Below are 64,069 nucleotides of genomic sequence, written 5' to 3'. Positions count from 1 at the left end.
AAATGATTGTTGCCAAAGTCCAGAGAAAACTGTAAGCCTTGGAGTGCCAGTTTAGCTCAAATGGTAGAGCAGGCGGTATGGAGCAAGCAGCAACCTCCGGCCTCAAAATATGAACCCCATGCCTCATATAGTGTTATAAACTGCAGTTCACCGAACGTCTGCTTGAGGCTGGCTGCAGAAACATCGGAAACCACATACAGACCAATTCAAAAAAGACGATCTTTGCAGCAGAAATAAACATGTTTACAGCCTGGTACAAAAAATGGATTCGGTCTAAATAGCTAATTTCTCTATCTGCACTCAGTGGCTGAATATTTTTCTAACGTGAAGGTTCAGAAGATGTTAAGACTACCAGTTTTGCCCATTTAAGAACATGACTGACTTGATTGACAGGCGGGAACACTGTAGCTGTTGGCTAGGAGGCTCAAAGCCCGCCTCTTTATGTCACACTATGCCTGAGAGAGACATGTTATGTCTCTCTCAAGCTGCCCTCTCTACATGAAGTAAGAAGCCCTCAATAATATTAAAATAAAGATCATATTGTCAATTTTTAAAGAAAATGTAACTTTGGCGATTGTAGTCAAAGAGCAAATTCAAAGATTTCTTTACCTGTATCAGTCTGAGCTGGTGGTGCGAGAATGTTCTCTGAAATTACTCTGCAAGTTTTTTGTTTTCTGTTATGAGATGTAAAGCATTAGTTTGGAGATACACAAAGATTTTTAATTTAGTTATCCACCATTATATTCAAAACAATCAAAATTAAAAGCGCTGTAGTAGTGTGGCTTACATGGTTTGTGGCTGGACCTGGCCATTTACTACTACACGACTCATGCTTTGTTTAATCCTCACGCAGGGTGCAGGTGGCCTAGCGGTCAAAGTGCGCCCCATGTACAGAGGCTATAGTCCTTGTTGCATAGGTCGCAGGTTTGACACTATTTGCTGCAAGTCTTCCCCCGCTCTCTGCTCCCCACATTTCCTGTCTCTCTCTCCAGCTTACCTATCAATGAATGGGCAAAAATGACCACTAGGAAAAAAACCTCACATGAACAGGAAGCTGTAGTTCTTCTAATCTAAAGCGAAAGACACAAACACCTTTAAGTCTGTAATGTGACAGGCTCTTCTTTTCATTCATCTGTTCTGCTGGTTTCTGAGGGCTCAATGAAGCTTGAGACAGTGAATCAGGGTTTGTCAGTCTGTCACACGCACCTTCGTGTGTGTGTGTGTGTGTGTGTGTGTGTGTGTGTGTGTGTGTGTGTGTGTGTGTGTATGTGTGCGCACATAGCCAGCATATGGAGAGGTTTAGAGGAGGGGGATTAAGCTGGTGTTAACAGTTCAACCTTGTTATATACCTCCCAAGTGACCCAGTTTGTTTGCCATATAGTATCTTTTTGGTTGAACTAAAACCTTCTTCTGCTCTGAAACTCCATCCCCTGTTTAGCAAACATTCTTTCAGCAACTTATTTTTGTGCAATGACTTCATTTTTGAAAACAAGGATTCTTAAGTTGTTTTTTTCACAAATTTGTTAAACAGCACAATAAAAACTGTCATAACTCTTTTGAATATCAACATTGCTAAAACATTCAAATTATTCAATACAGGATTGTAATTGTAGCTCACATTTTTACCCACGCAGGAATTATTGCTTTCATGGAGCTTTTCTCCTCTGTTGGAGAGCAGAGGAAGGAGGCAAGCCAGAAAGCAAAGGGGAGTGAGAGAGAAGGACAGAGAGAGAGAGAGAGAGAGAGAGAGAGAGAGAGAGAGAGAGAGAGAGAGAGAGAGAGAGAGAGAGAGATGCTAAAAGAGGGAAAGTAGAAAAACAGAGAGAGGGAGGAGAGTCTAGGTCAGGGTGCCCTGACTCTGTCAGTGCAGCTGATTTAATGGTGTGCTGTCTGGACTGATGCCATCCAACAATAACCACACTGTGTATGTGTGTAGGCCTGTGTGTGTTTATGTGTGAGTGGGTGTGTTTCTGGATTTTGGAATTTGTGTATTTTCTTAATAGCATAAATATGGATTTGTTGTGTGTGTGTGTGTGTGTGTGTGTGTGTGTGTGTGTGTGTGTGTGTGTGTGTGTGTGTGTGTGTGTGTGTGTGTGTGTGTGTGTGTGTGTGTGTGTGTGTTTGGCTAAGACTTGGCACTGCTAAGCAGCACATGTTTTCTCATTGTGTGGGACTTTCAACAAATGTAAACAGAAGAGTTTCAAAGGACCTTGATAGTCATCTTTTACAGAGATGAATACAGTTTCCTTTGTTGCTTGAAGCCTTTAAACTCACTCTACTTAGATGCTGCATCTTACTTTGAAACAGAAAGGTTGTTGAATCTGTACTTTGACTTCCTGAAATCAGAATATCAACAACACACAAAACAAATTCTTGTTTCTGTCAGATGTTAAATGCATGAAAAGAAACAAAAAACTACTGTTGGCTTGCAAATATCTTCTGTTTGTCTAACACAAGGTTACTGTGTTTTTGCAGGACACCAATGGGGAATTCCTATGCAGGCCAGCTGCGGACCACACGCTTTGAGGAGGTTCTGCATAATTCCATTGAGGCGTCTCTGAGGTCCAACACTGTAGTGCCTCGACCGGTCTTCTCACAGCTGTACCTCGAGACAGAGCAGTCATTGGCTCATGATGGTGGGTTTAAGGGATGCAAAGGAGAGGGAATAATACTTAATAATTCCAGGCATCTTTTTTATTGCATTTGCCAGTTACTCTTGTCCCTTCTTTAAAATTGTGTTTTTTAATGTGTATGTCCCCAACAGGCCGTGCAGAGAATGAGGATGAGGACGATGATGATGGCTCAGAGTCAAACAGCCCTCCAATACCCTATCAGATGAAGCCCCCACCTGAAGGATGTTGCACCACAGATGGTTGATACACAATCATATATAAACATAAGTTCATAAAAACAATCACACCCAAGCAGGAGCCTCCAGCCACGAGAATGGAAGCCAATGCGGTGTTAAAAACTACAGTTCATCTAGTGTTCGCTTAAGGCTGGCTTCAGGAGTACAGGAAACCACATAAACACAAATTCAAAAAAGCCAATCTTTACAGCAGAAATAAACATGTTTACAGCCTGGTACAAAAAACAAGTGTAGTTTGGATAGCTAATTTCTCGATCAGCACACACTGTATGGGGGGTATATTTTTTTTCATAACACGGCAGTTTTGAAGATATTAAGATTACGAATTTTCCATTACGAGAGTCACAGCTGACTTGATTGACAGGCGGGAACACTGTAGCTGTTGGTGGGGAGGCTCAAAGTCCGCCTCTTTGCCTCACACTAGCTCAAAAGCAGTTAGGTTGACTTCAGCTTTTCCAATATGGCTCCCGCTGACGATTGGCTTCAAAACAGCGCTTCAGAAACAGATGGGTGACGTCATGGATACTATGTCCATTATTTATACAATCTATGATCACACTCCACCAGTTCCAAATGTATTAAGATATTACACTGCATAACAGTGCATTTAACACAAAGAGATTTACATTTTCACATGTGTACAAAAGCAGTTTCCGTTTCCAGTTGATACATTATCTGAAACATCTTTCATGCATGAAGTGATCAGATTTCAAAGAAGAATTCTGCCAAGAATAATCAATTTGGAAGATAAATGCATTTTTATGTCTTTTCCTCCCCAGGCTTCTGTCAGGCAGGCAGGGATCTGCGTCTGTCCTCACTGGCATCAGATCCCTTTGAAGTTCCCTCTGGGTTCATGCTGGTTGGAGTGAAGTCCCCCTCTCTCCCTGAGACCCTGCTGGTCTGTGCCGTGGACCACCGCTTCCTGCCAGATGAACGGGGCCACAACGCACTGCTGGGTGAGGCTTGACACTCATAGGAGCACAGTAAAATGATTAGCATTGTTTGTTGAAAAGTGAACATCGGTTAAGATGTCAGTCATGAGTTCATGGCACTTGCAAAAAGTGGCTTCAGGAATCTGCGTTTTAAGTACAAAGCAGATGGGGTAATGCTCCGGCAATGTTGCTGAAGTAAAATACCAAACCCTGCTCATTACAAATTTAAGAAATACTAATGCCAAATACTAATGTTGAACCATTCATTCAAAGTTCTACTAGTGTGACCATGTACAAAGTCTAAGTCGTCACCACAGCAGCTCTAGCTGCGTGTCACTCCTATTCTTCCTGGCCCACATTCACTGTCCTTCTCCAGCTTTCCATCTCTGATTAAGGCAAATTGACCAAATCTAAGAGTGAAAAGGGAAAAGTTCCATTTGTGACATTATTAGAGAGGTTACAGGTGATGCTAGAGGAGCACGTTATAAAAACATCCTTCATATCTTTTCCATGTGTTTTTTCTCTAGGCTTCTCTGGGAACTGTATGGGCTGTGGAGAGAAAGGCTTTCGCTATTTCACAGAGTTCTCCAACCACATAAACCTGAAGCTTAGCATGCAGCCAAAGAAACAGAAGCACTTGAAGTTCCATCTGTACAGAAACAACCAGGGTCAGCTGGTCAAAGGAGCACCCATCTTTTGGAGAGGATATGGTAAGACACATATACATGTGTGTGTGGCAACTGCAGTGAAACTTTGATTCAAAATGTTGCACTTTGTTTTTTAACTTCTACTTGAAAATATGAAGTATAATCAAGAGCAAGGTGGTCCAGAGGTTTAAGTGCTGTGCTGTGCTGTTATTACTTATCTGAAGTACTCAGTTAATGAAGGTTTATTAAATGAAGGCAACAACTGTGTATTTTGTATATGTTCTCTTTAGCATCAATTTTTCCCAATGTAAGCATTGCCATTTTTCAAAAGACTGTCTGGATGAGTAAAATGAAAGGGCAGGTGGGCTTTGTAAATGCACACATTTGGTGGAGGTTCAGGTGTCAATCATTCTCTGTCTTTCTTGCCTCTTTACCATCTACACCCTTGATGTTGATGCATTCTGTTGTGAAGAATAGCACATGATCAGTTTTTTGAAGTAAAACAATGTATTAATTGGAAAGCTATGGGCTTGTCCAGATCTGACCAGATGGACAGGTAGCGATGCCTTGAGGACAGGTGAAAGGTGACACTACAGAGTACACACAGTAGCCTCAGCGTGGACGTAACACAACTAATTAATATGGTGCCTAGGTGAAAAGGCTTGTGTGACGGGACGGTAACCCTGTAGAGGTTTATAGTGTCTTGCTTTATTTCTTTGTTTCTGCTTGGTTCTTAAGTTTTTCATCCTGAGCCATAGGTATTATGATATAATAAGACCTCTAAGGTGATCTCTTTCATCTTTCTTTTTTTCTTAAATGTTTTGGAATTTAGAAAAATATGACAGTCAATGATTGCAGTCTTTTTCCTGTTATGTGCCATGCATGCTGTGTTGTCCCTGTGTCTACTAGATACTAAAATCCTTCTATATTTACGTTTACATTGCTTTTACACTGGTATCAAGGCTATTCCAGTACATGACCGACCAAAATAGTAAGAACAGGAATCATGACAGTGGGGTCTATCTGTGGCCAAGCTATTCAATTAAATGCTATATTTGCATTTTGCCCAAGTTTGTCCAAAGACAAAATTAGGGAGGTATCTCACCCACATGGAGAACTAGAGTTGAAGTTATGTTGGTATTTTTATTCAGTTATTTGTTGACACATTTTATGTGTCAGCAGTCCTCAAATCAAAGCTTAGCATTTTCAATCTTCATTGGGTTGTTTGAAAACCTTTGCTGAACTGGCCCTGTTACAGAAACAGCCTCCCTTATCTCTCTGGCACACTTATGAATGCCCAAAAGCACTTTAATACAAAAACATATGCATAGCAAAATACTATCTGCACAAGGTCACTGTCTTTATCAGATCACCTATTTTATGTAATTGTGTGTTCCAGATGGCAGGATGAGACGAATAGTGTCCAGCCTCTCAGAAGGTCATGTGACTGCAGATGAACAACCACCAAATATTACGCAGACTCACCCCTCACACACACCTGGCAGCTACACAGGTAAAACTGTGAAAGATGAAATCCCAATGGATAAGTTGATCATTTGTATCTCACTAAGGATTGTTCTGATGTCTGTGACGTTCATTGTGTGTGATCAGGCCTGTAGAAATATGTTTACTGTTACAAACTGACTACAGACACAGGTCTAATGAAGAGTACAACACATTAACCACAGTGCAAAGTTAATATCTTTCACTCAATGATTCCATCACTAACATAGAGAGAAGGCATTGCATTTTAATGACTTAAAAGGAAAGGGAAGAGCCAGTCATCAATGTTTTTTATTCACTATTTTCCATCTATCTGTTAACAGCAGGACCACAAGTGGACCCAACTGTTGTACCACAAATATCAGATGTCCCCCCTTCGCTCACAAATGGCAACCATGCTGTTCCCTCCTCCATCACACAGCCACCTTTGAATCAGTCAGGTCCTGGGAGACCCTCAGCTACAGGTACAGTTGGTGAATGACAGATTGAAAGACATATCACACCTTTATGATGTATGAGAAATAAGAAACATGTATTGACATGCATTTCACTCAGCTACATTCCTACATTACACATTTTATAAGGGCTTTTAAAGTTATTAGAGTCTTGCAACCATATATATGAAACTGTTTTATATCTATGCTTGTAGCTTTTGTGATGTTTCAGTATGTTATTGATTTTATGAAACATGCATCATGTATTTTGTTGCTCTGAACTCATTTCTCACCGTAATTTAACTTCTTGTCTGTATGTAAACGTGGTCAGTTTGTTTTGTTGTTAATAAGCCCCTCCCCTTGGTTTCTTCACACCTCTGAAAGGAATAGCTGCTACCACCAGCAACCCAAACAGTCAGTGTGTGTGTCTGTGTGTGTGTCATAACACCCAGCCAGCTGCATTGTGGGTTGGGGGTTGTCCTTTGTCTTTCTGCCTCTCTCCCACCCTCTTCCTCTGTCTGTCACCTCTATAAACTGGGGTTGTAAAATTCTCCCTGTCTCATCTTTTTTTCCTGCTTTCTCGCTGAATGAAAAGCTTCCTTCCTGTTGATGTTGCTTTTTTCATGGCCCTTTTAACAAGTGGACCTTTTATGTGTCTCCTTATGACCGCATATCAACAGAACATTTAGGGGGAGAGGAAGAGGTGGGTTAATGTATGACTAAAAGCAGCTTTTTTCATTGCTATATTACAAGTAAAACCAATGAAAAAAGTGATCCTTAATACAGTAAAAGGAAGACAGCTGTTGAAATTGTGACACTGAAATAAGCAAAATACCATTATAGTAAATATAAAGTGCTGAGAAAGTGAAGGAGCAGGTTCAATAGATAAAGTATTGGTGAACTAGTGAAGAGATTGTGACAATTAAAGTGCCTCTGAATTCAGATTATAATGTAATCAACAGGCAAAAATGTTCCTTTGCAGCGGTAAACATTAGAAGTATGACAATAACAGTTTTGCGTTCTTGTTTTTATAAACTGCAGGCCCCCCTGCAAATGCTGGACCTCCAAAAAAGAGGCACAAGGGCTGGTCCCCTGAGTCATCTGCCAACAGTCTCCCAGAGAGCACCGTGAAGACACCTCCATCTTCATCCACCTTATCAACAATACCTGTGCTTTCTGCCATAGCTAATGGAGCCAGATCAGGTACAAAGAGGAGGGGAGACATAGAAGAAGACATATGGGAAATACTGTTGTGAAATACTTAAACATACTGTATGCATGTTGCTTGAATTGCTCCTCTGTATGTAAACGTACATTTGCTTCTGTGTTTTCTACAGAGACCGCCGCCCCGCTGAGTTCATCACAGGCATCCTTAACCCCAATTTCTCCCCCAGGGCTGTCTGTAACAATCCCTGATCAGCTGCTACACACCTGTAGACTGCAACCTGTCATCTTTAAAGGTCAGATTGATAAATATGTTATTCCCAAAGTTGTTTTCTACTCGAGACAACTTGCACTAACATTTCCCACCCTTTCCGAAGCAGGTGAACAGGTAAGGTTTTCAGTAACCACCCAACAGATGGTCATGTAGCTCGCTCCTCCTCTCAGGTCAGAGGTCAGCCAGGACCTGAGGCTGTTTCTCAGTCTGTTTGTCCTCCCCTAATCCCCTCCTTACCACTCTTTTGCCACTTTGTGTTACCTGTCAAGTCATCCACCTCCTTTGTCCTACCTCTGCAGCCTGTTACACAATGCAACTCCGCAATAGCACCAGAACAAAGTTCTGTTATCACTCTCCCTTTGTACTTACACATTGCAACCAAGCGGCAACCTCCTGTCTAAAAATATGAGTCCAATGCGGAAGTGCTAAAAACTGCAGTTCATCGAGGATCCGCTTTAGGTTGGCTCAGGAAGTACCGGCAACCACATACACACCAATTCATAAAAGCCGATCTTTACAGCAGAAATAAACATGTTTACAGCCTGGTACAAAAAAAAGTGTAGTCTGGATAGCTAATTTCTCGATTGGCACACACTGTAGGGGGGGGTGAATTTTTTCTCACGTGGCAATTTCGAAGATATTTAGATTACAAGTTTTCCAATGAGAGGCACAGCTGACTTGATTGACATATGGGAACACTGTAGCTGTTGGCTAGGAGGCCGCCTCTTTACGTCACAATCACTCCACAGCAGCAATATGGCTGCCGTCCACAATTGGCCTCAAAACAGCTCTTCAGAAACAGATGGGTGACGTCACGGATCCTTTATTCATCATTCATCAGTTTAACAATTTAGAGATATCACTACAGGCATAAAAAATTATAATGAGCATTATTTCACATTTGTTGACATTTAAAGACTAAAATAGTTATCTATTGTAAAACAGTTTTCTGATTAATTGATAAAAAAAATAGAAGATTAAAAGGCTTAAAGACTCAACAATGCCTGCATTGTGATTTTATGTGCAAAGGCTTTGTTTAACATGTTCATCAATTGTAACTGTCATACCACTTAATTTTATGAGGGTTCTGCCATTTTGCTATAAAACCATCCATAAAGGTTTCTCCTTTTCCATCTATGCTTTACCTTTTATTTATTATGCACCTCTTTCTGTGCATAATAGCATTAACTATAGTTATCTCAATATGTAGAAAAGAGGAGGGGAGTTAGCTAGATTATAAATATCAATAATGTTAATGGCTAAAATATCATTAACCTCACCATGTTTACCCTTTTCACTGTCTAACTCTCATCAACACAGGTCATGGCCCTCTCCCTCAGCTGACTGGAAATGTTGGTGAAGTGCTCGTCAGTTCTCTGCTTCAGAGTTGTTATCTGAGCTCCCAGACACTCCCCAGAGTCTACCAACACTACGGGCCATCACCCATTCAGCCATTGTCCACTGAGATGCAGATTTTGCTCACAGTCTACTATCTTGTTCAGCTAGGTCAGTTCAAAACCGTCTTCAAAATGCTAGCTGTAATTACACACAGTTCAGAAGCATCAGTGCTATGCCTCATTATCTCCACTAGGTGGCAGACAGGATAACAAATTAAATTCAACTAAGCTCATCCTTGCTGGCTTTACCTTTTTCAATCCCCTAAGTTAAAGTTATTCCATAAAACTAAAGTGATTTTTAAAATTATTGTTCATCATATAAACTGTTTTTTTTATGTATCCAATATTTCTATCTTAGGTCCAGACCAGGTGCCCCTCATTGAGGACTTGGAGCAGATATTCATGAGGTCATGGAGGGAGTCACACCTCAGCGAGATCAGACAGTACCAGCAACCTCAAACAACTGCCAACCAAGGGAGACACTACGGTATAGAGGTGAGACAGAGTGCCTGAGAAGTGTCCCCGGCTATATTTTAGTTTAAAAAAGCAGAAGTTAGTGTGTCAGGCAATTAGTGGGACTTCAAGATTTTTAAAGTTGTACTGTGACCTTCCTCCTTGGGCAGCATTTTACTTTTTTTTTATTTTAATGCAAATTTTTTTTTATAAAGAAATTGCTCATTTTCCTATACTACTTGTGTCCAGGGCCCGTCCACCCTACCTGGCCTCCCCCAGCATCTCTCCTTGCCTCCTCAGAGCCAGCAACCTCTGACTCCCAGTCAGCTTCCCTGGCTCGCTCAGCTAGCTGCATCATCCTGTGGAGAGGGTGTGGTGGTTTTAGGGGAGCAGATTGGATCTTTGGCTCAGGGCATCCAGCAAACGTTCAGCAGGCTGATGGAGCGACGTCTTGAAAACACCAACTATGTCGTTATTATTGTCACTGTGCCGGGACAGGAAACACAATCCTGTGTGATAGTCACAGGTAGGGGTCATCTTTTTCTTTTTGTATTCTTATGTGAAAACTGAAAAGTTTTACTCACTATTAAAAAAAGAGCGATTAGCAAATTTAAATTCAGTGTATTTTTTATTTGCTTTTTGCAGGTAAACACCAGTGTCGTGCCTTGGCAGAGAGCATGTACTCTCCCAGTGAGGGATTGAAAGAAATCAATCATCAGCTCTCCACTGGTGTTGCTCAGGAGCTCATTCACTTCTGTAACTCCCTCGGTCAAGGTTTGTTTGACTCTCAGTCTTCTTTTACACTCATAATTATGAATGCAATACAGACATATTTATGTGAGCTCTAATCATGACAGATGGTGATTTGGATTCCCTGCTGGACAGTGCCACAGTGGACAGCAGTGAGCTGTCTCCAATGTCTAGCAGTCAGGAGTCAGCTGAAGAGAAAAATCCAAAAACCACAAGTAGTCCTAAAGACATCCAAAGTTCAAAAGATACGCAGACACGGGGTTCCAAAGACTCACCCAGCACTAAAGTGGGAGCTTCAAGTCCCAAAGACACCTGTACAGGTGAGACACAGACAGATTGAATTATATACCAACAAAGTGTGAAAATACCCCTTGAAATTGTGTTGCTACAAATTCCATAATCTGGTAATTCAAAACATTTCACAATTATATAATTGATGCCTGTATAGTTGAATAAGCATTGCATTTCCTCTCTAGTTAAGTAAAAAAAAATGGTCATAAATCAGTCATACATTTTTTTCTAAAAAAGCATGTTTGATGTATAAAGTTGTTTGTGTTTGTGTGCAGAATATTCTGTGGATTGGTGTGAGGTGCGTCCTATTCAGCTGGCAGTGGCCAGAAAGCTGCTGTCCCATGTTTGTGCGATAGCAGATTCCAGCACACAGAATCTGGACCTGGGATCTTTCGACAGGGTCAGCTTCCTCATCCTGGTCCCACCCTCTGAGGTCACATTTCAGCAGACTGTTCTTCACCTCTGGAGCTCTGGTTTGTCACATGACTTTTTTTCTATCAGTTAAAGTTGTTATTTATTACATAAAAAGAGAACAAAAGAACCTTTTTAATTTGAGTTTGTGCCTACCACTGATGTTTTTTTATGTTGAACTGTACCTCCCTTCTCTGTGTAACTCAGGTGTCCTTCAGGAGCTTGGGGGTTTAGATCAGGAGTCTGTGTCTCATCAGGAGGCCGAGCGTTATGTGGTCAAGATGGATCAGAGCGCTCAGACACGAATTGACAGCCTTATCCAGGAAGCACACAGCAATTCTTACACACTTTACATCCTGGTCCATGACCATGCCCACCGCGACATCAACAGGTGTGTGTGGGAGAGAGAAAATGAGAAAGAGATCAGAGAGGAGAAGTGATGTAGAATGATAGAATCCACTTTTTATTTTTTTCATCGATGTATCATATTGCAATGTAAGCATTAAAATCTGTCACTCTTTCTGTCTCTTTTGCTCATTCAGTGCATCTTGCAGCAGCCCAGACAGTAGTTTGGGCCTGGTGGACCAGCTGTTGAACTCCAGACAGGTCAAGGATGCCCCAAACATCCTAATCCTCCATGTCACCTCCTTCCCTTTCAGTCTGCAGACACAGTATACTCGCATCAGTCCATACAATGAGATCCACTGGCCATCTGCATTCAGTAATGTAAGACATAAACACTCTTTATTTAGCGTACTGTACATCAGTGGCACACATCTGGAGGTTGAGACAACTTGTGTATATGGGGTAATTTGTATGTTTGTATTTCTGTTTGTAGGATGTCGACCTTTACCATGAAAGGACGCGGTACTTTGGTGTGTCAGAGCTTTTAGAGTCGACACGTTCAGGAAGCAGTCTGCCTCTGATGCGTTGTGATTCCTCCTTTGAAAGCATGGCATCTGCTCTGGAAGAGAGGTAACTCAATTGTATACATATTGCTCTTAATGTGTACTTCAAAAACAAGTTTGAATTTTTTTCAAGCCTACAGAAAAATTTGAGCAAGCCTCTCATTCCCAGGTTCCCAAAGCTCCACAGTGCTGTGATCCGGACCACAGTTTTGATCCAACATTACTGTGTAGCCCTGATGGCTGCATCTGGCAGAATCAGCAGCTCCGAAAATCTCCATAAACACACATCTGTTGAAACCCTGGAGATTGTACAATCACTTCTCACTGCTGCCCAGCAATGTCCCGCCCACCATGGTCACATGGTCTTGTTGCGGATCCCCTCTCTGGCTCTGGCTGCTTGGGCCCACCGACGGCTGTCTAGAGTTAGGAGGCAGCTGGGTCTGGAGGAGAGTTTTGAAATCATAATGGGGAATCCAAACCAAGCTCTGATTATTGGGCAGAGCTTCATCGATCAGATCAAGGTGGGTTAATTGATTATTCTACCATAAAATAAACTTTTCAAGAAAAATGAATGATCAACCATCAGTGAACTCCTGTTTTAATGCCTCAATTTCACATTTTCCTGCCCCTATTGTTGTTTTAAGTGACCATATTTGGGCGATAAAGATGATATACAACGCAACATTTCTATTCTTGTGTACGGAAATAAATGGTAATGATTTGTCAAATACAAGTGGGCATAGAGTACACCTGGCTTTTTTTCTATCACTGTGCTCTAAATGTATCCCATGTTCATTAAATCAACAACTCTGTGTTGAGGGACACTAAAGTAAATCTAATAAGACTATCTCAGCTGAGATGTTGGGTCGAAAGAATGCATCTGTTATGTATTTCCACACATTTCATTTAGAAAGCAAGATGCCGTCCATTTTTCACTTACAATCTGAGAGGATCGACAGTTTTAGGGATGGCTGAGCCAACGAGTGTAACTATTACAACTGAGACGGTAAAACCATTAAGTTGTATAAGCTTATGTTTGTGTGTGTATCCTGTAGACATGGCTAAAGATTCACGATGCTAACTGGGTTCCTCGGACGTACCTGGAGCTAGAGGCGCTTCCCTGCATACTGATTTTGTCTGGAGCTGAGCCGCTGGGAGAATCCCTACCCAGGTACACACACTGAGCCCTGATCCTCTCTTCCAAAAAATCCCTTTACTGTACTTTCAAAGCACAGTGTTACCTGCCTATATGTAGAAACAGGTTGGATGTGTAGTATCAGCATATTGAATCCATCTTAAATGTTAACAGTGAATTTATTATGTTTGCAGGTCTCTGAAGTACTGTGATCTTCGAGTGATAAGCTGCTCCTACCTTCAGAGAACTACTCTCGAGCAAGAGATAGGACTGGCTGCTTATCTGGTGAAGGCAGAGTCACGACCCCCACACAACCCTGGACCAGGAAGTGACCAACTGGAGAGTGACGCAGAAAAACTCAGCAGTACTGACAACGAGGAGGAGGAGGGACAAGAAAATGGTGAGATGACACACACCTAGGCTGTTCTATGAGATTTAAAAATGTGTTAAATGTTCAAACTTACTGTTAAATTAACTGATGTTGTGGTCAATTAGTTTTATTTTATTTTATTTTTCCTCCTTCCATATCCAGGGGACTCCCCTCTGTCAACCAGTCAGCAGCTTCGGTCAGGCCCAGAAAGTGGAGCCTCCGATCCCTTCCCTGCTCAAAGCACCACCTCTCCAAATGTTCAGAAGGGGACCAGTGATACCATTAAATCTCCCTCGCCATCACAGACTCAATTTCAACCCCAGCCTTCATCTCAGTCTGTATCTATACTATATCCTCAACCTGCACCGCACCACCAAGCCCATCCTCATGTGCAGAGTTACTCCCAGCCTCCTCCGACGTCCCAGCCACAGCCACAGCCCCAATCGCAAAATCAGTCATCTCAAACTAATTCCCAACATTACACTCAAACAGCTCCCCAACATCACTCCACCTCTCAGATTCAGCAACCAAACTCTCAACCACAACTGCCACCCTCTAACCAGTCTCGCCGCCAACACTCCAAGTCAACCTCCTCTGGCTCTTTGTCCCCACGAGCCTCCTCTCCTCATCTGAGCTGTTCCTGGGGGCGAGGAGTGAGTCGTCCGCCCTCAGTGCTCCTCCCTCGTGCTCTTTATGATATCATCACAGCCAGCGACAGCAGCGGGCTTCCACGATGTACTTCGTTCCTGCCACACATGTCTGTCGCATGGGCCAGCAGCTTCAGGTAGGAGACACTCTTTTTACAAAACACTGCATATAGAGTGATGTAAAAACTGACGTCATATAGCAACTGTGCTGCATGTGGGACACTAACACTGTTTTGGACTTTTGTAGATTGCTGGTGTTATTGTTATTATTATAAGATCCGACTCCCATTGCTCTGTCTCTTTTTTGGATAGTATCTACAAAAGAGTGTAAAAAAACATATATAATATCAGAGCTGCAATGAGTCTTTGCTACATTATAATCAAATTGCCATTTCTAGTTTCAAAGATATGACAGTAATGTGATCAAAAAACAGTAAGACTAGTCAGACTGTTCACTCTGTGTGCCATGGAAATATCAGACATCATATGTCTCCCTTTAATACATTTATTTTATTTGTGTTTAGGCCCTTGCTGAGTAAGATGATGACGTGCACAGAACAGTCACTGTACTATCGCCAGTGGACCGTCCCTCGCTCCTACCACATGGACTGCAGCAATCGCACTGAAGGACGGAGCGACAACTTTCACCCTCGCAGGCTGCTGCTCAGCGGACCCCCACAGGTACTGTCTGTCCCATTTTCTCTCTCCCTTTTAAGCTCAAAATCATCCATTACTGCCTATTTATATATTTTTGCCTATTTATATTATCAGGTGGGAAAAACAGGAGCATACCTGCACTTCTTGGGCATACTGTCTCGGATGCTGATCAGGCTGATGGAGGTGGATATCTACGATGAAGAAGACATCAACTACTGTGAGTACATACTGCAGTAGTAGCTCCAATTTCTCACCCACATTAATGTTGATCAGGGACACAATTCTTAATAGATTACTCTCATTTCATTTCTATTTTTCATACTGTTTTCAAGGTTTTTGTCATTGTAATTACTGCTAAACTCATGTTATGTCTTTGATTTGGCAGGATTTTTCCAGTATTCATTTGATTGTCAATATTTTTGGTGCTATAAACTCATGTCTAATGGATTCATTTTTAAATGTGTTGTGTGTTTAGGTGCCCAAGCAGAAGGGGTGCAGTACCACCCACCAAATACTCGCTGGCCCAACCCAGACATCATGAAGACGATGCCCTTTGATTACACCATCCATGATCCAAAATATGATGATATTAGCTCTGTTTTTTGTCCTGAATATAAACCCAATGCTGAGGGTAAGGGCACGGACACAAAAAGTTAACATATAAACACACAACCACAACCATGCTTGTACACATTTATCTTTCTGTTTGCTACTAACAAATCTAGACCCTTCTCAGAGGTCAACATGTGTTGAGTTATTTTCCCTATTTGTCTCTGCTCCTGTTGCCTTTCCCAGGAAACCCTGTGCGCCAGGAGGAGGTCTACCTTCGAAGGCGAACATCTAGGATTAAACTGTCTAAATATGCAGCCTACAACACCTATCACCACTGTGAGCAGTGCCATCAGTACCTGGGTTTCAACCCGAGATACCAGGTCAGCAGACACAACAAACAATATGATAAATAACACTGATGCACTCATTTTCAATTATAAAGGCCAACTGTGATGTTGAATGTCCTCCCCAATCTTACATTCAGATGTATGAGTCAACTCTGCATGCCTTCACATTCACCCATCTACTGCTTGGTGAAGAAATCCAACTCTACTTCATCATCCCGAAGTCTAAAGAGCACTACTTCAGCTTCAGCCAGCCAGGGGGGCAGCTGGAGAGCATGAGGCTGCCTCTTACCTCTGACTGGGTAAGTTCCTTCTCTGTGAAACCAAACTATGTAATCTCAAGTATAAGGCTATGTTTTCATCAGATGTTATTGCACAGAGTAAAAAATAATAAAGCTGCAGGACAAAATTCAGCCTGTGTAGTACAGTGGTAGTTTGTTTTTAGATGACAGACACTCTTGAAGGCTTGGTGAAAATTTGTTAATGGTTTTGCACTTGTGCATTAGAATGTGAAATCATTGTGTTTGAAGAAGAGTTTCAGCATAATTTAATTTCCCTCCACACAGCCTGCTTTTGGGTGGTTCAAGTTGGGATGAAAGCTTGATGGTTAGTTTTATGAAGTTTTAAAAAATTGCCCCCAAGTCATGCCATCTGAGACGTAGGGTAAAGCAGAACCATGAAGCTTTATGATTATTCAACAAATACTTACAGTGGAGCACACTGCTGTCTGAGACTGAAGATCACCACTTCTGTCAGTGTGTTAGCCAGTTTTTTGTGGGTCAAAGTCAAAGCATGTTGACAGTTAAGCGCAGAAACTCAATCAGGGTTTGGGTTTAAGTAAAAGTGTCAAAGTACCTCAACACATTACCATTGTCTTGAAATGGTCACTTATAGGGTGTACTAATGTGCAGCATGCTTGAATACCACTAGGTGGTGCTACATGCTCAAAATTTGCTCTTGTGTCACCTCAGCTTTGCGGTTCCTGTTTTCCTTTGAAATATGTTGATAACAGTTTTCTTTTAGAGCTTATATTTGGTTGATTGAGTGAAGCTCTGTTCATAACTTCTAACCACAAACACACCATCTATTCTCTGGTGAACACTCTCTTTACACTATATGTCCCCAGGTATCCAATCTAGCCTTCAAGAGATACCAAAGATTGTATCCTGAGAAATCAATAGCTCTTGGAACATTAATATTGCAGGAGCAATTAATACTTATTTCTTTCTTTAAAAACGATGATAATGGTTATTTTTCTTTCCATTTTTCCAGTTTAAGATAATGTTTTATTGACCTTATCTATGTAACATAATTGACACATTTTTGTCATGGGTTAAAAGTAAGGTTTTTTTTCTTTCTACTTTTTCAGAGCCCAGACTGCATCAAGAGTCCAATCTTCACTCCAACCACTGGTCGTCATGAGCATGGTCTCTTTAACCTGTACCATGCTATGGATGGAGCTTCACATCTACATATCCTGGTGGTCAAAGAGTATGAGATGGCTGTGTATAAGAAATACTGGCCCAACCACATTATGCTGGTTCTGCCCACTGTCTTCAATGGAGCTGGAATAGGTACATCACCACAGCTGTTATTAGATATGTGGACATTCCTTAACTGAACTTATTTTTAATGCCTTGAAGTCATCTCCATCCAACAGCTCATAACTTCTTCTCATTCTGTTGCAGGTGCTGCTCACTTCCTCATAAAAGAGCTCTCCTATCACAACTTAGAGCTGGAGCGAAGTCGGCGGTTGGAGGGAGGGGGCCCAGCAGGTGATGTCTGGCCCTTCATCATACTGGCAGATGACTCCTGTGTTATGTGGAATGCAGTGGATCTTGACTCACGCAGGTACATGCAGACACATAATTCATCCTAATGAGAGTGTTTCAGACAAAAAAAGCTGTTGCTTTTGTGAGTTATTCTGAACATGGCGGCTGTTTTGCTTTTTGCTGTTGTTAGTGGTCCAGTAGAGCACGCTGTGTCACTGAAGCAGGTCTTACAGCACATGGAGGCCTGCCCAGACCTGGCACATTATGGACTCTGTGGGATCAAGAAGTGGAGCAGCCGTGGACTTGCAGGTTAGAGTCAGAAACCTTGAAAAGCAGCAAATATTTTGGCAACACACGGTCTCTATTAACATGCAACTTTTTAAGCTTTAACATTACAAGGCTCTACAGCACTCTCTAGATAGTAAACAACATTAATGTAAGACTCATAAAATGTTCAAGATGAAGTGGGATGCAGTGCAAACATCTTTGGTTTATAACGCAGACAAATTTGAATTGTACGCATTTTCCATTTTGTCCAGGTAAACCAAAGAGAGAGCCCTTCTCCAGAGGTCATCTTCATGACTTCCTCCTCCTCAATGTTGACCGGAGTCAGAACATCCAGTACGACCAGAACCGTTTCACCTGTCATGATGTGGACTTCACCCTGAGGCTGCACAGTGCAGGACTGCTTGTCTGCAGGTTTAACAGCTTCAGTGTCATGAAGAAGCAGATCGCCATTGGAGGATACAGAACATTCATCATCAAGACCAAGGTACAAGATGAACAACGATGAAGACAAAACCAAATTTTACTCACAGAACAGAATAGAGAAACATGTTTGTATCATAGCTTGAATAGTAAGTTACACAATATGTAACACCAACTTTGCAGCTACAGAGACTAAAGGTACAGAGTACGGCGATTTTTACAAAAACTGGCATTGGTCACAAAAAAATATTATTGTTCAAGTCAGTTCAGCAAAGGAAATTGCTATACAGTGTAAAAATGTGTTATTAAACTTAAGTTTGAAATTTCCCCAGATGACGGATGTTCCCACTTCAGTGGGGCCATCACAGTATGTCTGTGCCCCAGACAGCAAGCACCTTTTCTTGGCTACACCAGCTCAGCTGCTCCTGGAAAAATACCTCCAACACACCAGCCAGAAGCTGTTTCCTCTCAGCACCAAGAACTACACACACCCAGTCCTGTCTGTGGACTGTTACCTTAACCTGGGACCTGAGGTACACAGCACACACTACGCACACACAAAGACAGCCTCTTCATTCATCGGTGTAATGTGCTCATAAATTAAAGTCACTCTCTTCTGTCTTGCAGATGACGGTGTGTTTTGTGAGTTCGAGACCTCACTCTTTCAACATCGGTACAACAGGGCTGCTCTTCAGTGGCCTTCTTCTCTGTTTTGCCGACTCCTTTGTGACAGCAGGGTTCCTCAAAAAGTTCTCCTTCCTTAAAGGTACTCAGGGCAGATTTAGGGTAACAGATGCATTTTTAGGTAACAGATCTGTAAAGAGTTAATGAAGGTTACACATTGTTTCTTTGTTCTTATTTCGTGTTTAACGCTGCTACATAACATACATTTTTAGTAATAAAATAAAAGACCACACAGGAGGAAGAAGCATGAATAGCACAAATGCAAGGTTGCAAGGCTGCTGATCAGTCACAGCTGGAGACCTGTGTTTTATGTCAGATTCTCCCAAAGTATAATTACCAATAAGGTCAACAGAGGTTGATTTAAGGTCTCTGACCCTCTCCCTCCTGTCTGCCTTCCTGTAGGTGCGACTCTGTGTGTCATCGGTGCAGATCGTAGCTCCTTGAGGCAGACGGTGGGCAGGCTGGAGCTCGAGGAGGAGTGGAGGTTCAGGCTCAGCGACGAGTTCCAGACTGCCAACGCCAAGGAGGATCGACCACTCTTCTTTCTTACTGGAAAACATATATGACTGAAACACATGAACACCGCAGGTTCTCAAAGACTTGTGATCAGGATTGGTTTCACTTTTACTACCAAAGAATAAATGTGATGGAGTGTTTTTTCAGCATGGAAGTAGGCACAGACTTACAGCAACATACACCTGTTGCCGCGAGGAATCATCGGAAAAGAATAGAAGACTCTGAGGTGGACCTTCAACTCAGAGATTTAGCATCTCATGTGGCCTGGGATTGCACTGGGATCCAGGCTGCTATTGCAACCCGACCTGGGACAAGCTGAAGAGACAGGAGGAATGGACCTACGAGACCCTCTGAAAATGTTGTGGTTGGAAAGTAAAACTGAATGATCATGACTGCTCATTGCTCAAACCAACCACTATGGATTTGGGGGTGAGGTCCAGTTCTTGGCTGCTAATATAAAAATGGACAGCTGTGTCTGGAGGTCATCATCTTTGAAAATAGTAGTGTGTTTTTGCCAACTTAACATGAGGAAATCATTTTGTATCATACGTTGTTTTTCTGCTTGTGTTCTGTTTTGTTGATGTTTTTTCTTCATGTGGCCTGTTTTGTGTCATCATCATCATCATGTGAGCACAGAAGGAAAGTTCTACACAACAATTTCAGGAGGAATATTGTGTTTTTTCAGTATCATTCGGGAGCTATGTATATTACAGGTACACAATCAATTTGTAAGAGTGATGTTTTTGGCATGCTTAAAATGTTTTATTCTTGAAGAAAAATAACAATTGTATAGTTTTAACATAAGGATTCAAAATGTAAAAATGTGGGTCGGAAGTACGGAAAAATGACTTTCTTTAAAAGAATGAAGTACTGCATTTTTGTATCTTCGTGTGTCTTTGCATGTTTAGCTATGTTCAAGATGTTATTGCAGTATCACAGGGTTTTGCACACAGCTTGAGATACTGTATAAAGGGTTGACACAATCATTTGTGCGCTATGATAGCCAATTATTGGCAATATGGTTTAATAATAGCTTTTTTTGTCAGTTTTTAAATAATGTTATGAATATATTTAGAATGATTTGCGTAATGTAAAAAAGTACTTATTGACTGTGTGAACTAGACAACATGTCTGGCATGATCAGTTTTTGCGAAGTTTTTATGCTTCATTGTTTGAATGATAAGTTGCATTTGTAATAGGAATCAACTGGGTTGGCAGCTTCTCACTATTTACGCTTTTGTATGCCTTGAATTGTATAAATGTACATACGTTTTACATTTCCTCTGTGTTTGTTCCCATTATTTTTCAAAAATCGTCCAGATTAAACACTTTTGAGATGCTTTACAAGTTATAGCCTCGCATTGATTTGACAGATTAGTCTTCATGATTGTCTTTACTGTCACTTAAATTGAAAACAGATGCACATTTAATATTTGCCAATCTTAAAATCTTACAACATCTCAAACGTACCTTTTATTTGTTTTGTCATATTTTGAGACATGCAAATGCAACATTTTCAAATTTTAAATTCCTACATTGGCAGAATTGCTTTAGTCCTCACCAAGGAATTGGTGGAAACAGTCTGAAAAGTGCACAAAGACATTTGTCCACTTGTCCTGTAGTACCTGTGCCAGTTTGTAAGAGATATTTGACACTACAAGCAGAGCTTCCACACTTCAAATGGCTGTTTGCTGAAGTATCACATGATGAGAGGGTCAAGTGGCAAACTACGTTGTAATGAAAGAACATGCTGCTGCCCTCAGATGCACCCTGTGTCCTCAGTGTGTCTACCTGTTTCTGTGACGCAAAGTGGTGACCAATAATATATTTTTCATTTTTCACAGAACATTAAGCTATGAAGAACATATCTCACATGGACTCTGTGTGTGTGTGTTAAGGCATGTGGGTATGCATGTGGGTATGTGTGTTTATGCATGTGTGCGTTTATGCACGTGTGTGGGGGACTGCAGTGTCAAGCGATTAGTTCAGTCCAGCCACTCTTGACCCTCTCAGATTTCCTCCAAGTAGTCTGTTCCTAGAACATGATAAATTTAGTCTAAAACACTCACTGCATGTTGCACCAGTTCTTCATCACAGTCTCACTGGTTTAAAAGTCAAAAGACTCAACCAGAGCCACGTAGAAGAGCTTTTGCATCATGATGAAGACTTACAATCAAATTAGTCAAGTTGGTGCTTAGTCTCAGAGCTCAGCAAAGAACATATATCATTAAGTATTCTCAATCTGTATTTTACTGGGACAAGACATTTCAGTGAAAGCTGACTGGGAAAGAACTGACAGATTTTTGACACATCTTTGGATCCTGAGCAGCTCCTGTTTTCAGCCAGACTACTGCAAGCTCTTTCAGAAGTTTTCTTCTCGGACCACTTAGAGGGACCCCCTCAGATTATTCTGCTATGTTCTGAATCTCTTCACAACAAGAGTCTGCACAGCAGCTCAGGATTGTGAACCATGCGACATGCAGCCCTAACCCACGTGGAGGATAGAGAACGATTCTTCAGCAGCCACAGTGAAGATGACAGCACCATTTACAGCTGGTCCTTGGTAAACTGTTTTTTTTTTTTCATTTTTGGAACTATTTGTCTAGTTTATAAAATATTGGCAAATTTGAAGTTTGACACAACTTCCTAAAGACCAGTGTTTATGTCTTGTTATTTCACAGTAACTGCCCAAACCACAAAGTGTCAGTTAACAGCTACTAAAGAAGCAAATCCTCAGATTAGAGAAGCTAAACAAGGGGGGCTTTTATTTATTGATTTATTTTTATTATTGTAAATATTGACAGATATTAATTTGATGTATATTTTTGAAATAAAAGTATATTTTTTTCTAGACTTCTACATTGACTATCAACATGTTTAATAGTAAATCCAAAAAGCTTATTACAAATGAAATTTAAAGAATTCAAAGGTAAATTGACCAAAAATAGAAGTTATTGGCAAAAGAAGGATTTATATGCGAACAAGAAGTGTTAATTATTCTTATCAATAGAATCAAAAGAGATGGAGAGTGGCAAAAAGAAGAGAAAATGTGACAAACAGAGACCATCTGAGAACTTGTGTCCTTAAAAACACTGTGATCAGATAACACGCTCATCCAGTGCCCTTTGGTTGTACAACCGAGCAGCAGTTCTCAGTGTAGATGCTGCTTCTGCGCATGGAGCATGTGAGCTTTTCTGTGTGTGTGTGTGTGTGTGTGTGTGTGTGTGTGTGTGTGTGTGTGTGTGTGTGTGTGTGTGTGTTCGGTGTGTGTGTGTGTGTGTGTGTGTGTGTGTGTGTGCGTGCGTGTGTTCGTGTGTGTGTGTGTGTACTGTAACAATGTGCTCAATGAACAGCTCACTCAACACATGACCTAGAGCCCACACAGGTACTTATAAAGGCATATTACACCACCGTTAGTGGACCTGTTACCTAATAGCCCCACCAAGTAGGGGCCTGCAAGTGGCTCTGCTGGATCAGGGAACACCTCCACACTAGCTTTTTCACCTTTAGATCATATCTGACTGAAGTTTATCTATAGCTTAAGATCATAGAAGCCATATTTTGTCTGCCTGCTTACTCTATACGAAGCTTTGTTGGGTTGCATATTCAGAAATGGGTTGTACAACAGTGTCAATTTATGCATGCTATCATATCATATTATATTGCATTGTATCACATTGTATTGTATCCTATCCTATTCAGAGCTTTAAATCATGATAGTCTTGGGTCCAAAGAATACAATATCAGAGTGAAAACATTTTAATATTGCCGACACAGCCTATGATTTAATTTCATCATATCCTGCAAGAAGCCTCACTGACGGCCTGTGTATCCTGCAAACAATAACACAGGGACATAAAAGATTACTCATTTATGATGCTAATACACCTTGGAATCTAACAGCTACTGCTCATTATGTAAGAGAATTTGATCCCTCTGTCCTCCGCTGTTAGGTCAGCCGGTGGTCATACTGACAACATGTGCTTTGTCTCTGTAGGTGAAGTATAACACTAAATGACAGACAGTCTTGTTTGTTATGAATGCAGATATTTAGTCACCCTTGAGTCAGATTTGGTTGTTGATGTCGGAGCAGGATTTGTGGCAGCAGAAGGAAAAGCCAAAATTGGTCATGTCTAGGCCTGGAAACCAATTTAATCTGGTTTTTCTAAAGCTGTGCGGCATTCCTGCCAGGAGGCTTGAATAATTCAGTTGCAAGTGTGGGCTCAAGCTGCCTTCTGATTGGCTCATTAAGCCCATCCCCTCTAAACACCCCTGTCGCTGTGGTGATGAAATGAATGTATTCTTGACCTCAGAGAGAGTTCCTGGGAGCGACCAAGCTTCCCCTGTCTCAGAAAACCACAGTCTTCCTCCTCTCTCTCTCTCTCTATCTCTCTCTCTATCTCTCTCTATCTCACGTGTCTGGCATGAAGCGACACCGCAGGCTGATAGCTGGAGAGATAGAGAGCAGTCAACGGACAGCAATTGCACAAACACACAAACCATAAACAGTCACTCATATACTCCTCATGCAGGCAGAGAGCAAACATTAACCCACCCACATAAACAAACAAAGCACATGGCCACACGTATGAAAATGAATGAAATTCCTGAAATTACACACAAAAACAAGCCATGTTTACACTTTCATTGTATTCACACTTAAATAAGCTTCTGTTATACTCATGTTGAATCCAAATACATGCAGCCAGTGTGATGCTCTGATGAATAAATAGGGTAAACTATAATTATTGTCTTTAGGAATAATTTGACATTTGAGAACTGTAACGTTTGGCCTTCTCGCCAAGAAAAACAAGAGAAAATCGACTTATCTCACATTTCTGTTATCTAGGTGCAGACGGTTAGCTTAACTTAGCCTTAATACTGGATATGTGGAGACAGCTTGCCTTACTCTTGTTCTTGAGCTGATAAAACAAACATGTATGAAGTGTTAATAAGTGAGCTTAAGAGGTGGATTTTTACTATGTTTGGCCTGAACCAGGCTGGCTGTTAATTCTTTATGCTAAGCCAAGCAAACTGAGTACAGAATGATAGCATTTCAGGGAGGACATAAAATAAACTAGACTTTCTGTCATTATGTAGAATTGTATTACTATTAACTTAAATTCTGGATTGCAGCCTGAGTGAATCCACCTGACCGCGCAGTCATTCTGAACATTGATGTAAATAAACCAGTTTGTCTCCTCTGTTGCCCTTTTAATTCTAAACAAACTAAGACATTCTGCAAATTCCCTCCCTCGCCCACTCTCCAATCCTGTATGCACTCTGTCTGTCACTCCCCTCTCCCCACCCTCTCCCTCTCTCGTTGGCTACTCGTTGGCTACTTGTTGCTCTCTGATGAATGAGTTCTTGGAAGTCCCAGCACGTGTTTCCTTGTTCCCTCTCCCGCTGCCTAGTGCTGGCTGTTGTTGTGTGTGAGTATGTGTGTGTGTGCATCAGCAACAATGAGGAACTGAGTAATCACATGTTAAACAGTTACACTGCACAAATATGTGATCGTGCTGAGTGACAGCAGAGTGATTGACATGTTTTGACTGAAGATTTATGAAAACACATAAACCCCACTCTCTCACTCTCTTCTCTCTATCTTTCTCTGTAGGTGGTTACTCAAAGAGAGATGCTCTATTTTTCTTTCAGTGCTCACATGTAGAGAAAACGTAATATGCGCACCATGGGTGTAGGTGTGTTGTATCACCACTTTCTAGAGGTAATAGTTGGATATGTGTGTGACTTGGCGGTCTGGTTCTTAGAAACATTGTGCAACAACAAAAGCCATTAGACCCAGTCAAAGGAAACTCTGTGGGGAGGCAAACTCTGTGTTTGTTTCTCTAAAGTTGGAACTCTGTGTCTGGACTTGACTCTGAGGTCAAGCCATATCACCTTACATAACCTCACTATAACCTGATTGCAGACGGGAACATACAGCAGTTAGGAAAAACAATGAATCTGATATAACGTATCATCATTTTCTGCTATAGGCCTTTTCTTATCCTGATGAATATTTGATTTGCAGTCATGCACTGAATGTTTTTCTTGTTCACTTGACTTGATCTGTGCATGTGTGGAAGTCTTTGCCATTTTCTTAAATGCCATTACCAACCATTATCAAACATCTCAATCCAAAACTAAAAGCCAACAAGCAGCTAGTTTAGCTTATGCCTGGCAACCTCAGTGAAAAAAATCTAAGATAAAGCCCCACATCTGACAAGTTTGGATGCAAATGAGACAGAACTTGTGCATCAGTAAGTTATAGAAGTTTCTGGAGGCAGATTTGGGTGTTTTCTGACAAAACAAAGCTTGTTATTCACCCCTTTTAGCAGCCTTTATGCTTAACTAAGCTAATCAACTGCAGCCTGTCGCCAAAAAGATTTGAGATTGGACTCAATCTGCTATAAACACTTAGATAGAAAGCTTATATTTCAAATGCAAACTTTTGGTACCCTGAAACTATGATAACTGTTCTTGTTGCGTGCTTGCTCTTTACATGATAATCTGAGGCTTCCCAAAAGGCAAGAGTCTTCCTCCTTGCTAAGCTACAGTGGTACTATTGTAGGGTTACAGTTGATTGATGTTATTTTTTACACTGCAACAGTTCAATTAGTTTATCATGCATGTTTTAGTTTGTATTGAACAAATCGAGCCTCAAGTCTACATCTTAGAATCAAACACAGACAGGAAAATGATCTCTCCAATCTGACAATGTCTTGGTCTGGCCTCAAGTGTCAGGGCAGGTGGATAGACTCACATTTTGAAAACTGAGACACAGTCACAGCATTGCACAAATACAGATGCCTGAGAGCCTCTTGAATGTCAGCGCTATTCTTGTCCGCCCAGTGTCACATATTATACTTGTAGTTCTTAGGAATACGAACAAGATCCTGTTTACTCAAGACTTTCATTCATACTTAAAGAAATGAATGCCCTAACACTTCCTATTTTGAATGTGCTTTTAAAGAATTAGGAAATAATATGTCAGCTGTTTTTAAACTCACTCTTTGTATTAATTTTGCTGGGTTCAAGGTGTTGATTCTTTTGCTCATAGCTAATACGAGAAAAAATATAGAAAAATTAAAATCACCAATAGGTATAGGAATGTTATGCTTTAAAAACACTTAAGCTGTGCAGCAGTAAACTAATTATCCTCACTTGCATGTAGATAAATATATATATTATGAATATGGTTCAACTTTTATGTGGTATATTTTGATACCTAATAGCCCTGTGCTCTGATGATCCAAAGAAGAAGCTTGAAGATTGATAGAGATATATTTCTCTTTCTCCGAGGATAATACATTTTTTAATAAAGTAATAACTCCTATAGCGGGACAGGGAAACCCAGATAAAAAAAACACATCAGTAAATCTTCAGCTTTGAAGTACCCTCACAACATTTCATATAAACAAATTCAGGGCCACTTTAAAACAAGGCAACCTTTCTAATGCCTTGTTATCCCTATAATGCTCTAAAAAGATCAATTATAAGTCATTATAAGAAATATACAAAAATCTGATTGTTGAGGTAAGTGATCAGTAAAAATGTAAGAGCTTATTTTTTCATGAAGTCTAAAGTATGCCATTTGTCATAATGAATTAAAATAAATAATTAATTTATATTTTTATATTTTAAAGTTTGTATTATAGTTCCTGTCGGTAACACTGCTGAAGACATCAATATGATGTGAATAATCAATTTTGGTACCCTGCAGCATTTTTCCCAGAAGGTCAGAGGTCACAGGTCAAACATTCAGTCAGAGGGGTCTGTCTGATTAGCTAAAGTTAAAGCTAAAAAAACTGATACATATGTCATTCTTAATGAGGATAAACAAAGCAGCCATAACACAGTAAACCAAAGGGATTTTTATAAAGAGAAGAAAATGTGAATATAAATCATACAAATATTACGTATGATTTATAAGTAGGATATAAAGTATGTATTGTTTATTCTCAACTCAACTCAACTCCACTTTATTTATATAGCACCTTTCATACATAAAAACGTGCAGCCAATAGAATAACAGAGATACAGAAAACAACAGCAATGGTAAAATTATAAAAGGCATGAATACAAATAAAATACTTAAAGATAAGATAAAATCAACACAGTAAATTAATAAAATAAGTAATAGTGGAAAGAAAAGTTAAAGATAAGGTAGAGTTATCAAGATCAGATGAACACAAGAAATAGATAATAGATAAATAGATAAATAGAAAATCAAATAAGATAAATATATGTTAAAGCAATGATTCAGATAATCATGATGAAAATAAGAATGCAATTATTAATGCCAATAGTTTGCTTACTCATTGTGACACAGACAACTAGACAACAGAAGCCTCACATAGTACGAAGTTAGAGGAGTAATGTATACAAGGATCATACTATCATAACCATGAAACTCATTTTAAGAGGGAAATTTTCAGTCAACAATATGTGACGTCAGCTCCGGCTAAGCCAATCGGTGTCCTCTGTCACTGCAGTCCGGTGGTAGTGGGAGGAATAATTTAGCTGTGGTTTAAATAGCGAGGCACCCTTGAGCAGAAGATTCAAGATCAGATTTGAAGAGAGAGCCACCGATAATGTGTAATATGAGGACTGACACGTAGCGGACTAAAACTGTAAAAAAGGACGATTGGTGTTAACATTTGGATGGCGGAAATATCCCAGAACGAAAAGCGAAATTCATAAATAATGTAAGTAGCACTGCTGGACCGTAGGCTACAGTAACCCTCCGTAAGGAGAATAATTCACATCCGAATTGAACATTTATGCAATAATATCCTATAACTATGGCTCGAGCGTCCTCCTCCACGTTTGTTTGTGCGTGTTGTAATGTGCATTTGTTTGAATGAAGGCAGAGCTGCAGACTGCAGAGCCTCACCCCGTGTGCAGATGTTTACATGTCGCCTCACAGGCCACACGGGATACTACATACATTATCACCCGCGTATTATTATTATTATTTCATAGGCTTATTGCCTTTATGTTTTCGTACATATAAGTTGTTGTCCAGATTTAGAGTAGGCATAGATTTCACCTCAAACAAAAATTGTATTTTCTTATTCATTCAGAAAGAATATGGTATGAGTCTGCATGAAGAAAAAAAATGAGTTTTATTATTAATCAGAATGACATATTGATGATGAGTCCAAGCTGTATTAGTTAGTAATCCGAGAGTGTCAGACTGCTGCTCTTGTCACATTACATTTAATTGGATAATCCGTCACATCATCATCATCATCTGTCTGTTAATCCCTCAGCCTCTCTGCCACCTCTGTGTGCCTCTGTATTTGTATGTGCTGTATCACTTTGTGTGCTGCGCTGACACTGACTCTTAAAAAAAGCCTCTGTTGTGTTTGGTGGTTTCCACAATAGGTCTGAACAAATGTTGTTGATATAGCAACAGCAGCTTTTTAGACAATGTTCTTTTAATATTGTGTTATTTCTGCAGTATAAGCAATTGCAGCAATGGTATTGCATGACACTGAATGACCCACAGCCTTGACTCATGATTGGTTTTATTACATAATGGGGAAGCTTTGTGATTGGCTGCGAAACAGAGATTTCTCAGAAGACTGGGCAAGGCTTAGGTTGTGTGTGTGTGTGTGTGTGTGTGTGTGTGTGTGTGTGTGTGTGTGTGTGTGTGTGTGTGTGTGTGTGTGTGTGTAAATGGTTTACACGTGGTCAATGTTGACAGTGATAGTAGTTCTGTAGCACTTGGAGAAATAGTTCTTGAGCATGTGTGTGTTTGACACCATGTCAACAAAAGGACAAGAAAGAAAAAAAGGGTCAAATAATTATGTAACCATTGCTACGCTTTCCTACTCCTGGTTCTTTAGCAAATACTCACACTTACTCTGGTTGAAGTCTCACTTTAACTGCTAAAAATAAAACATATTTTCACATCAGTTGCTTCAGGTCATAGAAGATTCCTTGTTTTTTCCTCTAGGTTTTGAGATGCCTGTTTCTCAGATCTCTGTTTCCATCTTTTACTTTGATCTCTGTTCATAACTTTGAAAAGAAGTCAACAGTTTTAATCAACAAAAAATCCTCAAAATAGCTTCTACGGGTCAAATAATCCACAGGCTGCCACTCTGAACAGTTTAATTCATAAATGCTTTATTTTAAAGTAAATCATATGAACCTGAATATTGTAATACAGGTGGAAAGTGTCCTGGTGTCATAATAGTGATATATCCCTTATATTGGAAAATGTATCTCGATTAATTCAGTTTTAAGCAGGAAGAGAAGTCCAGCATATTCAAGAAGTACGAACGTTTAAATTAAGTCCTTGGTATTTTTGTGTCGTGTGATTTCAACTAGGTTTGATGAGGCTCTGTCTGGAAGCACACACAGTGATGTTGTGTTTTGTGTTGGTAAAGCAGGCTAGTCACATGGGTCAGACGCTTGGTCATTAAAGCAGAGGAGTCCTAATCTGCGATTCACATAAATGGACGCTAACAAGTCATCCTCATCATTAGACGTTCCTTACATGGCCTGCCAAAAAAAATTGGGCCATCTGTTTGGCAGGCCTGTAACAATGTGTGTGTGTGTGTGTGTGTGTGTGTGTGTGTATGTGTGTGTGTGTGTGTGTGTGTGTGTGTGTGTGTGTGTTAGATGCCATTATCTGAGTCAGCACAAACAGGTGGAAATAATGCAGTAAATTATGTCACACTGTCTTATTCCCTGCATATTTTCTTCTTCTTAAGCCTCTTCACCTTGTAGTCTCTCTCCACTGTGTGACCTCACACGTCCCTTGAATCTATCCAAGTCATTTAGTAGACTCCTATGTGTCAATTTAGAACTACTTTCAGTCATGTTAAACCTATAAAAGACAAAGTGGTACATCTTCTCTATGCTGAACTTTTTATGTAGATGTTTAAGTTGTGTTTTTTTTAACAAACAAACCCCAGCAACAATCTCATTCTACCTTCTTTTACAGTCAAATGTTTCACTTGATGAGGATATTTGCAATGGAGAATGTAAAGGAGGTCTATTTCTGCAGCATACAGTGAATCACTTTGACTGACACCTACCCTGCAGCAGCAGTTCCAGGCATTTAAAAGAACTGCTGTACACAGAAAAAACAACTCTTGTCGGGAAAGGTTACATTTGGTTGTTTAGAGAATAAGTTTCAGTCTGTTTCACAACCAGCAAAAAACTTGTCACATGAGCTTTAATAGCAACACAGGTTTAGTGTGACACATAAGTGGTTCTTTCCCATTGCTCTAGATGAAAAGTGTTAGTTGTCATTTTACGAAATCATCATTTCATCACCAACTTTCATTGCTTTCACATCCACAGTCAGACCACAAGTAGTCTTAAAGATTTTCTTTCTTTTGGACCTTTCACTTGACAGCACAAAATAACAACTAATCTTTCTACAGGGTTGTCTTCTGAGTTTTTTTTTATTGTCCTCCCTCTCCCCGTGCTCTCTGTCTGCACATGGTATCAACAACCACCCATCTTGTAGACCAGTAAATACATTTCCCCTGTCTGTGTGTCTCTCTGAAGCCATGTTTGGCAAAATAGACAGAGAGCATTAAAGGCTATAATTCAGAGAGGCTGGCACAGCACCACATGATTACTCTCATCCCTGATGGGTTGGATCTACAGAGAGAAAAAGGGGCTGTTGGTGTTTTATATTGTTTTTGATTTTAACAGAAACAACAGAATTTGTTTACAGTTTTACACTGAAACTAATTACAGCCACAAATATATGAAATGCTCATCAACACAAGAATAATAAATAAAGGATTCTGACACTGTTTTAGCAACCTGCTAAATAACTTAGATTGCACAGTAGGCTGGTATTTAGTAGGCTGGCAGTATGGCCTTGCTTGTAAACGAACTCTCACTTTTGTAAAGGGTTTGACCCCTGACACCCTATAGCTGCATAACAGGTCATTTTCCCCCTGGTGTGTGTTTCTCTGTTTTTGGTAAAGGCCTGAAATATAAATATAATAAAAATCAAAAAGAGAAGAACACTTGGGATTTTTTTTGTTGCAGGAAAGTAATTAACAACTCTCTCCCTTCCTTCCTCCTCTCCTGTGTGCTTCCAGTCACAGACCATGAACTATGTGGGTCAGCTGGCGGGTCAGGTGTTCGTGCAAGTCAAGGAGCTCTACAGGGGACTCAACCCTGCAACACTGTCTGGATGTATAGACGTCATCGTGGTGAGACAGCCTGATGGCTCCCTGCAGTGCTCCCCTTTCCACGTCCGCTTCGGCAAGATGGGTGTGCTGCGGTCTCGTGAGAAAGTGGTAAGATTATAGGGTGTCCCCTTCCCCATGAACTCTCTCTCTCTGTATTGGTCGATAATCCCTGTCTTGTATTTTTCTGAGATTTCTTACATGTGAAAAATGCCACACAAGGTGAGGTGACTATAAGGTGACTAGCAACATTGACACAAACATAATGTGTCCTTGTAACTGAGTTTTGCTTCTACTAAGAGTTTTAGCCGTCAGTAGAGAACAGTAAAGTGGAAGGCCTTTCACGTCTTTTGTAATATGGCCCTACAAAGAAAGATATATCAGCTCACAGTGTATCATCAGTCTTTTTGTGTATATAAGTTACATTCAACTTACATATTAAAGGTTACAGTGTTCAGGCTGTAAGTTTCAAACCTGTTTAACAGCTCTTTATTGTGTCGTGCAGGTGGACATAGAGATTAATGGAGAGCCGGTGAGTTTGCACATGAAGCTGGGGGAGAATGGCGAGGCCTTCTTCGTCAAAGAAACCGAGAACACTCTGGTGAGTTATGAGTGACAGTGTCTTTACTCGGACTTTGTAAACACACTCTCATACATAGGTCACAATATATTTTTAGTCATGCATGTCATATTTTAGGCATGACATGAGTGACTGAAATATAGGCAGCATGTGGATTTGACTGGGAACACATTTAGCTTGAAATGTGACAGTTGTAAAAGACGTCTTTACTTACTACAAAAACACAATGGGATTATAGTAGTTTTCCTGCCAAGACAAGCCCAGGGAAAGCAGAAATGTGCCCCTCCTTAACTGTAGTCTGAAATGCACCATGAGATTTAGGAGATTATGTTCTGCCAGACAGCTGCTGGAGGAGGCTTCAAAGTATTTTTTTTTTTTTTACAGTGAATCGCCTGTTAAAACTGTGCTGTAACAGTGAGCTTTACTACTAAACAACACAGTGATCACACAGATAAATTAAGTCATAGGTGAACAATGCATAAAAGAATTTGCATGGAAAGAAACTGCCTACTTTGATGTAAAAAGATGAAGTATGACATAGTAAGTTCAGTTTAAAAGCTTGTAAAGCTTTATATCTGGGATTGACGTTACAGCCCGGGGAAACAGGTCATGCATGGTAGAAAAAACAGTATGTGTGTATTCAAATTAGCTAATGCAGCAAACCTTAAAGGAAACATTATAAATGAAATACCTGCAATGCAAGCCCAGGTTTTGATAACCAACTTCATTCAAGTTCAAGAATGCAGCACTGCAAGACAAACAAGAAATAACATAAAAGAGTACAGTGATCAGGGGGCAAGTGTGTAGATACAAAACAAAGGCGGGGTCCGAAAAAAACCTATGGTGTAAACATTAAACACTGTTATAATCATATGATGGTATAAAGTAAGATATCCTCTCATTGAGATGGTTAACCTTACCAGTGAAATAACAAAGGAACAATGTGACACCATGCGGTTTGAAATAGAAAACTAAGTTACATAGCAATGTGCTGATCTGAGAGTCAGACTTGATCACATCAGCAGAAATATAAGCTAAACATCAGAAAGGAACAGAAGAGTCCGACCTTGAGTGGCATCCTGTGTACCAGAATAACTTTAGTTTCCTGGAAATAAACCCATCATGAGAGACGGACAGCATCAACAGATACTGATCAGTCAGAACACACAGACAAAACCAAGGAGGGTGTTTGGAAAATGGAGTTGTAGTTTTAAAAAAAGTGGATTTTTTTCTATTTCTGCAGCATGGCCTCGCCTGCTGTTCGGTAATAAGGCCATGAGTTGTTTAAAGCTGTCTGTCCATGCATTGGTGCTAGTAACTCAAACGTTTTTTTCTATTTCACGCTTCTGATTTATATATGTGCATGTGAAATGCATCTCCTTTATCAGCACCAGAGTTCAAGGTTTTTTCCTCTGCCATCTCCAAACCCATGGGCTGTTTACAGTCCGGCTGGTATCTTTAGAAACAAGAAATAAATTCAGTGTTGAAAAACAACTTCTAAGAGTTGATATTAGCTTCACTTGTATGCAGAGGTCTGTTTGAAGACACCGATTGTAGCTAAATCATCCCACTATCCATGCCTTTTGCTCTTCATACAGCTTGCTGAAATGCTGTTAATACTTGATGATACTGCTCGTACTACAAACAAAAACCAGGACACCTCAAACAATTCCAGTCCTGCACCTACAGATTCTGGATTAAGTCCTGTGTAGGAATGCACAAACATTATATGTATGCAATTGCAGCCCCAAAGGACTCTTATGAGAGAAGCATCCTCCATGTGAGTCACTGTGTAAAAGAAGTGATATGTATCCAGCAAAGAGCAGGACAGAAAGGAGAGACGCAGAACACTAGAGGCACTCTATAGCCTCAAATATTGAAATGCAGTGTTAAGCTGGTGTTACTGTATCAGCACTTTATTCTGTAGTCCTCTAGCATTGCAACAATCTCATGTCAATGTGACTAATACATTGTTTAGGTGTCAACTAATAGGGTTAGGACAAACTAATTATAAACCACTTATCTGCCAAATGTAAATACTAATGTACTGTTCAAGACATTATTGAAGGCCTTGCTAAATATCTTTCCATGTCAGATCATGTTACATGACAGTTTGTTCTGCACAGAAACTAATCTGAGCAGGGAACATGTCCTTTTGTTTTGACAACTGATTCTGTAAAGTGATAGGTGAGAATTCATGGGAAGATGTAGTGGTGATAGGAAGGAGGGAGTTGCATGCTACAGAAAGAAACAAGACTGAGAAGTAAGCTTAATGAGAGTTGACTATGTCAGGAATTAGGAGGAAAATATCCTAACTCTAATTCCTAATCTTTAGGATTACATGGTCTAACTCTGCTTTCATTATTTATTCTGTCAAAAATGGGAAACCTTTTCATATCGGAATGTATTAAAGGCTGTTTGGCTTCTTTAGAGTGGGTCCTGGAAGAGAATTCTATCTGAAAGGAAATAATCCCTCAAGGATTTATCAAATTCAAACAAAATCAGAGAACTAAATGCTTATTCTGTTTGACCTGGCCCGTCACAGTGTTTAGGCCCTGTTTCAAATCCTCTCCTTGACCCGACTCTCTCCCTGCATAGTGGAAAAGCACCACAGGGCTATTTATAGCTCTGCCAAATTCATCTTCATCTACAGTCTGTGGCACACAGACTGCAAACAGAAACTGTCTGTCCCTTATCTGTATGCTGTGCATACAGACAGGGAGACAGTAAAAAGGGTCAGATAGAAATACACACTAAAGGAGGAATAGGACAAACAGTGAACAGAGACATAGACCAATAACACATACAGCACATCCTGTACAGCAGCAAAGCACAGGGTGACTAAACAAAAAAGGGATGAAAGACTGCCAGATATAGTAGCTTATTCAATAGAATGGAAATCTTTAAGTCAGTAACAGCCTCACTGGCCTCATAATAAAAAAATGATTAACTACATTTTTGAACAAGCCCTTGGCGCTGAGCCCAGTCCTGTGTGCCTCTCTAACAACCAATCCCCCCTCTGGCTGTAAAGTCATATATTGAGGATTTGTTCCTTCTTGTTTGCTGGCAGATCAGAGATCTTGCACATGAAACATCAATAAAGCATTCCAGCAGAAATTAATTTCCAGGTTTGAATATCAGACATTTCTGAATATCTGCGGTTCAAGAAAAACAGACATGGTGTAATTTATCTTGATGTGGTTATGTTTAAGTGCCTCGACAGACAAGAACATAAAAATGAAGTTTATTTCTTGTTTGTCTCATCTTTTGGCTGTTAATCAACTATCAGTTCAGTGTGACCAATCTCAGCAAGTTTAAAATAGTCCATGATATTCTCTGAAATTGCATCATGTGATGGAGTCTTTGCTGTAATACTTGATGCCTGCAAAGGGACTTTTTCAAAGATTACATATTCCTAGGACGCATGTTGATTTAGTTTTGTTTTTCACAGGTCATGTGTTAGCTTGCACTGTTCAGATCATCTCTTTCTCTTTCTCTCTGTGTCTCTGTGTGTGTGTGTCTCTCTTTGAAGTATTTCTCTTTCTGCAGAGTCAATATGGTGAGAGTAGTGTGGCAGGAAGCTCTGTGTGATTTTCCTAATCTAGGCTCTAAACCAAATTCTCACCAGATTAAGAAAACACACTCACAGATAAGCTTTTCTGACTCATCAATAAGTGAAACTCAGATTCCGTTCTGCCATCCTGGATTTCTTTGGCTTATTGTGAAGGCATATTGTATTTTTTAGCCAAAATTAAATGCCTCAAGTACTCTACATGACATTGCCATGAAATATGAAGCACGCTTTCATGTTCCCTGTCAGACTGAGACATGCTTCAGTGTTGTTGATCGATTAGATTTTCGTTAGCCAAAACAGTGCTTTGTGTAAGGCTCTGATAGGCACATTTTGTTATGCTAGGAGGCTAAACTAAGATGGTATAGCTTTACATCCTCATAAAGCATGAAGCCGTACACTATTGTTTACCCACTTTATTGTTAACATGTTCTTTTACAGAATAACTTGCCAAATCCAAATCATCTAACATAAAATAGTGTAACTTTAAGTTGAAGTATAAATGAAAACTTTTTTTGTATAATGACCTCTGATGATCATGTTATTATCCTCCATTGACAGGAAGTAGTTCCGGCATACCTCGCCACCTCACCCATCATGTCAGTGGGCGAGCAGTTAATGGAGTCCCAGCTGGGCCGGGGCAGTGCGCGTCACCACGGTAGGCCCCTGTCATACAACTTCTATTTTTGGATTATTCAGACTATTTAACTATTTTTAAGGACAGTTGTCTTACTGTTCTGTCTCATTACACAGACACAATCCCATGCAGCTCACTCCCAGTTCAAAACTTGGGACCACAGCAAAGTGACAGCGGGGTGAACAAGAAGAGGAGAAAGAGGAGGAGGAAGGCCCGACCAGATGCAGGTGGAGGAGTGGTGAGGAGAGAGGAGAGCGGAGAAGAGTTTTCGGATGAAGAGGACATGTTTACCATTGACCTGAGCTCAGATGAGGAGAGAGACGGGGAAAGCAGCAGGTGTGTGCATGTGTTCATTATGAATTCTAAAATGTGTGTGAAATTTATGGACTTCCAGGAAAGAGAGAGAGAAAAATACCTTGGCACTTCCAGTATTTCTAGGCCTTGGGTGTATTATCACATTTTTAAAATTTGTGTGTGACAGAGAAAGAGGGAGGGAGACACACTGAGAGAGAGAGGGAGACACACAGAGAGAGAGAGAGAGACAGAGAGAGAGAGAGAGAGAGAGAGAGAGAGAGAGAGAGAGGTTATTAGATGTCAGTCTATTCTAACCCTGTGGTAAACAACTTTCGTCAGCAGTCAGAATGTTGTTTGTGGAAAAGGTGAACCAATGCCAATGATTCCTTGTTGTCTGAAACCAGGAGACAATTGTCTTCTGTTTTTATTGCTAAAATGAGTGTGGGATTGCTTTTTCCAGCTGTCTGAAACAGCATTCACATTTGCACCATATGAATCAGAAAAACAAGAAGGACACTGTGTTAGTGCTCAAACACGAATTAGTCCAATTTCAGAGGTGCTGTCTGTGTGGGTGGGTCTGAGGATCGACATGTCAACAACTTGTGACCAGACTGAAACATTCAATAGTTTACCATGGCATTTTGTCATGTTTCTCTTTGGTAGAATTGGAATAGCTTTGGTAATTCACTCAGTCATAATCAAGGGACTTAAACAGGTTGAACATTTTCACACAATCGACGACTTTCCCGCAATCCTCGTCTTTTCTGTCTTTATGTCAAGTAGGGAAAAACAGAGGAAGGAGGACCCAACTGCAGATTTAAAACAAAAGGTTTTAATAAACAAAATAAAAGTCTAAGAAACTCGATCCAAAAAGCTCAAAATAAAACACTGGGAAAAAAAGGTAAAGCAACACACAGAGAACAGAACAGAGACGTACAATGATCGAACACAATCAACGCAGGTGTGGAACACAGGACACAGGTGAAACTTATGTGGTTAATCAAAAAAAGGAGGGAAATACACAAGGGTAGAAAGTAAAACTAAACTGGAAACACAGGGATCAAGATAAATAGGCCAGACTAAAACACAAGAAAATACACAAAGGACGACAACACAAGACATGGATCACTAAACACAAAGAAGACAAAGGATAACTTATAAAACAGAATGAACACTGGGAGGAACGAAGGCATGAAACACAAGGAAAAAAACTAAGCTAATCATGAACTCATTAGACTAGTTCCAATTAACAAAAAACAATAAGCATATGCTGAACTTACATTTAAACAGGCTGACAACTATATCTTAAGTCTCTGTATGTACATCACATTTAGACCATCACTGAGCTCTAGCATGACTTCAGACTTTTAGCTTTGTTAGGATTGGTTCATTGATTTTAATTAAGATAAAAGGACAGCAGCAGATCATGGCATGAATTTACAACAATCAAATTTCAGTTATTACAAATGGCAACAAGAAAGGCAAAAAAAGATAATTAAAAGCCAGCTTACTGAATTGGGTCTGTTGGTAAGATTCAAATAGAAAGGCTCAGGACACTGAAAAAAGTTACATTACTAGAAATGTTCCTTCCTTTGGCAGGAAACTGTTTGTTACCCAGAAAAACACTCTCCCATGGAACAAACTATTACATGCAAAATTATTTCAATAGTTGAAGTAAAATGGTAAACAGCTTGGAGAAATAAATTAATGACAGAGCCTGCGTGTGTGTGCATGTTTGCATTTACATATGCACGTGCAAAGCCCTTTAAAAACAAATGTGTTTTCAGGACACTCTCCAGGGATTCATCCTGTTCCCACAGTCTTCCTTCTGTCTCTTTGAAATAATGACTCACAATGAATTCTTACTGCAGAGGTTCAGAGACTATTTAAGGAAGTTTGCCCCCATCAAAGGATGGGAAAATTCCTGAAACCCTTAAAGGCATGCACAAATATGTTTCCGATTAAAGCTACTGCACAGGGTTTTTATTAGCTTACGGAACAGACTGAAATAAATATTGAGGTCTCTTTCTGACCTACAAAGAGACCATCAGTGACGAGATTGATTATTTCTTTACAGTTGTTTGTCTAGAACTGCTAGCGGGGCGTAGGTGTCAGTGGGTTGATTAACTGCTTGCTACTGTAAAAGTTTTCTGGGGCACCAAAAGCAGCACAAACAGAAAGTTCCTCCCAGGAGCTCTAAGGCCCTGCTTGATACTGTACTTGATTTTAGGCTGTTTATGATGTGTGGTTACCGTCAAATAGGCTGAGAATATCTCATAGGTGTTTTTCAAGGTTGAGGTAAAGAAGTTACTACATGTGGAAGTTATTACATGTGGATGCCTAGTTTAAATCTATTTTAATTATGTGCTGAATTGCAAAGACAAATGTTTTCACAAATGTGCAAAGAATTTAAAACAATTTAGGTGTGCATTTATGACTGATAACTTCTTGCATGTGTGTGTGTTCATCAGACCTGTGTATGGGGATCAAGGGTCTACACACACACGCCCCAGCACTGATTGGATCCGCTCACAGAGGTATTTTGACACTAAATTCACACACACAGAAAAATATGTTCTGATAAACTAGTTTTCTACTTTATCATCTGCCTTTAAACTCCTCTTATTCAGTTCTTCTGTTGATGTTTAGTCTGTTTAAATTGTGCTTTGCCTTTAACACATTCTCTGTGCTCACAATGATGATGATAATCTGATTCACTGTCTCTCTCCATTTGCCTCCACCTTTCTTGTTTTTGTGCGTCTTCTCTGTGTCTTTTTATCTGCCTGTAGTAAAGGTATTCAGGAGACTCTCTCCATCCCTCCAATGTGTGGTCTGTCCATCTCTTGTCCTCAGCAGACCTCTCACTTCCCTTCCTCTATTAGGTATCACATTTAATTTGAGCCTCTCTGATCCACTGAAAAACCCACTTATTGCATAAATCAATGTCAACATGAAATTATGAAAATGTGTTTAATCATGATTTCTGTTTCATGCTTTTATGTGCTTGTTAGTTCATGTCTTATTTGTCCTGCTCTCAAAAGTTGATGTGAATGTTAAAATCACTGAATGGTACTTAGGTGTTTCATAAGGATTACCATGTGATCTAACTCATGTGTCTGTGGCTTCCCTAGTAGTCCTGATGATTCTCGGTCATCAACACCAAAAAGCGACTCAGAGTTAAACAATCAGAACAAAGACAACCCTGAGATGCTGTGGACCTGGGGGGAGCTGCCACAGGCTGCACAGGTACTTTCATATTTCAGTCAGATTATATAAACTAATGCATGTAGACATAAGTAAGGATGCTTTCTTTCTTTGCTTCATCTGATATAATAGAGGAGGCAAGCTTTAAGACCTACACCAGCCAGTCAGCAGGGGGAGCTCTTTAGGGCTTACAAAATTAGGGCACACTGATAACTGTTTTTCCATCCTTTCTTTCCATATACAGTCAATGTCAGGGACACATAGCCAACCATGAAATATAAACATGTTGCTTTTGCAGCTCAGCTTTTGCACTGATTTGATAAGTTAAGCCCAATGTGTACATATGTGAGCATGTAGCATGCTGGTATCTGAATGAGAGATACAATTGAATTAGAAATTAGATTAGAATGATAATTATGGTTGAAAAGTCCTAAATATTGACTGATATGTGTTCTTTGTCTTCCCTTCGTTCACAGCCATCCTTCCTTACTTCCCACCAGAAGCAGGATCCAGCCTCAGCAGTCTCCATCCCAGTGTCTACCAGCACTCACTTCAGAGCCATCAATGACACTGAACCCCCCTCCCTTACTCTCTATGCTCCCCAGCCAGGAGAGACTCAGAATGGAGACAAGGACACTAAGACTGGGCACAGGGTTGGAGGAGGGCAAGGTAGTCAAAATTGTTTCCATAATACAGCTATATTAGAGTGTATTTAGTGAGACAGAATTGCTTATTCATAGCAGGAACTCTCAAGTTAATGTCTTTTATATCATAATTTTGTTTTTCTAAATTATCTTTATTAAGAGAGAGCAGTGGATAGTGTTGGGCCACTGTGTGCAGAGATGGAAAGTATAACAGCTGGCTCAGCATCTCCAAGGATGCTCCTCGATCACCTTGACGAAGGTAGAAACAGAGGAAGCCCCATCAGAGGAACAGATTCACCATCCAAGAGGAAAGGTAAAAGTTCTCCACCAAAAATAGTGCAAAGGCTTTTCTCAACATCAAAGTGTCTGTATGTTGCAATATCATCATTTATGTGGGCTCCTGACTGATTTCTGTATGTCTCAGAAAAGAGAAGCCAACACCTGGGTGAAGATGGCATGTACCTTGATGACATTACAGAGCTGGAGCCTGACGTTGCCGCTCTGTACTTCCCTAAAAGGTTCAGTAAAGAGCAAATATTCATGTGTCAAACGTGTCTGTGCATGACTTCAAGTGTGAATAGTAAAACACACTCCTTCCAGGAAACACACCTACTGTACTGAGGTATTTCATGGGGTGTAATAAACTGTGTGGTGTCAATCATGGAGGAATACCAAAGAGTTCAGAAGACTCTCTCTGGCTAGACTTACTGATCGGACAGGTTTTTTGTATATAGCACCTAATCATAACAAAAGTTAATCCCAGGACACTTTACAAAAAGAGCAGGTCTAGACCATACTCTTGACTCAACATTAATCTAACATGAGCAAACATTTAGCAACATTTGTAGTTGATAATATTATAAAGCTCAACAACATCATCAAAACAGAGGTGCAATGACAGGGTCTCTCTCTCTCTCTCCTACATTAGTGATGGAGGCAGCAACTCTATGAAATTGGACTCAGAGATGATGATGATGGCAGTGCGCAGTGCTAACCAGTCCCCACAGTCAGTGGGAAGCAGTGGGATGGACAGCGGTGTCGACAGTTTGTCAGACCAGATGGGGGACCTGCCTCATGTTGCCATCTCTTTGTGTGGAGGACTCACAGACAACATAGAGATCACAAGAGGTATGACGAGGAATGTGTGAGAGAGGGATGACAAACTCATGGAGCTTTTGAATTTGTATTTTATAGAAAAAATTTTTATGTTACCTGTTATGAATAAACAAACATACCATAAGAAAATGTACCTGTTGAACATATTTCTGTTAACCTGTGCATTATCTTGTAACAGACCAGTTCCAGGAGAGGGCAATTTCTTACCAGCAGTTTTCTGAAAACCCTTCTTTAATCGATGATCCTAACCTGGTGGTCAAGATAGGAAACAAGTACGTGCTGCTATACTTTATTCACTATGTAATGTTATATCTCTGATCTTATAATCTCATGCACAACAGAAAGTATTAAGTGTCATAAAGCAGTCATAATTCTTCCTATAGAACGAAATGTGTGAGTTGTGTTTTGCAGATAGAAGGCCAAGGTGTAAAGAAGCGCTAATAGCGCCCTCTGTCATATATTTCAGGTACTACAACTGGAACACAGCAGCTCCTGTCATGTTGGCCATGCAGGTCTATCAGAAACCACTGCCGCAGGTAAGAACACCACAGTGATAAACACAAATCAGTGCTCTCATTTGTTACCAGGTGATTGTAAGTTACAATGATTTTGTTTATGGCATTGTTGGTAGAAAGGAACTACAATGTAATATTAAATTAACCAAAAATATCTGCAAAAAGTACCTATATGAAGAATTCTTCTTGATGATCAGTTATAGTATGATATAATTATGGAAGAGGATTAGGGCCACTGTAAAAAAAAATGAAGGTCTATTTTCGTATTATTATTATTATTATTATTCTGAGAAAAAGTCAGAATTTTTTACTTTAATCTCAGAATTCGATACCCTGTGCAATATCCCTGCCACTTCAACATCCTGTACACAATACCTTCATTCCCAGTGCTTTTGTACAAGCGAACTGTAACTATTTTGCATTTCTGTATATACTTATTATTAATCCAAATTATATTATTTCATTCATATTTATATCTTCTTTTATTCCTTTTTTTCTATTAATATTTTGAATTTTTCATACTGTGTATAAGAGCATTCTGTAACAACTGAATTTCCCCCAGTAATAAATAAAGTATTTCTGATTCTGATTCTGATTCTGACTTTTTTCTCAGAATTCTGACTTTAATCTCAGAATTCTGACTTTTTTCTCAGATTAATAATAATTTTAAAAAAAAAATTTACCTTAATTTTTTTTCTTCCAGTGGCCCTAATCCTCTTCCATATATAATGACTGGATTAAAATGAACAATATTTCTCTTCCAAAGATAATGATTTAGAAGTATACTATGGTGCTATTGTAACAATGTTGAACACTTAAATACACACATTTTTAAATTATAATTCTTTATGTTCTGTATCGGTCATCTGTTGTATGGTGTTGCACCTGTCCTTAAAAAGGAGCAGTTAAAAAAACTAAATGTAGATCAAAACTATGATAGTGCTGCAAGAGGCAAACAGTTGTTTGTTGCAGCGGTGCAAAGTCATAATAACTTTATTGTAATTTGAATTAACTTTAATTTGAGTATTTTATTATATTTGTATGGTTATGTTTGCTGTCTGTTAGTGTTCTGCAACCCCCTACATCACTCTCTCCTGTGCACTCCTAGCATTTTGCAAATATCTTTCTTTGGTTTGATGTTTCACTTTGGTTCACTGTTAATCATTCGCAAGAGTCCTCTCATTAAGTCATGGAAAAACAACAAGATAATGTGTTTTTGTATTTCTTACCAACATAATTAATCCAGTTCTTTAACTACTAATAAACACAACATGTATTTGGTTTGAACACATCATTAATGAGTGACTCTGTGACTGAAATTGGTTGTTTGTGAACACTCATGTGAAAGCTTCTCTGGTCTTCTACCACCACAGAGAAATGTGACTTTGAATCTCTTTTCCTAACACTATGATAATTTTCTATTCCCCCCTCTTTATTTTTTCTGGTTTTATTTAATTTTTCTTCTCCCATAATCCATTCCATGTTTGTGTGTACTAAGTGTTGGTGTTTGAGTTATGTGTTTTCGGCTTTTGGCCTCTTCTCATACTGCCTCCCTGGTCTTTTTGGCTCCAGTCCTCCCCAGCCTGTATGATGTTTTAATGCTTTGCTTAGCATTGCTTGCCTTGCATGAGTTTGTCTCTCTCTCTCTCAGTACTTCAGTAACCATTTCCAGCCTTTATTGATCCACCTTTTTATGTCTCGTATGTCTCTTTCTGTAGCTTGTAATGTTTTCTTTCTCATGAGTTTTTCCTCTGCTATCTTGTCTCATCATTCAATAGTTTCTTCCCTTCAGGTTTTACTTCCATCATTTGCTTTTTGCTTGCATGCTGTTCAACTTTCACCTGTAACTGCCTTGCTTTTGGCAGTTGAGTTCCAATTCAGAATGGTGTGAAATATGTTCGTTTTTGTTTTTTTTACTTTACATTTAGAATTTTTATTTTATGCTCTTTCAGTTTGTTTCTTCAATTTTCTATTTACTTGTGTTCTCTATGTTGATTTGCTTTGAGTTTATTGTCATCAGTTTTGTGTTACACTTTCAGTCAGTTTTGAGTTGTATGTGCACAATTGTCTTCAGGCCTCAGTGGAGAGCATCATGAAGGACAAGATGCCAAAAAAAGGAGGACGCTGGTGGTTTTCATGGAGGAGCAGGAACAGTGACTCCAAATCCGTAAGTACACGGATACACATGCTCTTTGTAAATTATAAGCCTTCATAATATAGGAATATTTTATTCATATAAGTCACTGATGACCTTGTGCACCACAGGAATCAGTGATGGAGGCAGGGGGAGACCAAGGAGAGAGCTCACTCACAATGCCCTCAGTGAACAGGTAACATTAAACAAACTGCGACCTTTGTTTGCTTGTCTAATCTGCCTCCTCTTAAATTCAATTAAACAATTTGTCATGTTTTTCCCATACCAAACTGATTGTCTTTGATTATTCAGAGTGAAGGATGAGTCATCCTCCAGTGATGAAGAACACAGATTGTCCAATCAGGCATCAGGGTCCTGCCTGTCTGATCCCCTCATGAGTTCAGCCAGTATTTGCTATAAGAAGACTCTACGGCTCACCTCAGAGCAGCTGGTATGTGTTTCTGCAGTTGGTTTTGCCCTTGACGGGGAGAGACGCATTTAAAGTATTTGAGCTCTGCAGTGACTGCCCACAAAAGTTGCAAATGGTTCAAAACAGTGAAGCAAGAATCCTGGCAAAGCAGCATTTGTGCTTAAATAACAAACATGCATACACCGTGTTCCCTTTGGCCAGACTGAGGCTTTAAGTCTCAACATATGGTATTCTTGGCAATTCTCTATTACTGCAAAAATGCGGACATATGGTTGGCAACATTAAGGAATCTTCTAAATAAATCTGTTATCCCCTCAATTTGGCAATGCACCAAGTCAGTGGACGAAACGTTCCTCCCTGAAATATGTGCTGTTGCAGCCAATTTAAGAATCCTGTTACAAATTCTGCACTGAAGGTCACTACATTAGAGAAAAGCCTTTCTATTTTTGTCTTCATAAAGTTTTGACATGGATTCTATTTTAATCTTTATGCTGACAAGAAAACCATTCTACTGATTATTTCATCGTTTGTATGGCTAAGTTCTTTCATTTACTGTGCTCACTGATTAACACTGTGTGCTTGTTTATAGGCTAGCTTGCAGCTAAAGGAGGGTCCTAATGAGGTCGTGTTCAGTGTGACCACTCAGTATCAGGGCACCTGCCGCTGCCATGGCACTATCTATCTCTGGAACTGGGATGACAAGATAGTCATCTCAGATATCGATGGGACAATCACAAGGTAAGAGAAAGCAAGTCTTGCTTCTACTTTTTTTCTTTAAAGCTAATTAGTGAGACTTCCTTGTGTCAGAAAAATCAGCCCATAGCAGAGGACAGTTCAGATTTTCACCAGCAGGTGTCATGTTTTACATTTGTGATGGTTGACTTACTTTGATGAAGTGCATCTGTATTGATTGTGTTGATGTTGCCTCCAGGTCAGACACACTGGGTCACATCCTCCCCACACTGGGTAAAGACTGGACACACCAGGGAATCGCACGTCTCTACCACAAAGTCAGCCAGTGAGTGCTTCCTTACAATCCGCACAATTTTGCTCTGAGCACAGCAGAAAAAACTGCTCTCATAGTCCAGCCATCACTTCTATCTGTTTTACTGGTTTCCTGTGCTGTCGGCATGATTCCTATGCTCTATTATTTAAACCAGCGTGGACATCGAAGAAGCTCTCTCTTTCTTTCTCTCTGTTACAGGAATGGATATAAATTCATGTACTGTTCAGCGAGGGCTATTGGCATGGCTGATATGACACGAGGCTACTTGCACTGGGTCAATGAGAGGGGAACCATGCTGCCATTGGGCCCAGTGCTACTCAGTCCCAGCAGCCTTTTCTCTGCCTTGCACAGGTGAACATCTTCAAAAGTGCTTCATTAAAATAATCTGAATTTGGGGCACCGGTAGCTTAGCTGTCTAAGCAAAACTCCTATAGGGAGGCTATAGATCTTGTCACAGAGATCGCAGGTTCAACTCCCGGTCACGACCATTTGCTGCATGTCTGCCCTGCTCTCTGCTCCCCACATGTCCTTCTCCCTTCAGCTGTCCTAAAATTAATGCCGAAAATGCCCCAAAAATCAAACATTAAAATCATCTGAATTTATATGGTTGCTCAACCAAAATGTTGGTATCATAACTGTTAATCATTGGAATATTCACAGCAGCCAGTAATCACATATAGCGCAGTTTTTTTCCTGTACATTGAAATAATGCCATGACATATTGCTGTTGTCATTTATAAACATGGTTACTGTAGTTTTAGGAAGGATTGGAACAAATTTGCATTATGGATAAGCTACAAAGAGTATAATATCTGTGATGTCCTTGACAGTGAATGTGTTACATGTCTCGTTTTGTAGGGAGGTGATTGAGAAAAAACCAGAGAAGTTTAAGATCGAGTGTCTCAATGACATAAAGCACCTTTTCTACCCTAACACTGAACCTTTCTATGCTGCTTTCGGCAACAGAGCTACGGTGAGATGGTTGTTTAAGTCTTTAAGTGCATTATGTGATGTTATGAGAGTAATTACTTGTGTTCATCGTGTGAAATAATTAATTGTGTTGGCCTTATGATGGCTGTACAATGTGGGTGCTTCTTGCTTTTGTTGGCAATACTGACTGAAAACGTGTGTGTTTTCAGGATGTGTATTCCTACAAAGAAGTGGGAGTTCCTTTGAACAGGATTTTCACTGTAAATCCTAAGGGGGAGCTGGTTCAGGAGCACGCCAAAACCAGCATCTCTTCGTAAGCTCACTCTTTGTTCGACAAATTCTCATCCATGTAGTCCTACCGTGTACACAGCTGTGCACAGATGTTCGACTGTCTAGTCTCTGCTTTTGTGCAGCTTGTGTCAGTAAATGCTGGTTTGTGTCTCTCTCAGGTTCGGTGGTCTGTGTGAAGTGGTTGATCATGTTTTCCCCATCTTGGGTCAAGATGATGGAGCAGGCTTCCCCCGTGATGACACCTTTGGCCAGTGCAACTATTGGAACGAACAAGTTTCTGATGGCACCAACCAGGAAGAAGACCTACCACAGCCCCTTGAAACAAGCTGAGGAAACCCAGATAAATCCAGCACTGAGGATGCAGCTTTTCTCCACATTGCAGTCAGTGGTATTCTGATTACAGTGTAAAGCTGGCTGCTGTGATAAGGATTAAGTATGCTGATTATTATATGATCAAAGACTAACCTGAGAATTCAGCCAAAAAGCTTACACTGAGCTATCAGGAAGGATGCCACTTATAATACGTTACTGAGATTACTTATTCAAAGTATATGAATGTCTTTCACAGTCCTCCAATAACAGTGTCAATACAAACTGCTGGGTCCTTTGCAAATAGGACCCAGAATCTCAGATACATTTCAGCAGCTACTTTGGAGTGAGGCCAACTAATGGTTCTTCCTGAGGTCAACACAGGGACTCACATATAACACATATATAAGTGCACTGATTCACATAAACATATACAGAATCATTCACACAAATATACCACAAATAAACCCATACACAGTACACCCCCTCAGTATGATGCCTGTCACTGCACGTTTTATAAGCCAACTAAGAGCTAACTACATTCAATTATCTATGTTTTTTCTGGTGGATTGTAAAACTGGCATACACCACTATAATTTTGACATGTTGGAATAGTGGTTTAGACACACTATAACTTTTTAGAGTGTTATATCAGACGTGATATAATAGAAAAATGTACTAAAGCTGAGGGAAGCATCCATGGAAATCTACCAAAACATCAAATCTTACCATATAATGAAACATAAAATGCTTCACAGAAATTCTCAACCCACCAGTTTAACTACACAACTGGCTTCAATGACTGACATGAAAGTCATTGAAATGCACAAGAACTAATCAAATCGCATATAAAACTGTTGTCTCATTACTCATTTGTAATATTTTTCAAGAGCTGTTTTTCCCCAGTTACACTTACAAGCAATATTTTCACTGAAAAGTAGGGAGTAGGGACTTGCTTCAAGTTTTCTTTACTTAAACGTTACTTTACTGACCTCAGGTGTGACAGCACAACACTTTGCAACACAAACAGCACTTCACTTTACAGTTACATCATTCAGATCATGCAAAAATAGCACAGAAAGTGTAACCAGTCACCTCCTGTGCAACGTGTGTGGTCCACTGACCGACAGACTGTGAAAAATGTGACTATGGCACATTTTCTTACCAGGGTACAGTGACAATACTCAAGATAAATGCAGTGCAATGCAAATAACGTCAGTCTGTTTTTATATTTTAACTCCAATGACATGCTAGAATATAATGTATGAATCACTCATGTGTATGTTATTCTAATGACTAATGCTCATCAATGCAAATACTGTACAGCCCTTATAGGACATACAGTCAATTATTTTTAGTTTTGTAATGTTATTACTGTACAGATCAAAATACTTTTACAGCACTTATCTGTTTTGTAGTGAGATTTAAAAAGAGTCCATTCAGATGCTAAACAAATTCTCTACTCAAACACAGCTACTTTTTGGTTGTTGTTCTGCATATATCTTTTTAAATCTTTCATCAAATCCTAATTTTTCTTCTCACTGATCATTTGAATCTACTGTACTTCATTTCTATGACATGGAAATCAGTTTATTTTAACCACATGTATAACTTTAAATGGGAAAACCACTGTAAATAATAATTAACATACATTTTTAGAAAATATTAAGTAAACTATAAAAAAATTAAAAAAAAGTATGGATATTTAAAATACTTTGTTAGTGGTGCTCATTCAAATGCACTTGCAGCCATACAATGCTTTTCTACCAGCTGCCTCTGGTCGTACTCAGAGGTGGAAGTTTCACAACAAAGTGACCACTAAAGCAAGAGGTCAGCTTGCAGTGTATTAGACAAACCAGTGGGTTGATTTATTTTTAACTCTTGCATTGTGTTTTATTCTTTCTCAACAAAATGTTTGATGATACCTATACCTCTTGCAACAAACAGAGGAATACTACCACCTCACATAAAACCTCCTCTGTTCATGTTATTGCAAAAATGTTTCGTTCTAAGCAACTTTGAATGCAAAACTGTTTCAAGAAATGGTAAAAAAAAAAAAAAAAAGTTCTCAAAGTAAATCATCTGATTTTAGTTCAAGTGTATGAGGATCTTTGTACTCTGCATTTAATGTATCCCATATCTAAAAAAAAAAAGGTTGAAAAAAAGCAGAGTACTGTCAATGAGCCCTCGGTTGTTTGTGACTGAGTCTTATCTGATGTTATATACTCTGTGTGTATATGTTTGAGTCTGTACTGTGAATGACTTTGTCTAAAGGAAAAACTAATCAGGAATTAACCTTGAGTTAGATCTAAAGATATTGATAACATGCCTGTAGTCCAGAGTGGTTTGTGAGGGAGAAAAATGCAAAGGACGCATGCTGTTGTAAAGTGAGGATGCATATTTACATGGATGTTATGATCACTGTCGAATAACTAGATCTTTTGCCTCATGTACCTCGGTTTAACAAAAGAGAAAAGGTGATTGCGTATTTTGGCTTACAAATCTCACAATGCTAAAAAAAGTTCCCTGCAATTAGGGTATCAATCTGAAACTATGACTATAAGGCTTGGCATCATTTATTGGTGTTTTTAGTATATGGGACTTGTAGACATGTTGTAATAATTCAGGCTCTAAGTACAATCTGATCAGTTTTGAGATCAGATTTTTCTCAACATCATGTGAAAAAAGTAAAACAATGTCAAAAGTGTAAGTTCTTTTGAAATAAGTCAAAAAGAGAAAATGCTTTCCTCTTTTAATGGAACCATGCGCGTCCCTATCGTTTAATGTGAATCATCTTTTAGATGTTTAGCATCAAATTCTTTCTATGAAAGATTTATTTAAGCTCTGGATCAGTTATCCAGTCCTTCTCTGTGTTGACATGGATATTGTTCTAGTTTGCCATCCCATGTAAAACAGCAGCCTATGATGCAGTGTGCAGTGCAAGCTATAATGAACAGCGTCTGTACAATGGACACATTTTTCAATAAACTCAAAGGTGATTGCTTCTTGATGTTTCTGGCTCTTGATGTGACTTTCTTGTTCTCTCCAGAGAGAGAGAGACAGAGAGAGAGAGAGAGAGAGAGAGAGAGAGAGAGAGTGCTCTGCAGTTTACTGTATTTGTGTCCTAATTACTTGATTAACTATACCACAATATTTAAATACAATATGAACATAATTATAAACATACCATATGCAAAAATTAAAACTACCCACATGTTTTGAATATTTACATTGATAAATATTGAGTGCATATGTTTGAGAAGAAAGAAGAAGAGAAGAAGAAGAGTTATGCAGATGACTATTATTATTATACATATTATATGTATGTAGCAGTGTTAATGATTCCTTTTGCCATTACTTGCCACCGTTTGCCATTAACTACCACTGACTGACTTTATTTTGGCAATTTATTTTTGTAAATACTGTTTGTAATGCATAAGTATCAGCATTTCACTGGGAATGATGAGCACCCCCTGCAGACTCCAGTGTTTAAAGGGATAGCTTTTTTAAATATATTTTTTAAGGGTGGGGTTGTATGAGGTAGTATTCAATAGTTAGTGTATTACCCACAGGGAATGCACACCCTTTTTTTTTGAGAAATTAGCCTGAGGACTAGAACAGAAACTATAGGCTGTCAACAGCTACAGACAGGATCAAAGCTACTTTGTAATTAAGGTGATATTAAAGGTGACATATCATGCAAAATGGACTTTTTAATGGTTCTCTACCTGAAATATGTTTCCCTGGCATGTCTACAAACCCCCCGAGAATGAAAAAAATCCATTCTGCCCCTGTTTTGATTTCTCCACCTTTCTGTAAATGTGTGTGAAACGAGCCGTTTCAGACTTCCGTGTTTTTGTTATGTAACAACAATATCCGGTCTGTCACGGAGTCAGAGCTCGGAGCTTGTTCAGCCCATAGACTGTATAAAATAATACTGAATCCCCCCTAGGCATGCTAGTTGTAGGCTGTCTTAATAAACACAAAGGTCGGTTTTACTCCCCACATCTGCAGATTTGAAGATATAGTGGATGATTTTTACTTATCATGGATAAGTGCTAGCGCTAGTTAGCATAGCCACATAGCTACATGTTCGTAGCTGTGTACCAAGACACACGTCGACATACTGATAAATAAAACAACAAGAAACACTAAATCTGTGACCAATGGTTCAGAAAGGTCCTGCTACAGGCGCCTCTCCGTCAGGATCAGATTCTGGATCAGATTCAGAGGGTTGAAGTAACGTGATCTCTGAGCAGCCGTGTATATTCAGCCAACATGTAAACATTAGATCAACGTGCTGGACAGCCGAGGCACATCCACTTCCTGAGGGGGTGTGGTCAGAGAGAAAACAGAGTGTTCTGAGGAGGATTGAAGAAGAGGGCTTTTCAGGCATGTCAAAATTTGATTTCAAAGTGTTTTTTTGAGCATAAACTTTAAAGACATGTTTTGGGGACCTCTTAGACCAATATATATTGATGAAAAAAGCGTGATATGTCACCTTTAAGAAAGTCCCATCCATTTAACGGTGTAAGTGTACGTTCTATTCAGACATTTTTAAGCACTGGTAGCTGACTAGGGCCAGAGATATACTAGCCTTAAACCATGCGCATGACGGCTGCTGTGTGTTCCTATTGCCTGACGGGCATTCACGTTCTAAAAGATTGATGCAACATGAATGGAAGGGGCAGTGTAGGAGCAGAGGTTATGTGACCAGGCCAACAGAGCAGCAGGGACAGCGATGAGAGGAAATTCTAAGGCCAAGCTGTTAGACCGGTCTGGAATCATCCACATCTGTACAATGTGTATGTCATTGCCACTCCACAGCGACATGCATGCCTGTCAAAGTATCCACTGACAGATAGGTTCCAGTCTTCAATCAATCAATCTTTATTTGTCACAAGAAACGCAATCTCAAGATGCTTTAACAAACATAGCAGGTCTACACCATACTCTATGTTAAATTATCAACAAAGACCCAACATCAACACATGATATGATCCAGTCCCCTCTTACAGACAGAGCTCAGTCTTATCTCATCTTTATCCACCATGAGCATTGCACCAGTGTTAAGCAAGTTACAGTGGCAAGGAAAAACTTCCTTTTAATAGGCATAAACCTCGAGCAGAACCAGACTCATGTCAGACAGCCATCTGACTCAACCCAGTTGGGGTTGAAATGAGGGATAGAGGAGATTAATAGAGAAAGAGAGAGAGAGAGAGAGAGAGAGAGAGAGAGAGAGATGAGATGGATAGTATTAGTAGTAGCTGTTGCCGCTGGAGCCAGGAACGTCCACATCAGCTGGCCGTCTATGGCAGCCGCAGGCAGTCTTGAAGTCAAACCTCCAAAACTGAATGGAAACAAGTACAGGACTGTTACATCCAAGCACAGAGAAAAATGTTGGAAAAACTGAGTAGGGGTGGTACCAACAGTGTGTTCTGTCCACCTGTTATCAGTTGCCTGGACTGCCTCAGGGATTTATCACTCACCAGGTCACTGAGACCCAGAATTAACACAAAAGTTACCTCCATGTAACCTTCCGCCTTATTTCTTGTTCAAATCCTGCAAATTCCGAAGTTGCATGGCCTGAGCTGTGAGCTCTCTGCTGTGCCCTCAAGAGGTATCCTCCAGTAAGATGGGTATTGCATAGTCAAGTATGTTTATGATCACATTCATGATGTAGCTGGTTATGTCAGAAACGTTTAACCAGCAAGTATATCTTCAGCCTCAGCAGGATAGCCCAGACATCCCTCGCCAAGACAACATTTTAAAACTTTCCCTGGGGAGGCTGTGAAATGTAATACTCTATTAGCTAGACAAAAATGTCTAGCGCCCTTAACATCTCCAATATATCTAATCAATCCCAAAAGGGCTCCTTCTCTTGCTTGACAACTTTCTTCACTCGTAGTGTCCACCAATGAATTCTCAAGTTACCACAATGGCTGCCAATGGCCTCCTGGCTCAAACTCCTGGCAGCTGCTTTTGCTCAAGCTTTGAACATAGTCCATTCAGGTCATTTGCCACCAACCTCTCCTAGGACGCAAAGTAAATTCCTCTAGAGGAAGGAATTGAAGCCGTCACTGTCAAGAGTCTATGCCAAAAGATCTCAGTTCACCTTCACTTTATGTTTGGGTTTACTGTGCCTTTCCAGCAACCTCCCTCCACCGTCTGATGTAACTCACCACCAGATGATGATCTTGACAGCAAGTAATATCTCTACTCAAGAGTCCAAGACATACAACCGCAGATCTGATGATGTGAGACAAACATCTGGCAGCTGCACTTAAATAGGCCATTTAATTGTACCATCTAAATGTCAATGCATTTCTTAAAATGATCTAATAATCCTGATAAGTTTCATTCTACATGAGTATGTACACATTAAATACTGGTCCTTAAGTGTAAGTGTGAGTTTTACTCGTTATGAAGCCCTTTTAGTCTATTATCAGGCCACTTACCAACTGTAGTCAAGGATCTGAATAGTTTCCCCCTCACTGGGAGGAACAAGGTCAGAATGCTTTGTTACTTCTCCAAAACAAATAGTTTTGACTCTACTTGAGTCTTTGCACTTGGACATGGTGCATTAAGGTATGTCAATTCAGATCTACTTTTTGCTGAAGGGTCGCCCCTGCAGACTGCTCAGCCTGACTGCTGAGCAAGGGAATGAAGCATTCGTTGATTTTGGGAGAGGCCCATATCTCATGAACAGAGTCAAGAATGTTGTGTTATGCCCATGGACAAAATAAGGAGGGGAATATTCAATCTACACTCTCTTGTTTTTGCTCGAAATATAGCAGCTGTTTCATATCTAATACCTACCTCCCCCTTTTCTGTGTTTGTAATGTCTCCCCTCCACCCTGTCCTCTTTCTCCTCACACTTCTTTACTTTTCTCTCTGCCCTATTGATGGATCAACACAAAAACACACAACTGTGTCAGTTTTGGACAAAAACAGGAAATCTTGCCACTCTTTCCTTTCCTCTCTCAAACTATTTCATCACACTCCTCCTACTTCTCCATTTCAGCTCTACCTCCGTGCAACTCCATATGCATCAGGCTAGCTTACAACATACACATAGGAACAACTCATCTTTCCTCCTCCCTTCCCCCTGTGTTTTTGCTGGAGTGAAGGGAAGTTTGACTCTCTTTTAAGACTCCTCCATTTGAATTCATGTTGCTTTTTTGGTCAATACTATTATTACTACTGCTGTTTGTTATGTAAAACTTCCTTCACATCCAACTTGTGATCCTCCTATAGGCTACTAATAATACTCTCTTCAGGACTGACAAGCAATAAAACAGTATAGTACAGTACAGTATAGTATAGTATAGTATAGGATAGTATAGTATAGTATAGTATAGTATAGTATAGTACAGTATAGTACAGTATAGTACAGTATAGTATAGTATAGTACAGTACAGTACAGTATAGTATAGTATAGTATAGTACAGTACAGTACAGTACAGTATAGTACAGTACAGTATAGTACAGTATAGTATAGTATAGTATAGTACAGTATAGTATAGTATAGTATAGTATAGTACAGTATAGTATAGTACAGTACAGTACAGTATAGTATAGTATAGTATAGTATAGTATAGTATAGTATAGTATAGTACAGTACAGTATAGTATAGTATAGTATAGTATAGTATAGTATAGTATAGTATAGTATAGTACAGTACAGTACAGTACAGTATAGTACAGTATAGTATAGTCAGTGGTGGACAAAGTACATGTCTTCATTACTTAAGTCAAAGTATAGATCCTCCTGGTCAAATATTACTCCAATACAGGTGAAAGTTGTTCCTTCAAATTATTACTTGAGTTAAAGTCCTGGAGTACTTGCTTTTAAAAATACTGAAGTATTCAAAGTACTTTTTAAAATATCTCTAAACATATTTTCAGAAAGCATGAGTGCAGTCAAGAATGCATGGGTGTACATTCTACTACATTCTGTTTATCTAAAAAAAAAAACATGATTTCATATCTAAAACGTATACCATGAAATATAAACCAAGTTACTACAAGCACAGACAAGTTTAAAATGTTTATCTGGAATCAAAGCAGTGTTTTAGCTACAGACCTCCACTTGCTTTTTCAGGTTAGATGGTGATGTTTTGTAGGCTCTGATGAAGTTTGTGTGGTAAACAGATCAGAGATTTACAACAATACCAATCATTCTTTACTTCAAAAACCTCAAACACGGGTTTAAAATATGGCCGTGATGCTTAGGTAGAGAATCATCATCCTTCTCGGCCATAGCCACCATCACCATGACTAAATGAACGGACTGATCTGAAGAACGTTTGATCTGATCTACGCTCAACCGAGATACGGCTACACCCCTGAGACAAACCAAACATGAGTACACAAACAGTTTACGGTCTTTGGGATCTGATTTCAGAAAAGAAAATTGATCCACTGACTTCAAAGCTAAAGTAGTGAGTAACTAGAGCACTGATAGAAATGTAGTGGAGTCAAAAATATAATATTTGTCTTTCAAATGTAGTGGAGTAAAAGTAATGAGTACCCCCAAAACTGTCCACCACTGAGTATAGTATAGTATAGTCAGGGGCGTCGTATTGGGGGAAAAGTGGGACTGACTACCTCGGGCCCAAGTAGGGAGGGGGGCCCTTAATGGGCCTGGAATCAAAGGTGTTTTCTACTACTCTTTTCTTTTCTTTTGTTATAACAGCAATAAGATAGCTAATATTGTCTGAATAAATAAACAAACAAACAATCAGAATTATTTTCTGGAATTTCTTTCCAGCTCCGTGAGATGCGCATCTCATGCCTAAGGTGGGGAATTGTCATATTTTCATATAACATCAAGTGTGAATCGGATTGAGAGTAAACTGTAGGTTTCTAGAGTTTTATTTGACTTCATGAGGTTAGATTATGCCAAATAATGCCCCCTTGTTGTTATTCAACAAGTCACTTGGCTTCAAATGATCTTGTTTAAAGAGCTGGACAGTCTGAAGATCAATATTGTGCAGTTACATTTGGAGATAATCAAATATATATATATATATACTGATATGTAGCTTAGATGGGATACACAGTTTCCTCAGCAACAGACCACAAGCTGTCAGAGTAGGCACAGTAACATCATCAACCACCATCACCAACACCGGAGCCCCTCAAGGCTGTGTCCTGAGTTCCTTCCTGTACACCCTCTACACCAATGACTGCATCAGCCCCTCAACAACCACAACATATTTCAAATACTCCGATGACACTGCCATACTTGCCCTCCTTAATGACAATAACTCTGTTCTAAGCTCCCACTTCACACAATGGTACACGGACAATCACCTTCAGCTGAACATTTCGAAAACAAAAGAACTGGTCATTCACTGTTTATTGTGTTTATACATGTATGCCTGTACAGACGGTGACAACAAAACTCCTTATTAAGGACAAATAAATCAATAAAGATCAATAAAGTAATATCTTATCATATCTTATCTTATCTAAAAGATCTTTTTATCTATCTATCTATCTATCTATCTATCTATCTATCTATCTATCTATCTATCTATCTATCTATCTATCTATCTATCTATCTATCTATCTATCTAGATTTGAATCAGTTAACCAGGATAGTTTTAAGCATATATTTTTGTATAATGCAAATAAAACAGTATTATAGCAGCAATGTTATATTTTGTAGGGTTGGCTGTGGTGATGGGGCCCACTGAGATATCTTTTTAGGGGGCCAAGAATTCCTGGCGACACCCCTGAGTATAGTATAGTATAGTATAGTATAGTATAGTATAGTATAGTAAAGTATAGTATTGTAAAGTATAGTGTTCATCTGATGTCTATTCTTGAAAGATAATATGACACTGGTTACAAGTAAAAGTTATGCATGCAACAAGTTTGTTATGCATTCAAAGCTTATACGTGAATGTAACAGGAGGTACTGACGTACTATTTAAACTAGTAACTGAATGACAATAGAACTCTTAAACAGCAACTGTGGTTCACCTTCACTGCTCTCCTATCATCAGTTGTCAAATTCACTTATGACCTTCTCAAGCAATGTTTTATGTGCATTTGAACAGTTATGTTACAATTGCAGGTAAAAGTTAACAAACTAAAGAGCAACTGACGACAACTTTATTCGAATTAGACAAAGTAACTTATATCATCAGCAAAACATTTTGTAATTACATATTTCAGTAATCTACTAACTATCTGCTTCATCATATCAATCGGAGGCACTGAACCGGTATTCCATGCTCTGAATCACGAGTTCCAATGAGAACCATAGACAGGGTTTTTGTTGGGCTCAGAATGTACTGTTCGTTCCCATACCGCCCACCAGGCTGCTCCAGATGTGAAACGTGATGTCAGTCACTCCTAGAGGAAACACTGAACTGCGGGACTGTACAAGGTCTGGCTCTCCTTTTGTTTTCTTACATCTCTTGCTTGTAACAGGTTTTTAAAGAAAATGCCTCTCTCGTTCACGTTGTATTGTAAATGCATGGTAGACGGTCACTTAAATGAAAGTCGTGTTACCACCTCACTTCTACCGAGGTGTTTTACATCGATGCATGCAACTTCCTCCGGGTGGAGAAAAGATTAGATGCTTTCCTCGATACAAACAAGTGGCGTTTAGTTTTATTCTCTTCTAATGATGTGCTGTGTCAACAGATTTGCTTGTTGTGTTGTAGACCTTTTTATGTGCGACAATTGAAGTCCCAAAGTCCGAAGTTAAGCCAGCAAGTTGTTTACTCTTTCACGTTAGGAGTGTATCTTCGTGGTTTCACGTTTTTGAGGCATTTTGTCCTTTTCCCCTGAAAATAATGGACAATAACATTTAAACAAAACGTTTTCAGAGTAAAGACTACAAATGTTCTGCCAGCCCTCATTGACTATTGATTTCTTTTAGCCATTTGCTTGCTGCAAGAACTTTGGCATTAGTAAATTTAACCCCTGGATGCACCACATGGATCAGTGCCGGATGTGTGATTTTGCTTTATATCTTTAGCAGATTATTATCATAAGAATTAATACATTTTTATCCCGTTTTAACAAAAAGTTAATTTATTGGATTAATGCATGACAAAGTTGTATTAAACTCAAAGGTGCAAATCGTGTCCAACTAGGCCTAGTCTCAACTGAAATATTACACATAGCATTATGCAACTTTTGCAACATAGCTTTTTTTTTCAGTACTCTGTACTTTTTGTATACAGCCTCATTTTTTAAATACTCTGAGTGTGGTCTTTTTTGTCTAATTTATTTATCTTTTTATTCCTACTTCTATTTTCTATTAATAGATTCTGATTTATTTTTTCATTTTTTGTATTTCATTTTTTTAATTGAACATTTTATAATAATACATTTAAAAACAATACAGACATGTGCTGAAACAATTACGTATACCATTATAAATATAAGAAATATATTGTGATTTCTAAAACATGTATGAGAGCAACTATGACGTTGGAATTTCCTCAAGGATAAATTAAGTGTTTCTAATTCTGATCCTGAAGGTTTCAAATTGAGATGGGATCCAGAGCTGGTTTTACTGGTTACTGGAAGATACCTTCCACTGTTTTTTTTTGTTGTTTTTTTTTTATTCTTGCACTTTCATTCATTGTAGGTTGTATGTTTCAAAGCCCACACAAACTGAGTGAAAAAGCTTATTATAACCAATATATGTTCCATCGTATTATAACAGAAAAGTGACTACAGAAAAGGAGGAAGTTCCTTCCACACAAACTAGCATTTCTGAAGCATGGGGTCATTGCATAGTTACAGGCATAATGTTTCTTTAACCGATAGAATGTCAGTACAATGGCTTTAGGCTTGACAAGAAAAAAATGCAACAGCAAAGAGTACACTTGTAATGTAGGAAAGAATATTATGCATTGCTTGAGAAAATCTGTCGTAACTAAAGATACATCTGGTGTCAAATGTAGTGATTGCACAGATCTTATGGCAGCATTAGAATCAGGATGTAAGTCAGAATAGAATGACTCTTAACTTGACTGCTTTAGTTGTAACATACAGCATGCCTTTATTAATATTTTATGGAATGTCTTTATTAAAATGAACTCACATCTTTTTCCCTCTGTTTGCCCATAAGATGTCTGCTGTGCTCTACTCCGTGAGTGGTAATAATGCAAGTCTTCAGGGCACCACAGTGGGGGGTACTAAACCTTTGCACCGCTTCATTAAGGGACAACCTAAGATTATTGGGGTAAGGCACAAACATCCATATTCCATTATGATAATTATAATTTTGCATTTCTTAGGTCACAAAACATAACCCACATCTGATTCTTTCAATATATTTTTCTACCCAGGTCATAGTGCTGATCATAGGTTCCTCGTTGTTCATCATTTCTGTCTCGGGGGTGAACCCCATGACAGACCTCTTTTTGTCAGAGGTCTCATCTAGCATCCTGCTTGGTTTACTGGTTGGTGAAACTGCAAAAGGATTATTAATAAGCAGAGCATAGTGACTTGTTACTTTTAAGTTTTGGTATTTGTTTATTTATCAACTGGAAAATTAAAAAAAAACAAGAAACCATCAAAGGTTAAATTTTTAACTGAAAAGCTTTTTATGCTCTTTCTCCTGTAGTTTATAATGTGTGGGATTCTGTATATTTTGACCGAACACCACCCAAGCAAGAAAACGGTAAGTCCTGTTTTAATATTTTGCAGCAATGTAAATCACTTTTCCAAGAAACATCTTTCTATTTTTGAAGTCCAAGAAAGCCCTGCATACTTTCAAAGCAGCCCTAAACATGTTTAAAGACCTGTGAATTACAAATAGGGCTGGAATGAGTAGTTTGTGTCTATTGTGTTTTATCCCACCAGAACTTCAATAACAAAGTCTATTTCTTATCCACAACTAACATAGATGTGGACCCTTTACTATGAACTACTGACAGCATTTGTAAGTTTTGGTCTATTTCTATTGTATCTACATGAAGGTAACCATATCATTGGCTCTAAGTATTGTGACCATACTTTGGTCCGGTTGGACTATCCTGTGCATTATGCCTATGATGATAAACCACCTTCACGACAGATATGAATACTTTGAAGATAATACCACAGGGAATGAGGACCATGCATGGCACACCTATCATGAGGTGATTATTCTTCTTCTTCTTCCTCTTCTTCTTCTTCTTCTTCTTCTTCTTCTTCTTCTTCTTCTTATTATTATTATTATTATTTGTGGTGTTGAAGTCGTCATCTCAGTGAAGGGACATATCTCCAGCACTCACCATGGCATCTAGAATAGAATAGAATAGAAGAATAGAATCAACTATTATTTTCTTTAACGGGTAAAGCATTCTCTTTTTGACTTCCTGATTCCTCTTCCTGTCTGTATCTCAAGGTGCATTACATTGCATGACTATGTTAGAGATCTAAAGTGTTCAACATTAAAATAAAATGACATTACAATAGAAATATCATACCAATGACTTTTCATTGGACCTATTTCAATCACAGTCAAACTGGCACAGCATTACTTACAAATGGCTGCGGTCATTGTGGCGAGAAGGAGTGATTGGTGCAATGACAGACGAAGGAGAGAGAAAATCTTCCAGGCGTGTGTCAACATATTTGGTCTGTCAGAAATAAAAATAGTAGAGACATATCGTCTATCCAGCAATGCCATTTTTGAGCTCCTTGCAACACTGCATTTTCTTACGTCTGGATCATTCCAGCCCACCATTGCAGTAAGTGCCGACGTCTCCCAGTGTCCATCGTGTGTAATGAACGTTCATCTCCTGTGCTCTCCCTCCCTCTTCATTCGCCGGTGGCTCAGTTGAAGGACCACTGCCACTGTATGAACTCCCAACAGTTGCCAGGGCATTGACGGCCATTGTCAGCCCAGACACAGCACTGACCAGCTGCCTCGTGTGCACAACGATGGTCTGAGTGTCCCGGCGGGGCACGCATGCGCAACATTGGACACAGCTCTCAGCTCCTGTACAATGGCCTGTAACCCATTCGTCTGATTGCTTTGTTACTGCAGCAACTCACGATCAATGTCATCATAACAATCTGGATGCCGACAGGGCTCTGCTGAGGTGTTTTCTGGTCTGAGCTGATTTGAGTAGTGTGGCGGGGCTTGTCAGACATCTGATGAAGATTCTCCATTTAAGAGAAAAGAGATTTTAATTTTTTTATGGTCATGACTGACAAATTACAAAAACACTTTTCAAATAATGAAATAACTTTTTTTTTCATTCTCCCAAATTGCGTTTCTTCTGGCAATGCTGAGATGTCTCTGCTGGAGTTCACCAGTGTGTTTGTTTGCCTTCTCCACCAAGACCTCCAACTCCATAACTTCAAACTTCATTTTTCGTTTAAGGCCACTCTCCCAAACTATCCATGGTGACAGCCGGTAGCACACGCAAAATCCTCATTTAAGGGCGGTCCGCACCACTTTTGCACCTGTTATCGCTTGCGCACACAATCATAGTAGATCACCCGAAACATGCCCCTAAATAGCACATGCAATTGTTTTGTTTGCACACACAATTTAGTGCTTGTTATTTGGGATCTTAATAGATCAGGCCATAAGAGTTTTATCTTATAGAGGCTGTATGACCTGAATCATGAAAGAACACATTTAAAAAATCTTTATGTTTATCGACTATGATTAATATAACATTGTGTGTTGTCATTGTACATTGTCTATATTAAGGTACTTTGGAGACTTATAATTTAGTCCTTGACATACATTATTTTAAAATACAAGTATTTTATGAAAATAAGATCAGCTGCGAGTGTCTAAAATTTCAGATAGGGCCACAACTGACAGCGTGTGTTTAAGTAACGCTTCATAGATGTCAGTTGTTTAATAATTTGTCTTTCTTTTTTTTTTTTCAGGCCATGATAGTGTCCATGGAAGTGGTCTTCATGCTCTACTGTTTTGCGGGAGCAATTATTTTCATTGTCATGTCAATCATGGCTGGAATTGCTCTACGTTCAACGAAAAGCCAGGTAAAGGCATGAAAAAGTGCAAAGTGCTGTGCAAGTTCCACAAGCCCAGACTGTCTTACAGTATCTGCTCAGCTTGAATTAAGATGAAATATGAGCAGTTTAGTCAACCCTTTAAGCACTCTTCTATCTTTTCTCTCAAGGCAATGGTAGTGATGACCGCTGCACCAACTGAAACACAAGATGAACAACAAGCTGAAGAGGAGGGTCTAAATTGTGAGAAAATGGATGAATAGTAGTAATAATAAGCATTCATGAAGTATGTGCTTCCTCAGTAAGGCACAGTGGGATCATTTTTTCTCAAGTATTACCACTTTTCACTGTTCCTCACTGTTTAAACATTACCACCACCAGTACCACTCTGTAGGTAATAATGCTGTTCTCACCAATTGTCTGCACAATATGTTTACACTGCTGCATCACAGGACAAAGGTCTGGGTGAAACCAACACTGTTTTCTGTTATTGAAATACAAAGCCAAATTTATCAGAAATAGTAAACCAAGGCAACTTCAGGCTTAAACTGTGATGAGCATTTCACTTGTTGATTGGGAACCTTATAGAATCCATTGTAAAAGACACATTAAAACAATCTAGAAGAAATATTTTTGGGTTGATGGGCTGTTAGCCTGCCACCATCACTATTTACTTAATTTTTTTTCAAAAGGAGTGCTCTCCAAATGGCCTTTGACCAGCCTGGTTTCTAGACCCCTGTGTCAGTCCCCATACTTAACTTTTCAGCACTTGAAATATGGTACTGAAAAAACTGTAGTGCAGTCTGATCATGTTTTACCACTTATATTTTGGAAAAGTATTGTAGTACGCATCAGGATTTAATTATGACCAATGCACTGACAAAAGTGCAGAGTAAATGTTTGTTTATGACCATTAATTATTAACCATTAAAGACTTACTAACATGTATAACTCTAAGAGTTACACACGTGTGCTTATTTGAGTATTTATTAACTATTAAATATAGACTTACAATATTACCTATAGGATACATAGTCATTTTTAATATAAAAACTTTATTAGGAGAGTTGTTTCCAGTAAGAGAACATCTGTTACATGTTATATCTGTAATGTGCTGTTGACAAGTTCAACCATAAACAGTTCAACTCTGTTAAATGTTCTCTCTGTTTTTAATGAAGTGTTGAATAAAGAACACAGTGGTTTCTGTCCCTCACGCAAGAAGCTTGGCATAGAGAAGAGAGAGCAGGCACAGAGTCTCATTGCTGCCCTTGATACTTTTTTCTTACCATGGCAGCTCATGTTTCAGCAGCAGCAGTATTCAGTAAGAACTTTGTAGCACTATAAGTGCTGCTCTCAGAGGACAGCATGTGAGACATACCACCTGTAAAGTTCTTTATCTGAGAGGACAGACAGTGCAATGTTATGAAAGTCATGGCTCATTGGTACCCACTGTTAAACTGACACCTTAAATTGAGGTTATCAGTTAAATTCATATTTCACTTAACTGAAACAAAGAGAAATCAGGCTGCAATGGAGCATGATGGTCCTAAATGTTCAGGGATTGGAACAACTCTGGTTCATTATTTTTTCTAGACGCCAATCAAAAACATGAAGTTCATTATTTTACATTTTATTCAGACTGTGGTCATTAAAAAAATGTGGATAATCCTTATAACTATTAAAACATGTTAAAACGAGTAGTACAAGGGTATTTGTGAAAACTTGGAAGATAAAAAGACAGAAATGGATCCAACATTCCATGAATAAAGTAAACAATGACATGCATAAATAAAGGAGTTTCTGCAACTTGGTGAAAACCAAGAATTTGGCAAAAAAGACAAAAAGTCTTACAAGAGGAGTCATGTTAAT

The 64,069-nt window shown here is 39.4% G+C and overlaps 3 protein-coding genes across 4 annotated transcripts in view; all 3 read left to right on the top strand.

Moving 5' to 3' along the window:
- Positions 1 to 20,765, top strand: part of greb1 (growth regulating estrogen receptor binding 1) — a 25,223-nt gene extending 4,458 nt beyond the window's left edge. For both annotated transcript variants that reach the window (XM_034679332.1, XM_034679324.1), the window contains 33 exons: positions 2,476 to 2,636; positions 2,765 to 2,872; positions 3,649 to 3,825; positions 4,329 to 4,511; positions 5,848 to 5,961; positions 6,275 to 6,415; positions 7,427 to 7,588; positions 7,723 to 7,845; positions 9,144 to 9,329; positions 9,579 to 9,715; positions 9,923 to 10,199; positions 10,319 to 10,447; positions 10,531 to 10,743; positions 10,990 to 11,187; positions 11,333 to 11,516; positions 11,668 to 11,851; positions 11,964 to 12,100; positions 12,203 to 12,554; positions 13,089 to 13,204; positions 13,363 to 13,568; positions 13,701 to 14,322; positions 14,710 to 14,866; positions 14,957 to 15,059; positions 15,318 to 15,473; positions 15,638 to 15,774; positions 15,879 to 16,040; positions 17,108 to 17,312; positions 17,427 to 17,589; positions 17,701 to 17,819; positions 18,050 to 18,282; positions 18,551 to 18,751; positions 18,846 to 18,984; positions 19,305 to 20,765. In XM_034679332.1, coding sequence (XP_034535223.1) covers positions 2,483 to 2,636; positions 2,765 to 2,872; positions 3,649 to 3,825; positions 4,329 to 4,511; positions 5,848 to 5,961; positions 6,275 to 6,415; positions 7,427 to 7,588; positions 7,723 to 7,845; positions 9,144 to 9,329; positions 9,579 to 9,715; positions 9,923 to 10,199; positions 10,319 to 10,447; positions 10,531 to 10,743; positions 10,990 to 11,187; positions 11,333 to 11,516; positions 11,668 to 11,851; positions 11,964 to 12,100; positions 12,203 to 12,554; positions 13,089 to 13,204; positions 13,363 to 13,568; positions 13,701 to 14,322; positions 14,710 to 14,866; positions 14,957 to 15,059; positions 15,318 to 15,473; positions 15,638 to 15,774; positions 15,879 to 16,040; positions 17,108 to 17,312; positions 17,427 to 17,589; positions 17,701 to 17,819; positions 18,050 to 18,282; positions 18,551 to 18,751; positions 18,846 to 18,984; positions 19,305 to 19,468 — 6,042 coding nt within the window. In that variant the 5' untranslated portion in view covers positions 2,476 to 2,482 and the 3' untranslated portion in view covers positions 19,469 to 20,765. The remainder of the gene's footprint in view (positions 1 to 2,475; positions 2,637 to 2,764; positions 2,873 to 3,648; positions 3,826 to 4,328; positions 4,512 to 5,847; positions 5,962 to 6,274; positions 6,416 to 7,426; positions 7,589 to 7,722; positions 7,846 to 9,143; positions 9,330 to 9,578; positions 9,716 to 9,922; positions 10,200 to 10,318; positions 10,448 to 10,530; positions 10,744 to 10,989; positions 11,188 to 11,332; positions 11,517 to 11,667; positions 11,852 to 11,963; positions 12,101 to 12,202; positions 12,555 to 13,088; positions 13,205 to 13,362; positions 13,569 to 13,700; positions 14,323 to 14,709; positions 14,867 to 14,956; positions 15,060 to 15,317; positions 15,474 to 15,637; positions 15,775 to 15,878; positions 16,041 to 17,107; positions 17,313 to 17,426; positions 17,590 to 17,700; positions 17,820 to 18,049; positions 18,283 to 18,550; positions 18,752 to 18,845; positions 18,985 to 19,304) is intronic.
- Positions 20,766 to 27,981: 7,216 nt separating this feature from the next.
- On the top strand, positions 27,982 to 50,256 carry lpin1 (lipin 1). Its single transcript, XM_034679483.1, has 23 exons — positions 27,982 to 28,126; positions 31,496 to 31,696; positions 32,091 to 32,186; positions 36,298 to 36,394; positions 36,490 to 36,709; positions 39,139 to 39,204; positions 39,457 to 39,549; positions 39,799 to 39,913; positions 40,348 to 40,540; positions 40,676 to 40,828; positions 40,940 to 41,033; positions 41,444 to 41,643; positions 41,810 to 41,903; positions 42,098 to 42,167; positions 44,221 to 44,313; positions 44,412 to 44,476; positions 44,593 to 44,731; positions 45,300 to 45,448; positions 45,642 to 45,728; positions 45,915 to 46,067; positions 46,575 to 46,689; positions 46,856 to 46,959; positions 47,096 to 50,256. The coding sequence occupies exons 2-23, from the start codon at positions 31,505 to 31,507 to the stop codon at positions 47,265 to 47,267; spliced, it is 2,760 nt and encodes a 919-aa protein (XP_034535374.1). The 5' UTR covers positions 27,982 to 28,126; positions 31,496 to 31,504; the 3' UTR covers positions 47,268 to 50,256.
- Positions 50,257 to 57,526: 7,270 nt separating this feature from the next.
- Positions 57,527 to 63,402, top strand: LOC117809235. Its single transcript, XM_034678849.1, has 7 exons — positions 57,527 to 57,647; positions 59,349 to 59,462; positions 59,569 to 59,682; positions 59,847 to 59,903; positions 60,202 to 60,363; positions 62,117 to 62,230; positions 62,371 to 63,402. The coding sequence occupies exons 2-7, from the start codon at positions 59,349 to 59,351 to the stop codon at positions 62,461 to 62,463; spliced, it is 654 nt and encodes a 217-aa protein (XP_034534740.1). The 5' UTR covers positions 57,527 to 57,647; the 3' UTR covers positions 62,464 to 63,402.
- Positions 63,403 to 64,069: the final 667 nt, after the last annotated feature.

Source organism: Notolabrus celidotus, chromosome 3, assembly GCF_009762535.1.
Source record: "Notolabrus celidotus isolate fNotCel1 chromosome 3, fNotCel1.pri, whole genome shotgun sequence".
In the NCBI taxonomy this organism is placed as follows: Eukaryota; Metazoa; Chordata; class Actinopteri; order Labriformes; family Labridae; genus Notolabrus; species Notolabrus celidotus.
This window is presented reverse-complemented; position numbering and strand designations above follow the sequence as displayed.

What these genes read in the sequence shown, in the direction of transcription:
- lpin1 (XM_034679483.1), top strand. Translation starts at nt 31,505, where the DNA reads ATGAACTATGTGGGTCAGCTGGCGGGTCAGGTGTTCGTGCAAGTCAAG. An exon ending in CAACATAGAGATCACAAGAG is followed by an intron (nt 41,644 to 41,809) that starts GTATGACGAGGA and finishes ATCTTGTAACAG; the next exon opens with ACCAGTTCCAGGAGAGGGCA. An exon ending in GTGGTCAAGATAGGAAACAA is followed by an intron (nt 41,904 to 42,097) that starts GTACGTGCTGCT and finishes CATATATTTCAG; the next exon opens with GTACTACAACTGGAACACAG.
- LOC117809235 (XM_034678849.1), top strand. Translation starts at nt 59,349, where the DNA reads ATGTCTGCTGTGCTCTACTCCGTGAGTGGTAATAATGCAAGTCTTCAG. An exon ending in GCATCCTGCTTGGTTTACTG is followed by an intron (nt 59,683 to 59,846) that starts GTTGGTGAAACT and finishes TTTCTCCTGTAG; the next exon opens with TTTATAATGTGTGGGATTCT. An exon ending in TACGTTCAACGAAAAGCCAG is followed by an intron (nt 62,231 to 62,370) that starts GTAAAGGCATGA and finishes TTTTCTCTCAAG; the next exon opens with GCAATGGTAGTGATGACCGC.